This window comes from Equus quagga, chromosome 13 (assembly GCF_021613505.1).
Source record: "Equus quagga isolate Etosha38 chromosome 13, UCLA_HA_Equagga_1.0, whole genome shotgun sequence".
Lineage (NCBI taxonomy): Eukaryota > Metazoa > Chordata > Mammalia > Perissodactyla > Equidae > Equus > Equus quagga.
Genome location: NC_060279.1, coordinates 15770295 through 15842383, shown reverse-complemented (window position 1 = coordinate 15842383; position 72089 = coordinate 15770295).

The following is a 72089-nucleotide window of genomic DNA, read 5'->3' as shown; positions in this document are numbered from 1 at the left end:
GCACCCTCCTAGCTCCGAAATTGCTCGGAAGTCTGAGCACCATCTCACTACCTTTCGAGGAAGGCTGCAAACTTTAATCCTTAAATCCCACACATATTGATTCCTTTAGAAAAGATCAATAAGCCAAGAGTATCCACAATTTTTCAAAACCATCACAGTCTGTGAACTGTCCCCCACAGATGCTCTCATCTCTCCTTATAGCCCACTTGGGGCTTCTCAGGTCTTGATTTTCCATCCCTGTGAACACACCATCCCTGTCAGATCTTTGAAGGAAGCCAGTCCCTCAAGTCTTCTCTCTGCAAGGACAGCTGATCTATTCTCCATTCTGTCCCTGTCAGATGTTTAGAATCAGAGGAGGGGGAACCAGAAATTTAACCTAATGACACCAGAATAGCACAAGCAGGAATTCATTTCCATTGATGGGAAACAGATGGTGGCTACAGGGTCCTGGAAACAGCAGGTGATGTTCCCTGAGTATTATGGACACTCTGATGATGCCTCACCAAATGTCCCCTCACTTTCCATCACTTGGACCACAGGCCACCCAGTCAATTGTCCACCTCGCGGCCTTTGATTTGGTTGCTGCTGGTTCTGCTTTGCAATCTCTTCAGCCTCTGTTGCCCTCAGGGTTCCTCCACAGCAGGAAACCCAGACCTGCAGTTCTTGGGACTCTGGTAATACGCAGACTTGCAAGGGCCACCTTTGCCTAAGGCAAGGCCAAGGCCAAGGAAGCAACATTTAGTTCCACACCTCCAGGAAATGCTGAAAATGGCAGTTTGTCCATTCAGAGAGCCCAGCAGTGCTCAAGTCATCGAGGCCCAGGATCCTCGAGCAAAGAGCAAATGAGTCATCAGAGGAAGAGGTAAAAATGTTCTCTTCCCAGGTCTGGAGCAGACACTTGCCTAGAGCCTGTCTGACAGCACGCACAGCTAATCAGACGATGTGCTGCTTCCCCAGCATGTGCCCGCCCTGTCCTTCCAGGCAGACGCTCCTAAAATGCTGTTACATGCAAAGACGGCAATTTAGAATCTGTGGCTCTCCAAGTGTGTGGAGGTGGGGGGCAGGAGAGAGAGGAACAAAAGAGTAAACAATGAAGGTCTGAAACCTTTGTGCAAGGGAAGACCTCCTCAGTTGTTAATAAGCAAGCCACACACCATCTTGCTTCTCTCACCACACTGAGATATTAATGGCATTGGCATATTTTCAAAGAGGATTTTTGGGAAGACAAAAAAAGGAAAACACAAATATTTGGACAGGTGAATGTAGCTCCTTGTCCACTAGAAACTGGTAGTTCCTGAAGCACCCATAAGCTTTTTCTTCCCAGAAAACAATATTAACAACCCACTCATCGTAATAGGAAAGTCTGGGCATCTTTCCATCAAATCTTTTCCTCCATCGCCCCCAGACAAGCTCTGTAAAGCACCTGTTTGGGCTTCAGTGTCACTGCACTGGCTTTGCGGAGTCTAGCCCCTCCCTCTTTCATCAGTTGGCTCTGTTCTGTTATTCCCTTAATAAAAAGTGAGATAAGAGACCCACACTCACCAGCCCCCAGATTACCCTAATTTTCACTTCCCCTGGTCCTGAATCCTTCTATTTCCCATGGCTTGTTGGATATAATATTGAGTCAGTTTCCACAAAATTAGCAAGCTTCTAGACTGGCCAAATGAATTTAATTCTGCAAATAAAATTTTGTAAACATATGGAATCTCCATATTCCAGACTCATGCTTCCTTCTCTCCCCATCTTTGAGAGACAGAGACCCTCACACCAGGGCCAATGGCAGGGCCTGCCCATCATCTCTGCTGCTTTGATGCCCAGGTCTCTTTAAAGATCTGACGACCCAGCCCAGAAACCACATTCTCTATTCTCTTTTTTTTTTCATTGTTGTAAAACATACATAACATAAAACTTACCCTTTAATCATCTTGAAGTGCACAATTCAGTGGCGTTAAGCACATTCACATCGTTGTGCAATCATCACTGCTATCTATCTCCACAGCTTTTTCATCTTCCCCGAATGTAACTCTGAACCCAGTAAACAATGACTTCCTCCCAGCCCCTGGCAACCACCATTCTACTTTCTGCATCTATGAATTTAACTCTCTAGGTGCTTCATGTAAGTGGAATCATATGATGTTTGTCCTTTGCGGCTGGCTTATTTCACTCCCTCAAGGTTCATCCATGTGTAGCTTGGGTCAGAAGGTCCTTCCTTTTTTAAAGCTGACTGACGGTCCAGTGTATGTATGTACCTTGTTTTGCTCACCCATTCATCTGTCAGTGGACATTTGGGCTGTTCCCGTCTTCCAGCTATTGTGACTAATGCTGCTCTGAACATGAGCAGGCATTTGTGTGAGTTGCTTCTTTCCATTCTTTTGGATGTCCACCTAGGAGTGAAATTGCTAGATCATATGGTAACTCTATGTCTCTCTTTTTCAGGAACCACCAAACTGTTACCACATTCTCTTTTAAAAGATTCTCATCTGCAGACAAGCCCTTTCCAGGAATGTAGACGACAGCCCATTTCCAAGAATTCCAAAGAGCCAGTTAGGCCTAGGGGCAGACTGTTTTAACATCCTCAGTCCTTCACCCCTTGTATCCACACTCTTTGCTGTGTAACTTGGTGGCCCTTCCCACAAGAAGGCAGGGAACTCTTCTCAGCCTTTGCCGTTGGCTCAGTCACATGACTTGCTTTGGCCAATGGGATGCCAGCAGACGTGACACAAGCAGGAGCGTGAACTGTACTTGCATGTTAGGACAGGCCCTCTCACCCTCTGTCACCACCATGAAGGGAATATGCCTTACTTGGCCCACCAGTCCCAGGAGAAACAGGAGGGACGTGGGACACAGAGCTAGCCTGGTCACTGCGATCTGAAGCAAAGCCACCCCAGCTCATCTGCTGCTCCTTGAGAAGAAATGATTGTTGTTTTAAGCCTCTGAGTTTTGGGGTGGCTTATGACAAAGTGTCATTGTGGCAATAGTTGACAGTGCAGGTACAAGCCCATTTACTGTTTATCCTAAATGTACGTGAGAATGAAATTTCTGGAGAATTGGTAAATAGTATAAGACTCCCATTGGCTCCAGGATTTTTTTTTTAATCCACTCTAACCTGAATTAAAAGCCAGACATACCCGCTGTCTCATAGCTCTCCAGCTCCCTGGGGGCCCTCTTAGTCTGTTCTCTATCTGACCTGTCATCAGGCCTTGCTAGTACCAAACCGCAGCCTGCGAAAGAATCTTAGCCTGGCATGAAATGGGATGTGCCAAACAGAAAGCATGGATTAAGGAACTCCTTGGAAGGCTCTGATCAGTTGGAGCTGTTGCAATTCAAGAAATCTTCATAAATGGCCGAGAAGGAGGCCGGCTGCTGCCTAAGACGGGCCCCACAGGCGGTCACAGCTAAGCAGAGTCGTCTCCACTTAGGATCTGACCTCAGCTGGGCAATTGCAGAAACTCAGTTTTGTTAATTCCCTCGAAATTAACCAGTCTCAGGGGAAAAGTCACATTAAACCAAAGTTTCCAGAGACTGAAAAACTGGAATGCCGGTTTATTAATTTACACAGGGAGTTGCTCTTTCTGGGCGCAGGAGTAATATACTCAAATTCTGTAGCCAGCATACCTCCTTCTTGCTATCAACACATCCGACCAAATTAGTCATCAGAGGCTGCTTGGTGAGCACAGAATCGTAACAAAGGAAGGAGGACAGTGTTGGCACATTTTTTCCAGCCCATGGAAAATCCTAATAAGTATTCCCATACAAAAGTAGAGCTCCATTCTAGGGACTAAATATTGGCATGATGTTGCCCATCTTAGGAGCTAGCCCTCTAACCAAATCAGTATTTTCTTGATAAAAGTAAAAAAATTAATATAAGAAATAAAGCATAAAGAATTATACAGAAATATCACATTATTATTATTGTTATTGTTATTATATGTTTATAATAATAAGTGTGGGTGGTGCCATGTAGGTAGAAGCATACTGAACTGTCAAGAAGACTCAGATTCTAATCACAGTTTCACCATCAAAATACTGTGTGACATGAGGAAACTGACTATGGCACTCTGGGCCTTGGTTTTCTCATGTGCAATGTGAGTGAGTTGAACCAGGTAAGCGCCAGAGATGTGATGACTGGAGTCTACCGGCAATATGGACAATAGGTGTTGGACTTTCAGAGGAAAGAAAAATCAGTGAGGTTTATTCCCAAAAGGGATCAGGAGAAAAAGCACACGAAATAAAACAAAGCCAGTAGCACTCTTGGGAAAACAATTGAAAGAGTATATCATGTTGGGTCAGAAAATAAATTGATGGATGCAGATGTCCAAAAATCACCTGCAACTAGAATAACAATAATGTAAATATGGTTGCCGATCTAGAGACAACCTGCTCAGAAAATTCCTTGGATTAACAGAGGCTTTGGGTAATGAAAAAAAAAAAAAGTCAGATTGACATTTAGTGTTCAGGATGAGAATAAAGTGCTGCTCTTTCTCAGAGCTGTGTCCTTACGTTATTGATGTTAAATTTTAATTTCAATTAAAGTGTCAGGATCATGCCCCAGGATTTAACTTGGTTAAATCCCCAAGCTATTGAGACAGTCATGTTTACTGTCTTGATAATTCTCATCTTGGCTTTAAGCCTTTCAACTTAAGTGGAAATCTTCAGATACACAGGTCTGTTATTTACTTATTTCTTTTAAAGCTTCTCTCCTAATAACCTGTACTGTATACTCAGGAGCCCTGGACTGGTAACATTGCCCTGTCCTTCCTGCTATGTTCTCTGCATGGTTTTAAGACCACCTACAGTGAAATTTACAGTCATTATTTTCTGCTGCAAACCCAGAGCTCTGAGCTGTCAAAATTGGTTCCAGGTTTCAAGCTCGATTCAACTCTGCTTTGACAACATGTCCTACACTAGACAGTGACAGGTAGAAAACTGTTTAAGAAATGGGACCCAGCCCTCAAAATTATTACAGACTGGTAGGAAAGACAGAACACGTATGTGTGAAATTATTAGAAGACAACACAGGATATATTAGTCCACAGACACTTCATCCTTTGCGAGATTTTAAAAGAAGGAAATTAGTGACAATTAGAAAAGGCTTTATGAAAGAAGTGGGACTTGAAAGAAACCATAAGATAGCATGCATGTTATACAAAGGCAGAAAGTATATACTGGCCCCAGTGATTGCATTTCTCAGGATTCAAGAAATGTAACTCCCTCCCAGTCCCCTTTCCCTGGGCTCTTGCAGATACAATATTTGCCTGATGGAGACAAGGTGGTCCTCTCACTGTCAGACTGAGGGGCATCCTCACACACGGAGATTTAAAGAAGATGTTGCTCATATCAACTCAACACCTGCTCTGCAAACTGGGACACGTGCTGAGCCCAGGCCTGCATGCTCAGGGGTGGGAGGTATGACCCCTGATACTGTCCCAGTTCCATCCAGCTCTATGGCTAGCAAAGGCCACAGTAAGGCTTGGAACATAACAGGCAAGCAATACTTCTTTAGAGACATGTTTCTTAAACATCAAGCCACTGTTTAAGTTCTGGCAGAAAGGCCACAATCTTTCAGAACACAGGAGAAATGCAAAGGAGCCAGGACAACCAGACTGCAAGAAAGGAAGAGGGGACCCCAGAAAGGAGAAAGTAAGAAATAGAGAGTCTCAAATTTTTTATATAAACCCAGACCAAGTCTCTGGCTGACCCTTGAACCAGCACACATGGAATCAACTGAAAGCAGATTATAGTTTGGCTTAAAGAACTGAAATAAGATCTGAGCCACCACTCCACGCAGGCATGACCATTGGCAATATGAGTCTAAATCCAGTTAATCCTCTGCTGCAACAAAACGTCAACACTCCTTGAGAAATACAACAGAATGCAAAGTCTCTACAACACAACATTCACAATGTTCAGAGTACAAGCCAAAATTATTCAACAAAAGAAGACTCAGGAAAATGTGACCCATTCTCAAGGGAAAAGATAATCAACATATGCCAATCCTGAGATGATCCAGATGTTAGAATTCTTAGAGAAGGACTTCAAAGCAACCAGTGTAACTATGCTCAATGAGGTAAAGGAAAAAATGCTTGTAATGAATAAAAAGGTAAGAAATATCTACAAGGAAACAGACACGATTGTTAACGTAGGAAGCCCTCAGGAAACTACAAAACACCTACTGGAACTAATAAATGCATTTTAGTAAGGTTGTAGGATACAAAGTCACTGTACAAAAATTAGTTCTACTTTCATACAGCAGTACAAAACGATTAGAAAATGCAATTTTTTAAAACATTAAACGTATATTTATTGATAAATCTAGGACTAAAATATATTTACAAAAGACAGTATGTTAAAGTTATATGTTCTGACAATTCCATGCAGTACAACTATTAAAAAAACAGAGGGAAACTGGAAAGAATATGCGAAAAGTAAAATAAACTCACTTATTGCCTTACAGGAATTAACTGGGAGTGAAAGGATTTTACTTCAAAACAGATTCGGTGGAAGGAAAGGGAGGGAAAAGAGAGATTATTAGCTAATTTCAATATTGAACCAATACACAGAAAAAGGAACCAAGAGACAAAAATCCCAAATTCAGCATCTTCCAGTGAGGAAACACCATCTTTTCTGCTCAATTCAGGAACAAGACATGACAAGCACCATCCCTTCCTCTATTTAACATTGTCTTTGAATTAATGCCATTAGACAAGAAAAAGCATCTCGAGGACTAAGAAGTTGAATGAAAGAGGTAAGACTCTATTTGCATATGATATAATCTCAAAAATTGAAAAGAATCAATGGGAAAACTACTGCAAATAATAAGAAAACTTAGTTAAGTAGCAGGGACCAAAATTATCACATCCGAGGAAACCCAGGTAGAAGTCTAATGGAAGAGAAAAACTCATTTCACTGTGGCAACAATAAAATAAAACACCTAGGCATAAACCTAAAGGAAATGCCCCAAATCTCTATGAGCTTCACTATAAAACAATCGGAAAGAAACAAAAGTAGACTTGAACAAGTTAAATAAGATACCACGTTTTTGGATAGGAACACTCAGCATCCTAAAGATGTCAGTTTTTTATAAGATATTTTTTAGGCATAATGCAATCTCAATAAAAATACCATCAGATATTTTTTTTTTATCTTGAGTTGGACAAGTTGATTATAAAGTTTATTTGGAAGACAAAACAAGCAAAAATCACCAGGAACAATCTTAAAATAAACAGCAATGATTATGTGGAGGGAAGGAAGCTGGTCCTGTCAGAATTTAACCCTACTATAAATCTCTAGGATAAAATACTTCAGTATTGTTATGTGAACAGAAAACAAAATCTGGAAAATGACCCAGATATGAGTATTTCATATATGATACGAACATTTCATATATGATATGAACATTTAGTACATGGTAATGACAGCATCCCAAATCGGTTGAGAAAACTGGTGTAAGATAACCGTATAATGTTCATACTGCCATCTGGAATAAATTCCTGATCAGAGATTTAAATATAAAATACTAAATCATACGAGTATTCAAAAAAAGTATGAGTAAATTCCTCTACACTCTTGGAGTAGGGAAAGCCTTCCTAACTATGACTTAAAATTCAGAAGCAATGAAAAAGAATTATAAATTTATTACATAAAAAAAACTTTGCCTGGCAAAAATTACCATAAGAAAAGAAAACAGGTAAGTGACAAAGTAGGAAAAACTATTTGCAGCTTATTCATAAACAAGACTAATATCCTTAATATAGAGGGATCTTCTAAAAATAGAAAAGAAAGAGGCCAACAACATCTAAAAATACGTGTAATAAAGATAACTGATAGTTTATAGAAAAAAGGCAAATGGCTCCTAACGCCATTAAAAGATGTTCGCTTTCACTTAAATAAGAGAAAAACAAATTAAAACTACACTGAGATACCATCTCTTACCAATCACACTGGTAAAAATCTAAAGTGTGATATCATATTCTGTTGAACGACTGATGGGCAAGCAAAGCGCTATAATGCCTATGGGTAACAATTTAATAGTATCTAGCAAAATTCCCAGAAAGTAAAGGAAGCTATCAAAGACCACTGGAGTCATGTCAAATGGATGCAGAAGCCAACTTGAATAGGCTCCTATACTAGCCAAAGATGGAACAATTTGACCACCAATAAGGACAATGTCAAGTGAAACACATGAAATAACTTTACATCCACAAATTCACTATGCTACTTTAAAAAAAAAACTTTCATTAATTACCCTTGGAAATCAATTCATTCTTTTGAAAACTGGTAACAACAGGAAAGAATCAAGCCTTTATTCTGCTTTTCCCGTGCAAACTGATTCAGGGAAGTTGATGAGAGAAAGTCTCTAAATATTAAGGATATTAATTCTCGTTTATGAATAAGTTGCAAATAGTTTTTCCTGCTTTATCATTTGTCTCTTCTTATGGTAATTTTTTTGCCATGTAGAAGTTTTTTATTTTTCATGTAATAAAATTTATCAAACTTTTTTATAGATTCTGGATTTTAAGCCATAGTTAGGAAGGTTTTCCCTACTCCAAGATTATAGAGGAATTCGCCCATATTTTTTGAATACTTGTAGGGTTTAATTCTTTTGCTTAAATCTCTGATCCATTTGGAATTTATTCTGGAGTACTGTATGAACAGTGGATCTGATCTTATTCAGTAGTATCCCAACTTATAAAGACAGACAGAAATCCTTGAATTAGGATATCCCCATTTTGAAACTTCTGAAGAATTGAAGATAAGTACTGATCATTAAGGGCTACTAATGTCACAAAAAGACATTATAACCCTTATGATGGAAGTGCACAGTGCCACCTATGAAATAGTCCGGCCTCTCCCAAAATCAAACAAACCTGAACATGATCAAACTTCTAGATCTAATGTCTAATTTACAGGAACATAGGAGACAAAGGAGCATGTTGAATACACACTGTCACAGGATGCAATCAACAAAACAATGGTGGGAAATTCTACGAGGCAAACCACTGGGTTTCTTCAAAAAAAAACTGTCATGGACAAAAAGAAATGGAATGGGAACTTGTAGATTAAAAGAGATTTAAGAGACATATTAACCAATTGTAATGTATAGACTTTGTTTGGATCCTGATTCAAACAAAGCAGAAAGAAATAAAAATCAAAGAAAGACAAGAGCATTTACAGTACAATCAGGAAAATGTGGACACTGACTGGACGATATTTGAAAACGTTACAGATTGATGATTTTTAATACCAACAATGGTATTATGGTCATGTTTAAAAAGGGGAATCTTTGTCTTTTAGAAATAGATAGCGAAGTATTTATAGATTAAATTACATGTCTGGAATTTCCTTCAAAAAAACATGAGGAGAGAAAGAGGAACAATATAGAGGGGAAAAATATTAGCCATGTGTTGATAATCGTTGAAACTGAGTGATAGGGAGGTACACAGGGATGCATTAGGCCATCTTTCTCTTTTTGTAAATGTTTTAAATTCTCCATAATAATTTTTTCAAAAGAAACACACAAAAAACAGCACATGCATACTTAAGGCCATTGATCAAGCACTTCAGCACAAGTGTCAGTATTGGAGAGAAGGATGGGAATAAGGACCTAGGATAACACAGAAAAAATAAAATAATCATACAAGAAAATGAGTACAATAAATGATGATAATTATAGTCCACAAACAGAGGAGGACAATTAACGCAACTCTCTAAATCTGAAGCCCCCCAAAATTAAAGAAATAAAATACATAAATAAAAATAAAAGATCATGACTGTTCCTTTAAAAAGTAATTGGAGGAGTTCTACGTAATGTACTCATTAGCATTGTAACTGTAGTTAGTTCATCTGAGAAGCCCATGAGTACATGATTACCTATCAGGGGTAGACCAGGTAAGGTCCCCCTGCCCCATCAAAACTTCTCCATGCCTGTACTGTTCCCCAGGAGCCATGACGTCTAGCGTCTGTACATGGATTAGTCAATCCTGCTCATGTACTAAACCTTTCTGAATCCCTCTCTTCTCTAGCAGCAGCTCACACACTTCTAACAAACCTGCTCACAAGCAAAATTGCTGAGAGAAAGTGAAACTCAGAATTTAGGAACAATCTAGGATCTGAGGATGTTCTCTGAACTTTACATAGATCCAGGAAATCACAAAGAAAAACCCAGTTCCTCCTAAGAGAGGAGAATCCCCTTTTTTTCCTGGGGTGCAAAATCGAAGTTCAGGAAACCACAATTGAAGGTCAGAGATTAGGGGAGGAAAGGCAAACAGAAAGAAGGGGAAGGGAAGAAGTAAAGACTAAAGGTAGCACGGATCAAGGGAATAGGAGAAGACCTAGGAAGAAGGGAAGACACTCCCTGACCACAGAGACAGGAGCTGATGCCATAAATCCACTCTCCTCATGTAAATCTATCTTGATCCAGAGAACTAGCTGACAAATAATTTTCCTATTAAATTTCAAAGGTGGCTGCTCAGTGATCAGAAGTAGGAGTGGGTGTGGCGGTTTAGTTTTAGATGTTCTTATCTGGCTCTTTCATTACTCTCTGACCCAGAACAAGCAAGTTCATCTCACCTTCCACTGCCCCATCCTCATCACCAGACCCAGAAGGAGCAGACAGTGAGGCCTCAGCAACTTCTAGGTCTGACCCCATCTGGTCACATGCAGTGCCTAGAGCGGCACAACTCACATACATCACCCATGTCTCAAGTATGGGAGTCAGTCTCACAGCGCTAATAGACAGGCTTTGCACGCTCATTGGGAGGGTGAGGGAGAGGCCAAGGTCGTCCTTAGGTTCATAATGATTCCCTGTAAAGAGCTATTTGAGAGCATGACAAAAGCCACCAATTAAACAGATCAATGTTTTGGAAACTAAGGTTGACTGGGGTCTCACTGCAGCCCTCTATACAACGTCAACATGCTTTCTCGCATTCCTAGCCTCCTCTCGGAAACTGGTCAAGTTCTCATCATAATTAGCTCCTCTGTGCCTTGAGCTTCCCCTCTAAAGGTCTTGCATTCTTCTCCTACTCCAGTTCATTTTGATATCTTCACTGCATGTAGGCAAACCTGTATGGCAAGTTAAATGTGCAATCATGGACTGCAAAAAATGCAACATTCTTATTGTCTCTAACAGAACTTATCTCATGAGCCCTCATTTCTTTCTCTGCATTAGAAATCTTAATCTTTCCAATTCAAGATTGCTCAGATTCTTTTGGATTTAAATATGATTAATTTGGGATGTACACTCTATCTCCCCTCCTCCTTCCTCCCTTCTTGCTGAGGATGTTCTAAATTCCTATTCTGGGGAGGGGCTGGTGTTGTCCTGGCTTCTGGGGAAAAACATCTGATTTTCAAGCTGCCCTCTGTACTGACCGAGTCCACTGGTGTATACCTCGTCCTCTCTGGTCCTCACCATTCGTAGTCCTGCTATAGCTTCTCACCAGGAGGTACATGCCTTCTGCATCTTCCTTGTAGAATGCAAGTCTAGGGCTTTCTAGGACCTACCAGCTTGCTCCCAGCTACTTCTGCAGCCATTGTGGGTGCCATGGAAACTCTTTGGATACTCTCTGCCACCACCCTGGAGATCACAGAATTGTGTGGAACTCCATGAGGCTGCCCTCAGATCTGCAAACTAGACTTCCCCCAGTCATCACTACTTACAGCCCAGGGCCATGTTGGGGGCAGGTTGATTTGGTCTTTGGGCCACAGTCCAGAAAGAGAGAGGCATAATTGTCTGCTGCTCTTGAAGCTCCTTTCAATCTATTTACAGTTTCAATTCCCAATCTTACCCCGCCCATAATTCAGCCTAAGGGATAAGGATGCTGAGGCCCTTCACAGAAACTCCATCTAAGTTCCAGCAACATCCACTTAGCTTTGGTTTTCCTTTTTCCTCCAGCTGGTCACATTTTTATTTCCTTTTGAGTGGGAAATAAACTGTGTCATCCTGCCTTCTAAAATCTCAGCTCTCTAGACTTTGGCTCTTGATATTTCATGCCAAGCTTTTTAGAATTAAAAAAAAATGTAAAGCCTCAGCTTTTAAGATTGTTGTTTATGTTGGCAAGTTAAGAAGATTCAATCAAAAAATCCAATGGACTTTTTTGTTCTGCTCCATCCATCTGCCCCCGAGAGCAGTGTAATAAAAAAGCTATCAGTGTATTCTGAACATGAGGGAGAAGGAAAGAGAAAAGGAAGGCTGGGGATGGGAACGGGACGCAAATTCTAAAGATCTGAATTATTATAATCATCCTAGAACCTTCTCGCCCCCTCCCCCTCATGCTCAAGTCTGGTTCCATCCTGCTCCCTCCGAGGTTCTGTCTCTATCTCCCTACCTCCCAAGTCCAGACACTCACCACCTTCAGAACGTTGCTGACAACCTGTCTCTGCCAGGGTGCCTTCCGTGACTACAGTACCTGTCCCCATCATCCCCTTCACATCAGCAGCCCTCACCACAGGCAATTTGCCTACAGCTGTTGGCATTTGGACTGGGTACCCAAACAGGGCTTCTCTGCAAAACCATCTCAGGTCTCTGGACAGGCTGCAAGGTGACCTGTTTCCTTGAGGGCCCCTAGGCCAGCTGAGATAATAGAAAAGAAGCTTTGGAATGACAGTCTCTCAGAACACAAGAATTGTAAGACTTAGGAAACAAGGAAGGAGAGAGGTAGGCCACTCCGACTTGTGGTGGGGACAAGGAGTTGGAAAGGAAGGGAAGACCTGAGAGATGGAAGGCTGTCCCTGGCCTGTTGCTCAAACCGTGCTCCTGTCCAATCTCTCACATGCTCATACTTTTTCTGTTTGTACTTTCTATCTTGACTTAAAAAATACAATTTAAAAAAAAAATATGTTGCTATATAGTGAATGGAACCATATTTACGCATCCCAGTTTTTGACACTTTTGACACTTCCACCATACTGCCAACAATTACAATTCTTTGTCCTTTTGGGAAATTGAAATTGAGCACACCTTAAAGTCAAGGAGCATGTGCACGTGTCCTGCATCTCCCGATCATCTCCACAGAGGGAGCGCTCAGTTAGTGTTATCAACTTGCTAAATGTCAGCAAGAGATATTTGGGTTTGGCAAAATGAAGAACTTCAGAAATTGGCTAGGAACTGGGACAAAACATGGAATTATTCCTTGGAGGTCTTTAAAAAATAAGATCATCTTCTCCTCACTAAAATGAGTTCAGTATCATCCTCCTCCACTGTCCACTCATTTCCCCTTTCCTCAGGCCAAAGATTGCCAAGGGCGTGGACTACCACTGCTGAATTTCCCTTAGAGCCCAAGAAAAACGGCCCCACTGTTTGATGCCTCTTTGCCATTTCCAATCATCCCATAATAGCAACACTACAAGAAACCAGCTGTGCTCCTTGGGATGTACTCAGCTGCTCCTTGGGTTTCCACAAATTAGACCCTGAATGAGCCACTTAGCGCCCCAGGTTCCCAGACCCACCTGCTGATCCTTCCCAGATGATCTCAGCCAAGGTTATAAAAAGACCATTCTAGGCCAAGGAGAATGAGTAGGGGGGCCCAGGAGTCAGCAATCAGAAGTGAATATTCCAGGAGGGAAATTCCGAGAAGGGCATAAAGAGGAGCACGTGTGGTCAGACCAACCATTATAAAGATTAGGCATCAGGGATCTTGTTCCCTCACATTTTGCAGTTTGGAGAGTGCGTGTGTTCATAAATTTAATGAAAATCTTAGGATATAGAATTAGACTTACCAACTTAATAGTTTCATGTCTTTAAATAAATCATTTAGTGTATTCTCTGTTTTCATATCTCATTCAAAACAATGGCATTGATGGTAATAATGATAATAATAAGACAAGCCCTACCTACCTCACAGTGTTGTTAAATTAGATAGGAAAAGCACTTTTGTAATGGTAAAGTACTATAAAGATGTAAACTATGGGCATTCCAATTTCTGTCACACTAATAGACTATTTGTATTTACATAGCTTCTTTCCTCTAAAATGCTCAGGACACTGTACTGGGATATTTTAATGAATTAGCATATTCTCTCTTCAGTGCTGCAGGGTCCATCTTCTCAGGACTTTGTAAATGCCATTTCACCCCCTGGGGCTCAGCTCTCCCACCCTTGAAATGCAACATTTTCTTGTCTGAGAAACTACTTTCTCAAAGTCACCGCTAGATAGAGACAGCACTAGACATTTTCCTGACTTCCTCTCATCTGAAAAACAGAAGAAAAATGAGGCAAGGCTGCTCAGCACCCCTGAGAGCAACAGGACATTTTTTCACAGCTATCTTAGCTCTTGCCATAAAATCCTGCTAGTGTCCCAGAGAAGAGCAATCATGATTAGGTGAATACAAGGACCGACCAAAGACAGAGTCCCATAGCCCAGCCAGCTAGGTTAGCTCTGTCAGTAATGGTTTAAAGGATGGGACAAGACAATGGTTTGGTGTTTCACAGTTGTTACATATCAAGGAGGAAAAATAATTTGAGAGGCACAAGGGAAGATAGTTGGAGGTGAAGAAGTGGAATCAAGAAAGGAAAACTTAAGGCTGAACATTATAAGAATGCTGCCCAGCACAGACTAACATAGGAATCCTGGGCACTTTATTATAGACAACAATCTTCGCTTTGGCAGCAAAAATGAGTTTGCCATGCTTTTTCTTTGTCTTCTTCAGTTTTCGTGATGATTTATAGGATATATATATACATACACACAAAGATAATGTTCAAACACTCCCACAGTCATGAAAATCCCTCCCCCAAAGCCTGTTCTAGCTTTTTTAATTAATACACAAAGCAATTAAATCATGGTCTGCTCCCATTACCTGCCAAGTTTTGTTATCTTTAAAATACAACAACAAGGTTTCAGATTCAGCTATTTGGTCCGTGTGAAGCATTTCAAAGGTGGTTTCCTTGGTTTCCCCACACATGAACTTTCAGCCAGGCAGTGAAAACAACCCCACTTTGAGATGGCTTGCTTTTCCTTTGAGAAGGCTCTCCTTTAAGGAGTGCCAAGCTGTCTGCCCTTTACCAGAAGGGAAAAAGAAAAGAGCCCAAGAGATGCGATGTGCAAGGTCACCATCACACTGCAACCCACACAGAAGCCAGCACTTGAAAATGGCTCTAGCTGCTCTGTTTTAGGCTTATCTTCCTCTTGGACTTAGGAAATTAATAGCCATGCATGGCTTCTTGAAAACGTTTCTGTTCTGCTAGGAGAAGTAACAGCCCAAATCAAGCCAGCGCATGGAGGGTGGGAGAGGTGCAGGTAGTGTATTGCTGACTTTGAGTAGACTCATGTCATCAGCAGCAGAATCCCCCAAACTCACTGTAACAGAGCCAAACAGACCTCAAAGGTGATCCCCAAATGCTGGGCCAGAAAAGACCTCAAGGTGTCTCACACCTACCCAAACTTCAAGAACTTTCTAAAGGGTTTTTTAAAAAGAAAATATCAGGTGTTCAATGATTAATGTTCATAATGAAGAGTCTACAACTTCCCTTAAAAATTAGCCAACGTTGTCTCCTTTACAAAAAGATCTACTTTCACAAATTAGCATTTATCCTTAATTCTTGAAAAGGCATCTTCGTTATCCAAGAATACTGGGCTAGGTCCTATAGGGGATACACAAAAGTATAAGCCAATCTTCACCTCAGGATTTTCACAAGATATAAGACAAATACATGTGAAAAGAGAACCACCAAAGAGGGTGAACACAGGATGCATTAATGTCAAATGAGAGAAGGCATCTGCAGAAACTCTAGAACATTCACATGGACTAATGATGAGATCCATGCATTCTAAAGATTGAGAAATCATCCACAAGCCAAAGGGAAAAAGAACAACTGAGACTCTATCCTGGTACCAGGAAATATCAAATATAGCTTTAGAGTTGGTGTAAGCTCTGTCTCTTTTACTGAAAACAGTTCTACACTCACTTCACCTACCACCTCAGGACCTAATTACCTCCCAGATGTAGAGGTTGTCCAAAATCAGCCTTCTGCCTTGGGAAGTACAAGCAGATAGAGGGGCCAACACACCAGGGGCCATCCTCCCCCCTGTAGGGCTGCATAATGCTGGTGGTTCTGTTTCAAATGTTTGCCAAGAGCAACAGAAGGTGTTTACCCTCTTGTAATTTTTTCTCTTCCTCCCTCTGCCCTGCTTCTAAGGGTAGCTCATATATGACTCAGAATTGGGGCCTCTGGCAATCACCCCCTTTATCCATCCATCCGTGGTTCCTATGAGCTCTACCTCTCACCACTCAGAGGACACTGAACTGTGATGGGATTTGTTATAGAGTACAGAATCATAGAATCAAACAGTCCTAGTGTCTTTCAGATATTGGAATCTTCTTACAACATTTCCCCCAGATGTTCACTAAATCTATCCTGTACTGGGGAACTTACTACCCCAATGGACTAGGTAGTCCATCTGGGACCAGTTCCAATTGTGGAGACAGTCTCCCTTGCTCAGATTTCCCTGATACTTCCTTGGGTTGTTCCTAATTCCATCTCTTGGGTCCTCCCAGATCAAATCTAATTCTTGTTCCACAAAGATAGCCTGTCAGATATTGGAAAGTTCTCAAGTCTCCTTGAGTCCTTTCTTCATCAAGAGCAACATATAGACTTCCCTCAACAATTCCAGATATCACTTGGTTTCAAATCCTTTATTTTCCTATCAGATTTCTTAATGCTTTAAGAGATCAAATTGCCTATATCTCTCTTAAAACCTGGCCCTGAAAAATGAATAAAACACTCTGGACATAAACTGGCAATGTGAAATAAAACAGAAACTCTTCATTTTATATACTTAGATACTATACTTTTATGAACACAATCTAAAACTGTCTTCATCTTTAAGTTGTGGTCACATGGCATGGCATGTGTTTACTGTAAACTAAAATCCTTTAGCTGTAAGTGCTTCCCATCTGCTGATGAAATAATTGATATTCATTTATTATGATTCTCTCCCTCAGCTGTGCATTATCCCCAAAACTATGTAAAAAAGTGACGTATTCCATGTTCTTTCCATCCTTTCTACTTGAGCCCCAATTATAGACACAAATGACTGTTTAAAAAATCTGGGAAAAGAAACACTGTTCCTGACCAAGAAATCTCCATGGGAAGATGTTAACATGGAGTTCTATGACATGAAAACAAAGGTTTCAGTAGCTTCAGAAGACCTTAATACTGTTCCCGCTTTCCATTCTGAGTTCTCCCTTCCAGTGTCCCTAAACGGATCAGAAAGCCCTGGGGAGAGGCATGAGATGCAAGTAAACCTCTCCAGTAGCTGAGGAGACCTGCATTCAACCAGCCATTTATTTCAGTCCCTTCTGGTCACTAGACTGTAAGAAACTAAAGACATGGACCATGTCCTATTACTCATCATAAGATGTTGATTGACTGAACGCATGAATGAACAAATGCTGGAAATTTGTAACCCTCTCAGTGTCTAGCATTATGTCTGGGAGAGAAAAAGTGTTCAGTTATTGGTTTAACACACTAACTCCATGTTTATGGTCCTAAACTTTTATTACAGATTTTTGTGGTGAAAATCTATGTTATGGCTTGTTTAAAAAATAAAATGTAAGCATCAAGCTGATTTTAAAAGCTCATTGGTGTGGTGTCAAAGTAAATTTAAAAATAAGCTCACATAAAAGCAGAGGAAAAAGAAGGGAACAGAAAACATAGGGGAGAAACTTCCATCACTTTACTGCGGAAGAGCCTCACACAGCTCTCTCTTTAGTTTTTGCATCAAGTCTACATGTCTCAGCCTGGCCTTAAAGATGTCTATTATCTGGGGTCCTCCTTTCATCCAGTTTTTTTCTCAAAGTCCAAATCCTACACTGGTTGGGTCAGCCTGAACACCTATGACATTGCTCAGGAGATTCCTGTAGCCCAAAGGACCTTCCACCTCTTCTTCAGCATATCTTTCAAGAAAATACTCAAAAACAAGTTCTCTGAAAAGTTTTCTCTGGCTAACACCATCCCACACTGACTATCCTTTTTCTTCCCCTAAAACATATGGACAATCTGTAAGACAGTATGTTGATTATCTTTTTGACCAAAGAAGGTATGAGAATTCACTTTAAAAGCAGCAAGATATTACCAAAATAATAAATAATTATTATTTTATTTTAACATATATTTTTCTTGCCTCCCCAAAGAGTTCATAAGACCCTTGGGGGCAAGAGCAGTAGTCTTCTGTATTCCTTAAAAATGCAAGCTACAATTGTTAAATAAAACCAAACTAGACGAATAAAATGAATGAACAACGCATTTCAGCATGTGAACTTTTGAGGCTTTCTTCGCTGCTGGAGCTGTCCAAGGCTTTGGTGCTGAGGATAGTGATAAGCTTGGGCACAACCAGCTAAGCCAATCACTAGTGACAAATTCTGCTGACTGCCAGCCCTGAGAGAGCTCATCGGCCGGTTACCATAATGATCATTAAATAAGCTGCTGTCTCTCTCACCCTCCTACATTTAGTCCTTCCTGCCTCAAATGCCTAAATCACCATTTCATCATGTCAACTCCCTGTTCAAAAACCTATATGTGAGAGCTCCCTATTGCCTGCAGTAATTCTCAATCTGGGTAGCACTAACAGAGTAGAAGGTGGGTGTTTTGTCTGTTAGATTCTAAAACACATCTTAGAAGAGTGGCTACCACATAAGTTGAAAAAAAATCACTGTGAATAATGAGAGCTATTTCTGAGGAATGTGTGCTATGGACTAAATTGTATCCCCCTCAAATTCATGTGTTGAAACCCTAACCCCCAATATGATGCTATTTGTAAATGGAGCCTTTGGGAGGTAATTAGATTTAGATGAGATCATTGAAGGTGGGGCCCCCAAAATGGGATTAGTGCCCTTGTAAAAAGAGACACCAGAGAGCTCACAGTAGCTCTCAACCTCTCACTCTCTTGCTCTCTCTCACTCTTACATGAGAGGGCATAGTGAAAAGGTAGCCATCTGCAAGCCAGGAAGAGAGTCCTCAACAGACCTGACCATAGTGGCACCCTGATATTGGATTTTCAGTCTCTAGACCTGTAAGAAAATAAATTTCTATTGTTTGAGAACCCAGTCTATGGTATATTGTTATGGTAGCCCAAGTCAACTAAGACAATGTGTACAACCCATGTTAACTGTATGAAGGCACACACAATACATGCATACACCCGATTACACAAACTCATACATGTTGATAAATACTGCTCTAGATTTCTGCTTCCACCTATGAACGAGGAACTGCTATGGGAATTGCTCTCCTGACTTAAATAAAAACCTAGACAAAATACATTAAGCAGCTATTTTCAGATATTGGACTACAAGCAATGCAGGATTATGATCCCAGAGAAAAGTGAAATAAATGAGGGATGTTCTGTGTTTGCCCTGACTGTCTACCTGGATGCAACTTCCAAACTGCAGCACAAGGAGGAGGAATCCAAACAAAACCTGTTGTCTTACCGAGTTGAGGAGACAGAGATTGAGGTTTGAGAAGCCCAAGGCAGCTAGAAATTGCAAGATAGAATATTGAAAGTAAGAAAACTATATGAAGAAAGAGCTCCAGAAATCTGCACAGGGTCCCCTCAATTCTTTGCATGACTACTAATCTGAACATGCATAGGGTGAAGCTCCATGATGCTGGGAAAGAATAATTGGCAGAATGCTGTCAGCCAAGAAATTCCCAGAGCTCAAAAAGATCAGAAAATCCATATTTGAATTTCCATAAAAGAGAGTGGACAGACCTCACTTAATTCATGAAGCATTCAGTAGAGTCACCAGAAGGGCCATAGCTTAGTAATGTAGCAAACAAGCCCTAGTATTCTGGAGCCTGAAAGTATCCTGCAGATCTGACCTAAAAAAATCTTTAAAACAAACCTTAAGAGGATCAACTTGATCTTCAAGTAATTTAATTGATGGCCAAAACAAAACTAATCACTCTTTGAAGGAATGCAACAAAATCAAACACTCAACAAAGAAAGTTCAAAATGTTAACTGTCCAGTAAAAATAATCAGCTATGCAAAAAAGCAGAAAATTGTGATGTGAAACCATGAGGAAAGTCAGTCAATAGACACAGATCTAAAAATCATGGCTATGATGGGAAATTTTCAGGCAAGGACGTAAAATAATAACTATAAATGTTACAACCATGTATAAGTATTTAAAAGAAAACATGCATATATAAGGAGAGAAATGGGAAATATAAATAAAAATAACATAGATCATCTAGAGGTTAAAATTCATTATTTGAAATGAAAAGTTCATGGAATGAGATTAAGAGCAGATTAAATACTGCAGAAGAAAAGATCAATGGCCTTGAAGATATAACAGTAGAAACAATCCTTGTGAAATACAGATAGAGAGAGAAGATAAAAAGAAAATACCAGCATCTCAGTAACCAGTAGGACAATATTGAGCTCTATAACGTATATATGCATCTTTGGAGCCCAGAAAGGAGGAGGGGAAAACAAAAACAAATTTGAAGACATGATGGATGAAATTTTTCCAAATTTTATAAAACTTATAAATCCACAGATCAAAGACATTGAACAAACAGTCTAAGCACATAGTCTAAGAAGTCTAAAGACACGGAAAACATCACCAGGGCACCCCACAATCAAATTTCTCAAAACCAGTGACAAGGAGAATATCTTTAAAAAGAGTCAGAGAGAAAAAAGACATACCATACAGAGGAACAAAGCTAAGAGTCATGCAGACTTATCAAAAACAATGCAAACCAGAAGACAATAGAATGACATCATCAATGTGTTGAAAGGGAGAAAAAACTTGTCAACCTAGAATTTTAAATCCAGTGAAAATATCAAAATGAAATTAAAAATAAAGTCACAATAAGTATTTTTCAGACAAAAGCTGAGAAAATTTGTTGCCAGAAGATCTTCAATCCAAGAAATGTAAATCCAATTATTTGGGAAGAAGGAAAATAATACCAGATGGAAACTTCGAGGTACCCAAAGTAAAGAAGAAAGTTGAAAATAACAAGAATGAGGATAAATTTAAAAATCATTTTTCTTGTATTTTAACTTTTTAAAGGATAACACTGTTTAAAAAAATTAGCACTATATATGAAGTTTATAATATATGTGGAAGTAAAATGCATGACAAGAATAACACAGAGGACAGGACAGGAAAACACAGACGTAAATTCTTTTAGAGTTCTTATACTATACATGAAGTTATGTAATATTATTTAGAGGTAAACTGTGTTAAAGATGCATGCTGTAAACCCTAGAGCAAATCCCTCACACACTCTTATACGTACACATGAGAAGTATAGCTAGTAAGCCAGTAGTGGGGAGAAAATAGAATATTGCAAAATATCTAATCAAAAGAAAGGAAAGAAAGAGGAAAATATGAACTAAGAACAGATTAAAACAAATAGAAAAATGCAGATTTAAACTCAACTATATCAATAATTACATTAAATGCAAATGATCGAAATAGTCCAATTAAAAGGCAGAGAGATTGTCAGCCTGAATAAAAAAGCATAATCCAACAGAAGAAACCAACATTAAATATAAAATCAAAGATAAGTTAAAACTAAAAAGATATTTAAAAAGTATATGATGTAGAAAATAACCAAATGAAAACTGGAGTGCTTATGTTAATATCACAACAAGGAATATAACAAGGATAAAGAGGCACTTTTCATAATGATAAAGGATCACTTCCTCAAGAAGATGTAATAATCCTAAATTCTATGCCCCTAACAACAGAGTTTTATAATACAGAAGGCAAACCGTATAGATCTTAAAGGAAAAATAAACACATAGTTGGACATTTCAACATGCCTCTCTCAGCAATTGATAGAACAAGTAGACCAAAAATTCAATAAAATACAGATGGCTTGAACAACACTTGAACCAACTTGAACTGATTGACATTTATAGAACACTCCACCTCACTCAGCAGCTTTTACTTAGAGAACTTATGATGTTCTCTGACAACAACAGAATGAAGAAATCTACAACAGAAAATTATCTAGTAAATCTCAAAATGTGTTGAAATTAAACAAAATGCTTCTAATCCACGAGTCAAATAAAAATCATAAGAAAAAATTTTAAGTATCTTGACTTGAATGACAATGAAAACACACACATCAAAATATGTGGTATGCAACTAAAGCAGTGCTAATTGGGAAATTCATAGCTTTAAACACTTAAATTAGAGGAGAAGAAAAGTCTAAAACAAATTAAGCTTCCACCTTAGGGAGCTAGAAAACAAAGCAAATTAAATCCAAATTAAGAAGAAAAAATGAAGTAATAAAAGCAGGAAACAATGGCATAGAAATGGATAAAAATAGGGAAAAAAATAACCCCAAAAATGGGCTGTTTGAAAAGATCACTAGTAGTATCATCAAAAAACATGACATATTAGGGAGAATTCAAATGAAATATATGCAAAACCTGTAAACTGAAAAATACAAAATATTGTTGGGCAAATTAAGGTAAACCTAAAATAATTGGAGAGATAGATCATGTTCATAGATTGTAAGACTCACTATTATTAAGATATTAATTCTCCCTAAATTCATCTATAGATTCAGATTGTGATTCCAATGAAAATGCCAACAGGCTTTCATGTAGAACGTGACAAGTTGATTCTAAAATTTATATGGAAGTTCAAAGAACTTAGAATATCCAAAACAATTTTGAAAAAGCAGAATAAGTTTGGAAAATTTACACTACCTGAACTCAAAACTTATGAGAGTGTCATCAGCATCACGGCAGACTGAGTTGTTCCCTTTGTCTTTCCCCTCTAAGTTACAACCAAACAGACATCCATTGACCAATAGAGCATTCCATACACAGTACAACAGGATTCCTAAGAGATCCATGCATCTATACATCTGAAGGTGGGTGGACTGGACCCCCAGGAGGCAGTGGAACTAGGGAAAGAACTCCCTCCTGCTGCCCTAGTGGCAGCGATCCAGGGTGCAGATCCTCACACAGTGGCTCACCTGACTGTGAGGCAAGGCAAGGGCAGCCCAGCCTGCACAACTGCCCACCGAGCAGCAAGAGCAGTGGCCCAGATCACAAGACTTCCCATGGATCAGTGGTTCAGCAGCAGTGCCCCACACCACACAATCACCAGCAGATGGGGCAGGAGCAGAAAAAACAGCTCCTGCTCCCCCTTAGCAGTTGCAGCTAGAACCTGCAGCCTGAGGCATCAGGAACCACAGCAGAACCAGTGATGAAGATCCAGTGGCAGCATCCTTGACACCAACTCCACCAACAGTGGGGGTTGCATACAAGTCCCCTGGTGCCCAGGCACCTGACAGCACAGCAACACTCATGAACCCAGCACCCATGGCAGTGATGTAACCAGCACCCCAAGACAACATGGGAACAGCAGTGCAGGTGGTGCACAAGGAAGGAGCATCTGAGCCCACTGAGAGACAGTGGAGGAACATGTGACTCAGAAGACCCTGGAAGCAGCAGAAGTGGTTGCAGCTTGGTGACCACAGTGGTTTCACCTGAGACTACAGTGACATCATAAACAGCAAGGCATCAGCCACCCCAGAGGCACAAGTGGCACAAGGAGGGCACTGATGATGCCTCTGGCAGAGGCAGCGGAGGGCGTAAAATGCAGGCTCTCAAATACAATATGAAGCAATTCAGAACCAAAGTAACCAAAGTCATACTCAAGTAAGAAATGGTGGTTACTTCCACAAGTGTGCCAGCAGAGGATCAGTTCATCAAACACCATGAAGAACTACAGTAACATGGCAGAACAGAAGGAAAATGACAACTCTCCAGAAACCAAACCTGAAGTCACAGAAGATTACAATCTAACTGACAGAGAACTCAACATTGCTGTCATAAAGAAACTTAACAAGTTACAAGAAAACTCAGAAAGGCAGTTCAATGAGCTCAGGAAAAAAAATTAATGAACAGAAGGACTACTTCACCAGAGATTGAAGCTCTGAAAGAAAAAGAAAACATAAATTCTGGATATGAAAGACACAATCAATAAGATAAAAAATAATGTAGAAAGCTTTAAAAATAGAGCAGACCTTATGAAAGAGAGAATTAGTGAGCTCGAAGATAGAAATCTAGAAAATATTCAGGAGGAAGAGGAGAGAGAACTAACATTTTTTAAAATGAAGAAATTCTCCAAGAAATATCTGACTCAACTAGGAAAAGTAATCTAAGAATTATGTTTTCCAGAAGGAGAAGAGAGGGAGAAAGGAGCCAAGAGCTTATTCAAAGAAATAATAGCTGACAACTTCCCAAACCTGGAGAAAGAATGGGAGAATGCAAATACATGAAGCTAATTGAACTGCTAATTACATCAATGCAAAAAGACTTTCTCCAAGGCAAAATAAGGTTAAAACTGTCAAAAGTCAATGACAAAGAAAAATACTAAGGGCACAAGAGAGAAGAAAACAACTTACAAAGGAACCCCTATCAGGCTTTCAGAAGATTTCTCAGCAGAAACCATACAGGCTAGGAGAGAGTGGAATGATACATTCAAGATACTGAAAGACAGAAACTATCAGCCAAGAATACTCTATCCAGTGAAATTATCCTTCAGATACGACAGAGAAATAAAAGCTTTCCCAGACAAATAGCTGACAGAGTTTCATGGCCACTAGATCTGCCCTACAAGAAATGTTGAAGGGAGCCCTCCTACTTGAAACAAAAAGGCAAAGGTTTACAAGCTTTGAGCAAGGAGATAAATAGAGAGACAAAATCAGAAAATTGCAGCTCTATATCAGAATAGGTTAGTACACATTAATTATAACATAAAGGATAAAGAGAAAGAAAGCATCAAAAACCTATAACCACTTCAATTTGGTCACAAACTCACAACACAAAAAAGAATAATTTGTGACAACAAAAACATAGAAGGGGAAGAGAAAAGGGACAGAACATGCATAAGCTAATGGAGATAAGAGATTATCAGAAAAAGGACTATCTCATCTATGAGATCTTTTATACAAACCTCATAGTAACCACTAAACAAAAAATCGGAGCAAAATCACAAATCACAAATAAAGAGAAAACTGAAAAACCATCACAGAAAACCACCAAACTGAAATGGCAGACAGAAATACAAGGGGAAAATGTGTAAATACAGAACAACCAGAAAAACACAGATAAAATGGCAGTATCAAGCCCTCATACATCAATAATCACTCTAAGTATAATGGATTGAATTCACCAATCAAAAGACACAGACTGGCTGACTAGATTAAAAAACAAGACCCAATGATATACTGCCTCCAGGAAACACATTTCAGCTCTAAAGACAAACATAGGCTCAGAGTGAAGGGATGGAAGATGATACTCCAAGCAAAGGGCAAGCAAAAGAAAGTGGATGTAGCCGTACTTATATCAGACATAGCAGACTTCAAGATAAAAAAGATACCAAGAGACAAAGATGGGTATTATATAATGATAAAAGGAACATTCCACCAAGAAGGCATAACACTTATTAATATATATGCACCTAAACAGGAGCATCAAAGTATAACAAGCTACTATTAACAGACCTAAAGGGAGAAATTGACAGCAACACAATAATAGTAGGGGATCTTAACACCCCACTTATGTCAAGAGAGAGATCATACAGACAGAAAGTCAACAAGGAAACAGTGGCCTTAAATGAAATACTAAACAAGATGGACTTAATAGATATATTGAGAACATTCCATCCAAAACCAGCAGAATACACATTCTTCTCAAGTGTACTTGGAACATTCTCAAATATGTTGGGAAACAAAGCAAGCCTCAATAAATTTAAGAAGACTGAAATCATATCAAGCATCTTTTCCAACCACAGTGCTATGAAACTAGAAATCAACTACAAGAAAAAAGTTGGGAAAGTCACGTATGCGCAGAGACTAAACAACATGCTACTGAACAAGTATTGGATCAATGAAGAATCAAAGGAGAAATCAAAAAATACCTTGAGACAAATGAAAATGAAAACAAACATACCAAAACTTATGGGAGGCAGCAAAAGCAGTACTAAGAGGGAAATTTATAGAATAGAGGCCTACCTCAACAAATAAGAAAAATCTCAAATAAACAAGCTTACACTATACCTTTAAAAACTAGAAAAAGAAGAACAAACAAAGCCACAGTCAGGAGAAGGAAGGAAATAATAAAAATCAGAGCGGAAATAATAAAAATCAGAGCAGAAACAAATGAAATAGAGACTAAAAAATCAATAGGAAGGATTAATGAAACTAAGAGTTGGTTATTTGAGAAGATAAACAAAATTGACAAATCCTTAGCCAGACTCGGTAAGAAAAAAAGAGAGAAGACTGAAATAAATAAAATTAGAAATTAGAGAGGAGAAATTACAATGGATGCCACAGAATGCAAAGGATTATAAGAGAATACAACAAAAAACTTTATACTAACAAATTGGATAACCTAGAAGAAACAGATAAATTCTTAGAATCATACAACCTCCCAAAACTGAATCAAGAAGAAATGGAGAATCTGAATAGACTAATCACAAGTAAAGAGATTGAAACAGTAATCAAAAACCTGCCAAAAACCAAAAGTTCAGGACCAGATGGCTTCTGTAGAAAATTCTACCGAACACTCAAAGAAGATTTAATACCTATCCTTCTCAAAGTATTCTGAAAAATTGAAGAAGACAGGGTGCTTCCTAACTCATTCTATGAGGCCAACATTACCCTGATACCAAAACCAGACAAGAACAACGCAAAAAAGGTAAATTCAGGCCAATATCGCTGATGAACATAGATGCAAAAATCCTCCACAAAATATTAGTAAATCGGACACAATACATTAAAAGGATCATACACCAAGATCAAACGGGGTTTATTCCAGGTATGCAGGGATTCTTCAACATCCACAAATCAATCAATGTGATACACCATATTAACAAGATGAAGAATAAAAAATCACATGATCATCTCAACAGATACGGAGAAAGCATCTAACAAGATCCAACATCCATTTATTATAAAAAAAACCTCTCAAAAAAATGCATATAGAAGGAAAGTACCTCAACATAATAAAGTCCATAAATGACAAACCCACAGCCAACATCTTACTCAATGATAAAAAAACTGAAAGCCATTCCTCTGAGAACAGAAACTAGACAAGGATGCCCACTCTCACTACTCTTATTCAACACAGTATTGGAAATTTTAGCCAGAGAAATTAGGCAAGAAAAAGAAATAAAAGTTATCCACATTGGAAAGGAAAAGTAAAACTGTCACTATTTGCAGATGACATGATTCTACATATATAAAACCTAAGGAATCCACCAAAAAACTATTAGAGATAATAAACAAATACAGTAAACTTGCAGCGTACAAAATCAACATACAAAAAATCAGCTGTATTTCTATACACTAATAACAAACTAGCAGAAAGAGAAGTCAAGAATGCAATCCCATTTACAATTGCAACAAAAAGAATAAAATACCTAGGAATCAGTTTAACCAAAGAGATGAAAGACTTGTACACTGAAAACTATAAAACATTATTGGAGTAAATTGAAGAAGACATAAAGAAATGGAAAGACATTCTATGCTCATGGATTGGAAGGATAAACATAGTTAAAATGTCCATATTACCTAAAGCAATCTACAGATTCAATGCAATCCCAATCAGAATCCCAATGACATTCCTCATGGAAATAGAACAAAGAATCCTAAAATTTACATGGGACAACAAAAGACTCTGAATAGCTAAAACAATCATGTGAAAAAAGAACAAAGTTGGAGATATCACACTGCCTGAATTCAAAATATACTATAAAGCTACAGTAATCAAAACAGCATGGTACTGGCAGAAAAATAGACACAGAGATCAATGGAACATAATTGAGAGCCCAGAAAAAAACCCACACATCTATGGACAGCTAATATTTGACCCAAAAGCCAAGAACATATAATGGAGAAAGAACAGACTCTTCAATAAGTGGTGCTGGGAAACCTGGACAGCCACATGCAGAAGAATGAAGGTAGACCATTATCTTGCACTATACACAAAAATTAACTCAAAATGGATTAAAGACTTGAATGTAAGACCTGAAACCTAAAACTCTTGGAGTTTTAGAAGAAAATATAGGCAGGACACTCTTTGACATTGGTCTTAGCAATATCTTTTCAAATACCACAAGGCAAGGGAAACAAAAGAAAAAATAAACAAATGAGACTACATCAAACTAAAAAGCTTCTGCACAGCAGAGGAAGCCAGAAACAAAACGAAAAGGCATCCCACCAACTGGAAGAAAATATTTGCAAATCGTATATCTGACAAGGGGTTACTTTCCAGAATATATTAAGTGCCCATACAACTCAACAACAAAAAAATGAGCAATCCAATCAAAAAATGGGCAGAGGATATGAACAGATATTTTTCCAAAAAAGATATACAGATGGCCAAAAGGCGAATGAAAAGATGTTCAACATGACTAATTATTAGGGAAATGCAATTCAAAACTACAATGAGATATCACCTTATACCTGGCTATAATTATCAAGACAAGAAATCACAAATATGGCAGAGGATGTGGAGAAAAGAGAACCCTCATACACTGCTGGTGGGAATGCAAACTGGTGCAGCCACTGTGGAAACTACTGTGGAAATTTCTCAAAAAATTAAAAATAGAAATACCATATGATCCAGCTATCCCACTACCAGTATTTATCCAAAGAACATAAAGTCAACAATTCAAAAAGATTTATGCATCTCTATGTTCACCACAGCATTATTCACAATAGCCCAGATATAGAAGGAAACCAAGTCCCCAGCACCAGATGAGTGGACAAAGAAGATGTGGTAGATATATACAATGGAATACTACCCAGCCATAAAAAAAAACAACGAAATTGTGCCATTTGCGAAAACATGGGTGCACCTTGAGGGTATTATGCCAGGTGAAATAAGTCAGACAGAGTAAGACAAACACCATATGATTTTACTCATATGTGGAAGATAAACAAACACATAGATAAGGAGAACAGATTAGTGGTTATCAGAGGAGAAGGGGCTGGGGGGGAGAAAAGGATAAAGGGGCCCATATGTATGATGATGGATAAAAACTAGATTACTGGTGGTGAGCTTGATGCAGTCTATATAGAAACTGAAATATAATAATGTACACCTGAAATTTACAATGTTATAAGCCACTATGACCTCAATAAAATAATATAATTTAAAAACTTACTAGGAAGCTACAGTGATCAGGACAGTGTGGTATGGGTATAAGCATAGACATATGAACCAATAGAACTGAACTGAGTGCAGAAATAGATGCACGCACATGTAGACAATTATCACTTTTGACAGAAGTTGCAGGGAATCCAGAGGGGAAAAGACAGTTGTTCCAATAAATGCTGCTGAAACAGCTAGATATCCATATAAAAAATAATGAACCTCAACTCTTCCCTCACATTGTACAGAAAAACTAACTTGTTATGGATCACAGACAAACATAAAAGCTAAAACTATAAAATTTCTACAAAACCTAGGAGAAATCTTTGTGATCTTGGGATAGGGAAAGATTTCTTAAGGAGATCACAAAAAGCATGAATGGTAAAAGAAAAAATTGGGAAACTGGCCTTCATCAAAAATAAAAACCTCTGCTGTTCAAAAGATACCACTACAAAGATGAAAAGCCAAGACACAAGAAAATATTCATAATATATATGTTTGACAAAACATTAATATGTAGAATATTTTTTAAATGTCTCCAGCCCAATAACAAGACAACCAACCAAATTTTTTAATGGCAATATATTTGAACAGACACTTCACAAAAGAAGATATACAAATTTCAAATACATGAAAAGATATTTGACATCATTAGTCACACAGAAAATTTAAATTAAAACCACAATGAGGTACCACTACACACCCACTAGAATGGCAAAAATTTTAAAGACTAATTATATCAGATGTGAGGATATGGAGCAACTAGAATTCTTGTATATGGGAAGGGTTATATAAAATGCTTTAACTACTTTGGAAATAGTTCGGCAGTTTCTTAAAAAGTTAGACATACATTTATCACACAACCCAGCAGTTCCACTCTTAAGTATTTGTTCAAGAAAAATGAAAACATATTTCCACAAAAAGAGTTGTACACAAATGGCCATAGCAATTTTATTTAGAATAGTTCAAAACTGGAAACAATCTAAATATCTAACAATGGGTGAATGGATAAGCAAATTTTGGTATATCCATAAAATGGAATAATATTCAGCAACTTTTTAAAACTATATACTATGTACAAAATGGGTAAATCTCAAAAACATTATGCTGAACAAAAGAAGCCAGTCTGATAAGAGTACGTACTATTTGATTCCATTTATATGAAATTCTATAAGAGGCAAATTTATGCTGTAAGTTTTGCCTAGTATTATGAGTGGTAGGGTTATTGATTGAAAAGGAATATGAGGGAACACTTTAGGAGGTCATAGAAATATTTTATATCTTGATTGTGGTGGTATTTACTCGGGTATATACATCTGTCCGAGTTCATCAAACTGTACACTTAAAATGGGTGCATTTTGTTTGATGAAAATTAAATCTCAATAAATTTGTTTTAAAAAAACAAACTACTGCTCTAAAGAATAAACCCAGACCCTTTCAGATTTACATTCAGGACTCTCTATAACCTCTCTCTGCACTCTTTTTCCAACCTTATTTCTCATATGCCCCAGATTCAAAATAACAAATTCAAACAAATTGTCTTACAACTGTCCTCCCCAAATAAGACTATTCATTCCTAGCGTCCTGGGCCTAATAAACTCTATTCCTTCACTGGGCCCAGATTTATGACCACCTCTTTCCCCAAACCTTCCTCTAGCTCACCCTGATTTTTCTATCCTTTGTTATTTGTACCACTTTTACTGTTTACCTTGTTCATTATTTGTTTTATGTGTGTTCCTCTCATCTCCCGAGGTAAACTGCCACTCTTTGATATACAGTCAATTCTCATTATTCCAGGTAGCTCTATTCTATAGATTTTCTGTGAACCCTAGATTAGCAAATACTGAAGCATTGCTCCTAGGCAACATACAGTTCGATTCCTGTGAGCCTCTGCTCACAACATTTTCATCAACCAGTCAGTACTTAACCTTGCTTTATGTGTGTTTCTGTTTAAAGACAACTTATTTAATATATATTGTTGATTCATTGGACTTACAGCCAATAGCACTGTAACTCATGCCTGAATTAAGCTTTATGTAACACACATATTTTCTCCCTAACGCACATCACAGCCTTCTTGTGCTTAGGAACACTGGACAGCACTTCAGTTCTATCCATGGGGGCTATTTTAAAGAGAGAAATCACCAAGAAAAATGCAAAAACATGGCACTAAATACATTCAGAAAGGAGAGAGAAAACTGGAAGACAGAGTGATGCCTTGCTCAGCCTCAGCTGGGAATGTGCATGTTGAGCAACTCAAATTTTCCCTGTACTATGCATGACCACAAACGACAGTGAAAGAGCCATTGATTTGGGGGCTACAATATATTTTAACAAGTAAGTGAAGTTGTAAATATGGAATCCATGAATAATGAGGATTATCTACACTTCACAACATCTTGTACAGTGCAAGACATTTAATAGGCATTCAATGATTTAACCAGACAATTAGAAGGACAAACAAAAGAAAGAACTATCTCATGATTTCACTTAAATCTCCATCGAGAACTCTTGTTTAAAATTCATTTTAGGAGGCATGCTCAGGCTGGAAGACAAGCTCTCTGAAGTACGTTTTTGAGACTCTTGCAGCAACAAATTGGAGGCCATTGCTAGGGAGAGGCTGAGTAGAAAATCTCCTACAACCATCTGCTATTTGCAATATGCATTAAAGAAAAAGGCTTTCTTGTTCTTCATTAGCTACCTGAAAGTTATCCACTTCTGATTGGGGAGAATGGATGAAAGAAAAAAATTGATTGTCATGTTTCTAAAACAAAGAGATATTTACCATCTTACTTGTTGAAGAAAAAATAGACTAGAGAGAGAATACACACGATTTAATTTACCCCATTAAGAATTTCTTTCTAAGAATCAGTTGAATTTCTATACACTAATAACAAAATATCCAAGAAAGAAATTTTTTAAAACCCCATCACAATAGCCTCAAAAACAGTAAAATACTTAGGAATAAATGTAACCAAGGAGGTGAAAGATCTAGACACTGAAAACTATAAGCCTTTGATGAAAGAAATTGAAGAAGAGACAAATAAATGGAAAGATATCCCATGTTCATGGATTGGAAGTATTAATATTGTTAAAATGTCCATACCACTCAAAGCCATCTATAGATTCAATGCAATCTCTATCAAAATTCCAATGGGATTTTTCACAGAAATAGAACAAACAATCATAAAATTAGTATGGAACCACAAAAGACGCAAATAGCCAAAACAATCTTGAGAAAGAAGAAAGTTGGAGGCATCATGCTTCCTGATTTCAAACTATACTACAAAGCAATAGTAATCAAAACAGTATTATATTGGCATAAAAATAGAAACACAGACAAATGAAACAGATTTGAAAGCCCAGAAATAAAATCTTACATATATGGTCAACTAATATTTAACAAGGGAATCAAAATACTCATGGGGAAAGAATAGTCTCTTCAATAAATGGTGCTGGGAAAATTGTATAATCATGTGTAGAAGAAAGAAACTGGACCCCCATCTTACACCATTCACTAAAATTAACTCAAAATGGATTAAAGATTTAACAAGGTCATAAGACCTGAAATTGTAAAACTCCTAGAAGAAAACAGGGGAAAAGCTCCTTGACATTGGTCTTGGCAACAATTTTTGGATACGACACCAAAAATGCAAGCAACAAAAACCAAAATAAATAAGTGGGACTACATCAAAATAAAAAGCTTCTGCACAGCAAAAGAAAAAATCAACAAAATGAAAAGGCAACCTACAGAATGGGAGAAAATATTTGCAAATCATATATCTGATAAGGGGTTAATATCCAAAATGTATAAGGAAATCATACAACTCAACAGCAATTAAACTGGAGCCGTCCCCGTGGCTGAGTGGCTAAGTTCACTCGCTCCCCTTCAGCAGCCCAGGGTTTCACCGGTTCGGATCCTGGGCATGGACCTAGCACGGCTCATCAAGCCATGCTGAGGCGGCATCCCATATAGCACAATTAGAAGGACGTATGGCTAGAATATACAACTACGTACTGGGGGCCTTTGGGAAAAAGAAGAAAAAAAAATGGTTGGCAGCAGATGTTAGCTCAGGGCCAATCTTAAAAAAAAAAAAATGGCAATTAAACAAACAATCCTATTTTTAAAATGAGCAGAGGAACTGAATAGACATTTTTCCAGAGAAGACCTACAAATGGCCAACAGATACTCGACATCACTAATCATCAGGGAAATGCAAACGAAAACCACAATGAGATATGACCTCACATCTGTTGGAATGGCTATCATCAAGAAGACAAGAGATAATAAGTTCTGGAGAGGATGTGGAGAAAAGGGAACCCTTGGGCACTGTTAGTAAGAATGTAAATTGGTACAGCCACTATGGAAAACAGTATGGAGGTTCCTCAAAATACTAAAGATAGAACTACCAGATGATCCAGTAAGCCCATTTCTGGGTATATATCCAAAGGAAATTAAATCAAGATCTTGAAGAGATATCTGCATATTCAAAGATATCTCAAAGAGACATCTCCCATGTTCCTTGCAGCATTATTCACAACAGCCCAGATGTGGAAACAATCTAAGCATCCATCTACAGATGAATGGATAACTTTCTTATTTGTACTATATATATACAATAGATTATTATTCAGCCATGAGAAAGAAGGAAATTCTGCTATGTGTGACAACATGGATGGACCTTGAGGGCATTATGCCAAGTGAAGTAAGTGAGACAGAGAAAGAGAAACACTGTATGATCTCACTTATATGTGGAATCTAAAAAAGCCAAACTCATAGAAACAGAGAGTAGAATGGTGGTTACCATGGGCTAGGGGATGGGGAAATGGAGAGATGCTGGTCAAAGGCTGCAAACTTCCAGTTATAAGATGAATAAGTTCTGGGGATCTAATGCACAGCATGGTCGCTATAGTTAACAATACTGTATTATATACTTGAAAGCTGCTAAGAGAATAGATCTTAAATGTCCTCATCACAAGAAAGAAATGGTGATTACGTGAGGTGATGGAAGTGTTGACTAATGCTACTGACGTAATCATTTCACAATACATGTGTATCAAATAAATATGTTGTACACCTTAAACTTACACAATGTTATATGTCAATCATAACTCAATAAAGCTGGTAAAATTTCTTCCTAGGAATAATCCAGAAAGGGAGCAAAGAAAAAATAAGAAGAGCATTAAGAAATATCTTTTAAGTTAAAATACCCAGTGTGGAGAGACGTGGGGAAATGAGCACTCTTGTACACTGTTAACGGGACTATAAATTGATACAAATTTTTAGGGGGGTGGTTAGCAATATAGATCAGAGCCCTAAAAATACCGATATCCTTTAATCCACTAATTCTACTCCTGGGAGTTTATCCTAAGGAAATAATCCAAGATGCAGGCTAGGATTTATGTGCCATGATGCTCATGCGATGTCATATAATAGAAAGGCTTGAAACAAACCAAATGTCTAACGAAGGAGAAATAGCTAAATAAATAAATAATGGTAGGTACATCCATGTGTAGCTCAGGTGTCAGGCTTTCCATCTTCCCCATCTCTCCTCTACCCTCTATTTTCAAGGTCATCTTTTTTCTATTATTTGATGGAAGGAAAATGTTTTATCCTAAGCGTACTCAAGGTGTTTGTCTCACCATTTCCAGGCCTCCCGGCGTTCCCCCCCCCCCCCCCCCCCCCCCCCCCCCCCGCCCCCACCACCACAACCACCTTGGACCGTCATTCACTTCACAGATGGTCTCCATGTAAAACTGCTAGACGCAGGCCTAGTGGTGTAGTGGTTAAGATCGTGCACTCCACTTCAGCAGCCCGTGGTTCATGGGTTCAGATGCCAGGCATGGATCCACACACCACTCATCGAGCCATGCTGTGGTGGCGTCCCACATACAAAATAGAGGAAGACTGCCACAGATGCTATCTCAAGGACAATCTTCCTCAAGTAAAAAAAAGAGGAAGATTGGAAATGGATGTTAGCTCAGGGCCAATCTTCCTCACCAAAACAAAACAAAACAAAACTGCTAGAGGTAGCCACCTCCAAGGACACCATGGAGGCTGGACTTGGGGCTGGCCACACTTCCCTTTACTAACTTCTCAACTTATTCTTCGCATATCATACTACAAGGCTCTGAGTGTAGGAGTTTTTACCAAAAGATTGGATTAATTAGAGAAAATTATACAAAAGGAACAGAAGACCTAAAACTGTGTGCTATATTTTCCCCAGTCTGTGAGACAAGCACTCTAAAATTTAAGTCCTTCATGGATGTGAGGAATGTTCTTTTCATTGACACATCACATTTCCTCTCTCTACTGCCCCATCCCCACATCTGGCCTCTTTTCCAAACTTCTCCCATTGAATCTCCACATAAGTTTTGGAAATCCCTCTTGCAATTTGTAAGTTAGTCTTCCTCCCCCAGTGATGAATGTCCTCCAACTTGAATTATCCATTCTAGAATAAGTCGTGGGCATTTTGGGGTGGGAGGGTGAGAAGGAGGCAGGACTTCAGCGTAACAGTCAATAATGGTTTTGACAATGCAATTTGGAGATGGGCAAAGGTGGGAGGGGTAGGGGGTAGCAATCCAGGACCCACGGAGCAGAACACGGTGAGTCTGGACACTGGGTCTGGTCTGTCTCTTTTGTGACTCCTTCTTCACTAAGAGTTGCAAATGTGCCTCCTTGTTTTTTCCAGCAAGTAACTGTTGAACAAAGTGTACAAACTCTGAAGAAAAAATAATCATTCTCTGGACTAATAGTCTAAGCCAATGGCTGTCAACCTGACTGCACATTGCCATTACCTGAGGTGCTTTTCAAAAATTGCAATGCTCAGGCCCCACCTCCAAAGATTCTGATTTAATTGGTCTGGTGCAAATATTCCAATCAAGCTCTGGAAATTACGCTCCACTATTGAAAAGGTTACTGAACAATTCTTTAAGACTTGCTCGTTTGAAAAAGCTTGCTCTGATTTAGAGGCTAGACAGCCTTTCTCAAAGCGAGCTCAAGGAACATTAGTTCGCAAGATTTCAACAGTTATTGCAACCTAAAGAAAAATTTAATGGTTCTGTGCTTGGATAGGTTTTAGAAAATCTTAACTCCAAAAGAAAATAAATAATTCTTTGCTGTACAACTTCTCAGGGACTTTGATGTGTCATATTCATCATGACTCTCCAAGAGCAGACTACGTATGATATGAAGCACCTTCCAAACTTATTTGGAAATAAGAATTTTCGTTCATTTGTTTGTTTATTTTGTAAGATCGCTCTAAGAATCTCTGTACAAGAAATATCATTTGAGAAGTACTACCTATCATTTATGGTATTCTTTTCTCTTGAGAAACTTAAAGAAATTATTTTTTAAAGGAAATTTTGACAAAAAGCAAATTATCCACATTATGTTAACCATGCCTTTGGCTCAGCCCTTTAGATTTCACTTCTCTCCATAATGGACAAACCTCTTGAATGTTAGATAATCTGACAAACTCATGATACTCTTCCCATTGAAAAATGGAGTCTGCATCCCCTCCCCTGGAATAAGGGTGGGCTCCTTCACCCTAGAGTGTGATGGAGGCTCATCATAAAGGCCCAGGCAGCTCTTGCCTTGTTTGCTAAAACACTTGCTCTTCAGGCTCTAAGCCACCACGTATGCTATGGACTGAATGTTCGTGTCCCCTCAACATTCATATATTAACATCCTAACCCCCAACGTGATGTTATTAGGAAGTGGGGCCCTTGGGAGGTAATTAAGTCATGAGGTTGGAGCCCTCAGGAATGGGATTAGTGCCCTTATAAGAAGAGACAGGAGAGCTTGCTCTTTCTGCTCTGCTCTTTCAAGTCACTCCAAGTTGTTCATTTCTTCCAAGTTGAGGCCCCAGACATCCTGAAACAGATAAGACTTCTCCACTGTGCTCCATTAGAATTCCTGATCCACAGAGTCTGTGAGCACAAGTTTTGGGGTGGCTTATTATGCAGCAGTAGATAAAAAACACAGTCTAAGACTAGTTGTAAAGACATGTTGAGCCTCAATCATGATATTAACAAAGCACATTGAATGAAGGAAGATGTGAAGGGGCATGAGGAGAGTGAGTCAGCTCCACAGGTGAGTGTGGAAGGCTTAAATAGATGCTTCTATCTCTCCTAATTTTAGAGAGATGTACCCTGATGCCTACAAGGAAGATAAAGTTAGGGCTGGGGCATTGAAGGTCCCTGTTTATGTCTCATTGACATGGCAAACAGCTCCTTCATCAGAACGTTGTGACCCACCACAGTGCCCCTCCAGCCTGCACTCATCTCAGCATTTTCTCCCCAGCCTGGCAGGGTCAGCTTCCTGGAACACACCCACTAGGATCCCTCCCTCCCCTGCAGGACTCAGCAAGCCAGCCTTGCTCTCAGCACAAGAAAAAGATTGGTGGCTTGATTGTTAAAGAAAAAAATAATTCAAGGCCATGGTATTGGAGATTGAGGTGGTTTGGGGAATCACAGAAGCTGCTTCCTTATTATGGATTTTGCAGTCTTATTTGTATATCCAGTCATTATCACATTTGGGCTTTCATCTGGATCCAAAGTCATCATATTCTGAATTAACAGCATATTTGCATTTTCATCTGTATTCCCACTTGTTACATCTGCACTCCCTGCAAGATGAAGGAGTCTAGCCTCATGGAGAGGATGGAGGGGGCACAGAAAGAAACTAACTAGGGTGTCCAACCATCTTGGTTCACTCAGGACTAAGGGGTTTCCAAGACGCAGGATTTCAGAGCTAAAATCCAGAAAGTCTTAGGCAAAACAGGATGGTTGGTCATTCTAGTACTAATGTCTCCAGGGGGCACAATCCCACTGTCACCGCTCATAGGTCCATACAGCCCTACAGGGCAGGGGGAAGTGGAGGAAAGAGCCATAGCCACTGCCCATACACCCATATGGCCCCATGGGAGCACCCAACTCCAAAACAGGCTATGAGAATGGTGCCCTGGGTACAGGAGCCTCTGATTCCTAGCCTGGGGTTGTTTTCTTAAAGAGGTCTGTGCCCAAATAAGTTTTGGGAAATCTAGGTTCCACATAGCTAAACAGATGTTTTTACTGCAGGATTTCTCAGAGCTGGCATGAGAAGCTCAGTGCTTTTCACTCCTTTCTTTAGGAACCTGATGAGCAGCAGAGAGGGCAAGAAAATGGAATCAGGGTGAGTTCAAATCATCACCATACCTACCATCAGCATCGCTGTCCTCATCATCACAGGGGCCACATTTACCAAGCACTTCCTACATACCAGGCATCGTGCTATGCGCCTTCCATGACTTATGTCATTTAATCATCACAACAGCACTACAAGTGGTGTTCAGAAGGTTTAAGTGACTTGCCTAAGGATGCACAGGTAGTAATGCCTGAGGCAGGTTTTGAACCCAGGCCTGTCTGACTATGATTAAGGCAATGACTGGCTGGAGAGCCCTAGTCCTCCTGCCTGGCTCCTTTCTCATCCCTTCTCCCTTCCCTCCTAACAGGATTTACTTGTTCCTGGAGACTTCTGGTCACAGAGGGAAGAGGTTCTCCCAAGCCAAGATTTTGGGGGCAAAGAGAGCCATTTCCAAAAAGAGAAGAAAACGTTGAACTTCATGGACCTGACAATAGTTCTAGCAGAGAATAACACCCACAGCAGTAGCTACTGAGCACTTACTAGGCCAGGCGCAGGCTGAACGCTTTATGTGCATTCCCTCAGGAGAATTACAGAAAAAGAAGCTCTCAGGTTGGGTCTCACCCTTGGAGCCAGTATCTTATTGGACCACACTCTGTGGTCCATGTCACTCTCTGTGCCTCAATTTACTCATCTGCAAAGTGGGACAATATTGGTTCCTACCTTATGCAATTACTATAAGGATTAAATGAATTAATATCTGTAAAGCACTAGCACAGTGCTTGTCCGGTAGTAGCATATGCTGTATGTTTGCTTTGGTTATTTGGATTCCAGGAAAAAAATCAGTTCACCTCAGGGAGCAAGGAAGCTGGGGGCTCAGGATGGATGTGAGAAAAGAGTTCCTGTCCTTTCTACAGCAGTGGTCCCTGGGGCCTCAGAGGGACTGTATCTGCCCATCTTCAATTCCCAGTTCCCAACACAGTGCCTGGCTCAGAGCAAGCTCTCCAAAAATGGCTTCCTTCTCCACCCCCATCCAATTAATAGCTCCACCTATGGAAACTGGATCTTCAGAAGGAAAAACAGCCCATGGAATGCCCATTGGCAGGAGCCCTCTCCTTCACACTCCCTATTTTGCCCTGCCTGCTCTCTAGTTGGCCTAGCCCCTTGTGCAGACTGGCACGATGATCACTCTTTTCTTCCTCCCCTTCAGTGGACTGAGCCGGTGCATAGGAAATAATCTCCTGCTGGTGAACAGGTCTCAAACTCTGGCCTGACATTAGAGATGGGTCTTCAGGCCTCATGTGAGGAGATCAAGTTGCTGAAACAGGCTGTAGAATATGGTTTTCCCATTTTACAGATGAGGAAATTGAGGTTCAGGGGATTAAGTGGCCTGGTGTTACTCGGGTAATAAGCAGCGATGCCAAGATTTGAGCCCAGGTCTGTCTGATTACAAATTAGAATTCTTCCCACTACAATAGTCTCCTCTCATGCACCTCTCCTACTTCGTTCCTCTTCTTTCAGCTCTCCACGTGGAAATCTGTCACATTACTTCTAGGAATTTGCCCTTCCTGAACTGGTTCTAAGGAGTAGTCATCTCCACCAACTTGCAACCTGTGCAATCTGCACTCCCCCACAAATGACCTCACATTCTCCCCACCTCCAAAAGTCCCCTCTACACACACCGGGACACTGGAGTTTGTTGGTCTTTTTATTTTTTTTGGTTGTCACAGTTTTTTCAAATCCTACCAAGTGGACTGGGGGTGGGGAAGTCAAATAGTTACTATATTTATACTGTGAATGGATTTAGGTGATAATAAAGGCAGATGTTGCTATAGCAACTAACGTTCTAAGATCTCATACACATCTTTTTGCCTTTGTGCACCATGCACTGGATTGTAGCTAACATCCCCCTGAACGGTCTGTACAGAGCAGGGTACGCTAACCATTGTGGTCAGCTTGCACATGCGCAACTCCTCAGCTACCAAGACACTAGCGGCAGCCCAGGTTCCAGGTGGAGCAGGATGCCAGCACAGCCTCAGGGAGAGCCATCCAGAGGCTGCACTGTCTCCTTCCTGGGTGAACTCGCTCCCTTGCTTGCCTTTTCCTTCCCTCTTTTTAATGCTGGTTCGAAGTTATGCTAACTGGTTAATGACAGCCTAGGTTATTTTTGAACATCACTGGTGGTACAAGGGTGGGGTATTCACTCTGACAATAACATGCCTTGGTGTAAGGGAGAGAGCCCCTGGGCACATCCTGTCTGCTGGGCAGCGGCAATAGCCCAGGTCCCTCTCCCTAGGACCCCCTCTCCCTGCTGGGAGTTCCTGCCCTAGGGGCCCAGTACCACACATACTCTCCTTCACCCACCCAATCAAAGCCATCCCTCTGTATCACATAAAGGGGAAAAGACCCAGCTGGAATTTAAAGGGTGTGTGTTCTAGCCCTACTCTGCCACCTAGCAGCTGTCACCTAGTTGCTGCGTGACCTCTCTGAGTCTTGGTCTCCACCCCTGTGAGAGAGGGCTGCATGTCGGTAGAAAATGCTAACCTAGTAGGATTCATTCATAAGTGGGTGAAACTGATAACATGTGGCAAATGCACTTCCCACTGGTATTTGCCTTTTTTCACAAAATAGGAGCCATAAACCAAAAGAATAAATTCCAAATTGTAGAAATTCAGCCACTAGCTAACAGATATGCTGTCACAGCAATGGGCTCCCATAGTGACCATCTACACGTGGGGCCATCACATAGTGACCTGAACTACACCCGCCCGCCATGAAGCAACTGGGTGCTCAAGAGCTCAGGGTGTGATAGCGGAGACAAGAAGGTAAATGGCGGTGCTCACACATCATGATGGATGCAATGGTGGATGTGTACTCTGAGGAGGATCACCAAAACCAGAGGGAGGTACTTAACTGTGTGAACTTGCGTAAGCTACCCAACCTCTCTAAGCCTCAGTTTCCTCATCTGTGAATTGGAGACAATGTCTGACTCATGGGGCTATTTCTGCATGATCTTATCTACTCCATGCTTTGGACTACTGCTTATTTCTAATAGCTCCCAACCATATAATACTCCAAATACCCAGCCCAGACCTCTTCCTTGAGCCCTACATCCATAGGTAAAGCTTCCAGCCAGCAGCTGTGTGTCCCTCAGACATCTCAATATGTCCCCAACTAAGCTCATCATCTACCCCTATAAATCCTTGCCTCTCTCTGTTCTCCATCGGAGCCTATAGCTTCATCTTCTACTTCTTTCCTCTCCTTACACACCCAGAGAACCAACCACCCAGTTCTGTGGACTTCACCTCCCAAATATTTCTGGATGCCTTCACTCCAATCCTTAAACAATTGCCCTGGTCTTGACCTTCAGTATCTCTAGCTCCAACAGGCCTTCCTCTCCCTACTCTTGTGCCCATTCTTCCCATCCTCCCCACCGATTCCAAACAGGCCTGTTTAACATGCAGAGGTGATCACATTGTCCCCACAATCTACAGGCAAGCCCAAACTCTTCTAAGAGGCTCTTCAGAATGCAGCCCCCACCACCTTCCCGGCCTCACTACCCTCCAGCCCCTCATCCTCCCCACTGCTGGCTCTCAGACCTGCCTATCGTCCCCTACAAATCGATGGAACGCCTCATCTTTGTGCCTTTGCTTAGCTGTGTGTCCCCTCTGCTTGGAATGCCCTTGCTCCTCATATTTCCTTCATATCCTTTCCTCCCCTTTCCTATCTATTCACATTCAGCTATTACCTCTTCCTAGAATTGCCCTCTTATTCCCCTAGGCTGGGCTCTTTGAAAATCACGTGCATATCTCTCTTATCACACTCACCATGTTGTCCTCTATGTATGTGCTCATTTCACCTGCTGGACTTTGAGCTCCCCTGTGGCACAGCTTAACCACAGCTCATTCATACACACGCCTCTATGTCCTAGCATGCACTAGTTCCTAGTTCCTAGTGCTGCACTCCTAGCAAGGACCCCAAATTACGTCTCATGAAAATGTGAATGAATGAAAGATTTGGAAGAGAATCTTTCTCTTCAAGTGGAATTGAACCCATGGACTTTATAGCATTATTTTCCATCTAAGACGGCCACCTCCAGATTCTAGCTGTGATGGTCCGTTTTATGCATCGACTTAACTAGGCTATGGTACCCAGTGATTCAAGCAAACGCTTACCTAGCTGTTGCTGTGAAGGTGTTTTGCAGGTGTGATTAACATCTACAACCAGTTGACCTTAAGTAAAGGAGATTATTCTCAATAATCTAGGTAGGCCTGATCCAATTCATTCAAAGGCCTTAAGAGCAGAACCGAGGTTTCCATGAGGAAGAAAAATTCTGCCTGTGGTCTACAGCTTCAGCTCCTCCCTGAGAGTTTCCAGTCTGCCTTTCCTACTGATCTTCCCTAGGGATTTCAGACTCGCCTAGCCAGCCCCCACAGTTGTGTAAGCCAATTCCTTGCACTAAATCTCTCTAGATATATATACACATAAATCTATATATAAGTACTATATAGATACTACAGATAGATCTAGATATGCTGTAGATAGAGATATCGATATAGACACAGACAGAGATATAAATATCTCCCAGATATAGATATCTCCTCCCGCTTCTGTTTCTCTGGTAGAACCCTGACTGATACACTAGCCTTCAAAGCCCCGCCCGACTCCTGGACTGAGTAAGCCCTTGCGTTTGCACCAAAGCTCTTCCAGAAGAGAGCATGTGCAGGAGCTCTTCAGATGCCCCCACTTCAGAGGAGCTTTGTAGCGTCCATGAGAAGTGGGTGGGTGGTGAAGATCGTGCTCCCTTTGCTGCAGGAGAACCTCAGCACAGACTGGTTCAACAGCTTTACAAGATGGCACAGTCGGACCAATTGTCAGGTAGCCTAACTCCCAGGCCTGGGCTCCCCAGCAGACCAAATCTGAAGCATCAGTAATTTGTACTGATGAGAAGAAAAGGCTGCTGTAGATTATCAGACTTGGCCAATTAACAAGTAAACAAACACGCAATTGCAAGCCAGGGCCCTGGCTAACCCAATGTACTCTGCTCATTTAATTTGACATGAGTCGTTTAGTTTTAATTAGGACAATGCTTCACAGTGTATTAGTAGGAGTCCTGTAGTATATGTTGTGGAAATAATGAAGGCTTAGCAACGAGACCTGTTTCAGCGCACTGCTATTAAACCTTCACGAGAAGGGAGGTGAGGCTGCCAGGCTCTTTGTGGAAATGATTGGGTTTGGAAATTAGCACTGTTAGAAAGAACTAAGTAGACAGTCTGGCAAAGCCCCCAGACTCGAGCAAACCCAGGAACACTCAGCTCATGGGCCTGAGGAGCAAGCCCACTGCTGAACCCCAGGACTGCCCAGCTTTGCAGATCTCAAAAGGCCTGGAACATGCCCCCCAGCTCATGGCCACCAGAGCAGGATGGAAGATGCCTGAGATAACACTGAAGCACCAGAAGGAGAATGTTCCAATTCGAACCCTACTGGGTCACACTGGAACTCCACTAACTTGAGCCTTCCTCGACAGGCCACTTGTCCCCTACTAGGAGTGGAATTGAGATTCAAACCTCACTCTCTCCCTAGTTGGAATGAGAACTGAGCCTCTCTCCCTTTCTTCTGCCTTCTCAGGTGTGCTCGGCCCAGTCGCTCCATCATGAGATGGCTCTATTCGCGCCCAGAAGAAGTTGGACAGCTAGATTGGCTTCCCTCTCTCCCGCCCACCCAGTTCCAGTTTGAATCCCATGCCTCTGGCCTTTCCTTTCTCTCCCTTTCTCGCTCTCTTACCAGCTGGACCCTGGGATATCTCCCCTCCCTGCCTGTCCCCCAAGCAGCTACCATCATTTCTCTCTCAGCAGAGAAGCATCCCCGACACAGTTCTCTCTCCATCATTTGCAATGGTAGCCTTTCGTCTCTCATTTGTGGAACAAGAAGGTTGTCTTTTAAGGCAGTTCCAGGTATCACTGAATAAGTATAAGATATTCACCTGGGGAAGGAGACAACTGTTCCTGTCTCCAGAGTCACCAGCATGTTACAGAAAATGCACTGTACTGAGAGACACAGGAATACTGTCTTGGCCAGCTCTGCCACACCAATTCTAAAATTTTGGGTAAGCCATTCACTTCTCAGCCTCATTTCCCCTTTTGTGAAATTAAGGAGCTAAGCTAAACCATTTCTGAGATGCCAGAGCAGAAGAAGGTCATTCGCCTAAGGCCACGTCTTTTGTACTTACTGTGCCACTACCCCTGTCCTGGGTCTCTCTCCCTCTCCCACTCTCCATCTCTGCTTCCCTCTATCCCTGCCTCCCTCTCTCTCTCCCTCCCTCCCTCCCTCCCTTCTCTCTCTCTCTTCTTCTCCCCTCCCTCTTCCCCCTACTGTCTCTCCCTCAGAATTCAGTGAGTCACCACCAAGGCAGACATCTATAAATCTACATCTCCTTGTTTCTGCAGCCCCATCCCGTGGTACCTACATGGCTCAACCAGTGGAAATAGTCCCAGCAGCTCTCAGCGTAATAAGGAGGAGGAATGTTTGTGGGGGCATCAACTACTATAATGGGAATGCTTAAAAGGGGCCCACAAATCTTCAGGCCCCTGCAAGGTGAAAAAAATAGGGAACTTCAGCTCTTGGGAATAAAATTTGGAGCCTTGGACAGTGAATGTATGTTGCGGGCAGGGAGGTTGTGGAAGGAGCGTGTACAGCATCTTTATTGATGCATGTATTTTGTGAACCAGTATTAACTTAACACTACTAAGTGCACAGCATTGAGCTCCGTGTCATTAATGAGTAAGACACCATCCCTATCCTCAAGGAACTCTGGTTACAGTGGGGGAGATGGATAATGACAGAAAATAATACAATACAGAGAGGAAGCGGTGGGTGTATGCGAGCACAACAGAAGGCTACCGAATCCACTCCGAGGGCCTAGAACAGACTTCTTGGAGGAGAGGACAGTGCAGCTAAGACCTGAAAGAGCGTCTTCATCTAACTCAGTCTCTCAGCAGCGTTTGATGCAGTTGATACTCCTTCCTCCTTGAAATACATTCTTCACTTAATTTCCCTCCTATTCAGCCACTCCTTCCTAATCTCCTTAGCTGGAGCCTCCTTATCTTCCGGATTTTAAATGTTAGAATCTCCAGCACTTGATCCTCAGACCTCTCCTCTTCTCTATTGCCCCTACACCCTGGGAGACCTCACTCGCACCTTGGCTTTACCCATCACCTACCAGGAGAAACTCGCCAAATTCTTGTTTCTAGCTCTGACCACTAACTCAACAGCTCCCCTTCAAGGTCCAACAGGTATCTTTATCTTACTGCAAGTGAAACTCAACACTTGACTTCCACCCTCACCTCCGCAGAGAACTGCATCCCCCTCAATCTTTCCCTCTCAGGCCAAAACCCTGGAGTCATGCTTGAGTTCTCTTTTTCTCTCATGCCAGCTCCAATCGGTCAGCAAATCTTGTGTTATCTCTACCTTAAACATACAGCCCTAATTTGGCCACCACCTCCGTTGCGCTCACTTTGGTCCAAGCCACCAGACCTCCCTCCGAGACTCCTGCACCAGCCTCCTAGCTGAGCTCCTCACCTCTGCTTAGTCCCTAAAATCAGGATGATCCTTTAAAATTGTAAGTCAGCTCACGTCACTCACCTGCTCAAACTCCCCCAGTGGTTTCCTATGTCACTCAGAATAAAATCCCAAATCCCTCCCATCACCTAGAAGAACCTGACGTAATCTGGACCTCCACCTCTCTGGTCCAGACCCCTACTCCTTCCCCACCCCAACCCCCACCCCTCTCATGGGCTCTAGCCCCACCAGCCCGTTCCTGTTCCTTGAATGTGCCGAGAACCACTCTCCCCTCCTCCCCCAGGCCCTCCCTGTCTGCTCGGCCACCTCCCCCCAGACACCTGCTTGACTTTCTCCCTCGCTTTGAATGTCGGCTCCTCACAGGGCCTCTGTGCCATAGATATTTTTACCTGTTGTATCAGGGGGTCCTAGCAAGACACAGATGGAACACACAGCTATGATCTTTGGCAAGGTCTTTTCATGAAGGTATTGTTCACAGAGGAAACCAAGAAGAGGTTTTGAGGCCCCAAGGATTAGCAATACTGGGAGCCTGACACCACCCTTATTCACCCTTGTCGTGAAGGACCAAGGCAAGGACATGGTGTTACCAGAGCCTTCTGAGAGCTGAAGCCACAGGCATGAGAGGCTTGGTGGAGCTGCTTTTGTGGGAAAGCAGCCACTGTGAACTGTGGCTGAGCAGGGAGTAGGAAGAACAAGGACCCATCTTTTCCCACCCTTGGGTCTCCTGCTGCTGCATCCTTTTGGCCACATCCAACCAGAAGCCAGAGGACAAGGGATCCCTGGTGATACAGTCCATGGAGTTCAGGCTCAAAAGCACAGAGCAGGGCAGAGAAGGACAGAGAGCAGGTCTGGGACAAACAGAGATTCCTCGGCACATCAGTATTTCTGGTTCTCTCCTTCTAGGCCCCAGGCAGTCTCCTGCACTCCATGCCCACACCCTTGACGTCAGGTACAGCATGCAACTTGCTTTGGCCAATGTCATTTCCAGACATAAGTCATCACATTCCCCCTTCCGCCTACTATCATGACCAGGGACCGTCCAGAAAATGAAGACTCGGTCAGCCTGAGTCCCCAAGTGGTAAAGAAGTGGAGTAGAATTCCCTGCTGTCCCATAGTGGACATGGAGCATGAGCAAAAGCTAAGCCCCTGAGATCCGGTGTTGTCTGTTACTGCAGTTTCACCTAGTTTATCCCAACCAATACACCCCCTCTGCTAAAACAGCAAGCTCCCTCACCCTTCTACCTTAGTGTGCCTTGTTCTCCTCATCGGCCCTGGCGCCACCTCATAAACTTCGATGTTCGCTAATTGTCTGTCCCCCTCCTCTAAAAGGGAAACGAGGGGGGCAGGACTTTGGTTCACCACTTATTCTCGGCACCTAGAGCGCCCGGTTAATAGCAGGTGCTACAATTCTTTGTTGAACCGATGAAAGAATAGATCAGCTCATAACAACTAACGTGTATTATTAATTATGTCCTAGGCATGGCCTTGGGAATCACGTCTAGGCAACTCTGAGGAAGTGAAAGATCAAGCAGTTCACTAAGGTCGCTGGGCTGAAGTCACGGAGTGAGTCATGAAGGCTTTCTGACCCCAGAGCCCAAGCACTTGACCTCTCTGCCTGCTGATTCCCCCACTTCCGTCTGAAGGGGGCTTGGGGGCAAGTGCAGGAGGGGCTGCTCCTGGCCGGCCAGAGGCTGGAGAGAGCCGGTGAGGCCTGCATGCTGCAAAAGGTTCCTGACGGCTGGAGCCAAGAGTGACAAGCAATAAACTATCCGGCTAACAGGGAAAATGAAAAACTGTTCGGCTCTGTAAAAATAATGCTAATTACAGTCATTGACGTGAATTGCTTACCATTCCTGCCTAATTACCAGGCGACACAACAATTATGTAGATCTTTAATGTCAGCCTAACTTTGTTGTAAGTTTTATTTGATTATAACTGTAAAAGCCAAAAGCAAGAGCTTAGTCCAACAATGAGTTGGTTGCTCACGGAGACTGGTTCTCTGCCCAGAATTCAAAATTAGAGAGGAACTACCTTGTCCTCACCACTTACAGCCTGTATCATTACTGGTCATCCAGGTGTAAGTGCTTCATCTGGACTAGGAGCTCCTTGAGGAAGGTACTGTCCAATTTTCCCTGGTATCATTATCCCCTCCCCACCCGGAGCCCAGCTCAGCCCTGAACAGAGCGGGGCTCCTGTGCCCCTGTTCATCTGTTGGTGCTCTCCCTCTGGAAGAGATGGTCCTGGCTCATGTGCCTCCGAGTCTCCTCTCGCTGCCTGCGGGATGTGAGATTGGTTGAAAGGTGCTGCGTCTATACCAGCTGTGGCCAGTGGCAAGAGCCTTTCCTGAAGCACTATGACAGGCCTTCAGAAGAGGTGGGGTGAAGTGGGATAGGCACTTGGTGGCCCAGAGCTGGCTGAGAAGAACCCTAGAAATATTCTAACAGAGAATGCCAGCTGTCTCCCCAGTATCCATTCTCTCCTGCTAGAGTAACAGAGTTTTAGCTGGGCACATGGCAGCCCAGAGGAAGGCCACATTCCCAGGCTCTTTGCAGCTCAGTGTGGCCAGTGGGATGTCAGCAGAAGTGATGTACGTAAATTCAAGACCATGCATTGAAAAGGGAAGGAGTGAACCTCCCTCTCTTTCTCCTCTTTCCTTTGGCAGAGTGTCAGAGCTTGGACAAGCCTCCTTGGGCCCAGGATGGCATATAGGTGTTGAGATGCCAAAGCAGCAAGATCAAAGGAGGCTGGATGAGGATGCTCAGAACTGTGGGGCTGCAGCACCAACCCTTCCAGAGCCACCATGCACATGCAATAGGTGAAAATCACCCTAGGAGCACAGAAAATGGTAAAATGTAGTAAAATAATTAGGAAGGGATGAGTTTTGAGTGTTCACTATCCGTTTTTAATGTATATTCCTCCCTTTTTAGTTTATATAATTTAATTTTTAATGACAGCTATGTTTAACAACCAGCTTACAAGATTTCTGAAAATTTATGCCAGCTCCAGCTTCAAATCTTTGTTAGAGCAGCAAAACCTGCATCCTAACTAATACAAAGCAGCCGTGGGAAGTGGGCAATCGTGTTCTCAGGTGTATGTATATAGAACTTAGCCCATGGGTGACCCAGGGTTTCCTGGGAAATGAGGTTGCTCCAGGGTAATTTTGAACAAAAAACTCTAAAGCTTCTATTAGTTAGTATTAAAAAAATAAAATTTTTTTAAAACCTTCTTGTAGCCTAACTCCAACTTGAACATACTCGACTCTGTGCTGTTCCAGATGATTGCTAAGGCCCTTCCTGCTCCAAAGCCCGGGGTCCTACATGGCCTGGCTGGGCACGTCTGCCTCTTTCCCACACTGCCTCTCTTAGGACCTTCTCTCACCAGCTCAAGGGCAGGGAGACCATCTCTCTGGGGAGAGGCATAGCCCCTGACCTACCTCTCACTTTTACAAAACATGGGATGAAAAGTAAGTAAGCCATTTATTCAATAAATGTGCGCAGATTAAGTGGAAAGAAACACAGCTCAGAGTAACGTGTTTGGGAGCATCCCGCTTTGTTAGCAGTTAGAAAGAATGAGAGAAAAAGAAGAAGGGAGGAGAGTGGGAGGGAAGGAGAGAAGAAGGAAAGAAGGCAGGAAGGAAGAAAATATACGCTGTGTATATGCTTGTCTGAGTCAAGAGAAAGTTGTAGAAGGACCCCCATTAAACAATTATCAGGAGATAGAACGGGGTGGGAGGGTAACTTTTCTCTGTATTACCTAAACTTAATTCAGCAAGTCTTACTTTTTCTTTTATTATTTACAAAACACTCCAAAAAGGTGATGTGGAATACTATACAGCAGTTAAAATGAATGAACTAGAGTTACATCAACATGTATAAACCTCAAACAATAATTTTGAGCAATAGAGGGAAATTAAGGATTAATACATACATTATGAAGACAATGATATAAAGTTTTAAAACATAAAAATATTATATAATATTTATGGACACATATATACATAGCAATGGTATATAAGAATATGCATGGAGATAGCAAACCCAAATTCACATTAACAGTCACTTCTAAAGAGGAGGGAGAATGAGAGCCAAAGGAATATACAGCTTCTTTCAGCTGATCTGCAAATGCATTTGTGCGTGTGTGGGTGTGTTTTCATTTGAAGCAATATGGCAAATGTTAAGATTTGATGAAGTTAGGTGATAGAGACACAGATGTTCATTATCTAATTCTTTATATTTGTATACTTGAAATATTCCATAATAAAAATTAATTTTTACGTTTAAAAAGTGTATTCGCTAAAATGAATTCAGTCCTAAGAGAAAATGCGCCTATTATCCATATATCCATTAACGTGAGTATCTCACTGCATTGTCGTTCTATAGTTGTGTGTCCACACCATCATTAGATTGTGAGTCCCTGAGGGCAGGGACTGTGTATTTAAACCCCAAATCCCAGCGCCTGTCCGATCCCTGGTCCAACATCTCTTGAGCCCCTGTACCTACAGATGTCCTACTAGACTCATGGAATACAAAAAGGCAATTCGGATTCAGCCTGTTTTCAAGAATCCACACCTAGCAGGAGAGACACATGAACAACTATAATTCACCAGGTTTGCTCTATGGCAGCGACACACAGTCCTGGCAGTGCCTCTTCTGCTGATAGAGAAGGTGGACAACAGGTGTGGAGAGGCAGTGTGTGTGGGGACGGTGGACTCCCCCTCACCTCCCAGCTGCATGGCTCACAGACGTGTGACCTTGAATAAATTACACAGCTTCTCTGAGGCCTATTCCTCACCTGTAAACTCTTCACAGGGTTGTAAGCATTCATTGAGGTAATCTGATTGAAACCACCAGGTACCTTGACCAGACAGTCAGTGTTTAACAACTATTAGAACACATGGGGAAACTGAGGATCGAGAAAGATGAAAGGTTCATCAAAGATCAAACTATAGTGGGTGACAAATCCAGGATTTCACCCAGGTGCGTGCTCCCCAAGGTGCCCTAAACACAGCCAGAGTCTTGTTTTCTGGGTGCTTAATAGATGGCTGTTGGATTGAGACTGAATTTCCAATTTAAAGTCAACTCTTTAATCATAGAATCAAATAAAGCTATAAGAAACTTAAAAGAATAAATCATTTAACCATAACAGTTAGGAAGGCCAAGACAGAGAGGTCAACGGACTTCTCCAAGACCTCAGAGCAGGGGGGCCAGCCCCCAGGCCTCCCACCTCCCATCACACCACCCCTCCCGGGTTCAGGGGTGCTCTTCTGCTCCCGCTGCATGGCACTTCTCCCCTCTCTCTAGCCTGTGACACTGGCGATCACTCTTCTCTCACCAAATCTACCCTCCCTGGGCCTTCAAGACGCCGCTGGCCCCTGGTCTTCCTCCTACTTCACTGTCAGCTCCCTTCAGTCTCCTACCTGGGCAGCTCCTTCTCTACCCATGAGGTATTTTGTGTGGCTTTGGGGACCTCCCTACTTCTTTGAGCCTCTGGAAAACCAGGTCAGGCCAGTGTGGGGGCCTGGAGTGAACACCTCAAAGAGCCAGCTTAGGTCACCAGAATAGGACAGGCTCCAATGATAATAGGCCATTTACTGTGTGCCAAATGGAATTCTTTGTTTACATCATTTCAGTGAATCCTCTGAATAACCCGATGAGATAGACTTGATTATTATTCCTGCTTCACAGATGAGAAAACTACTACTAAGAAAAGTTAGGGGACTGGCCCAAGGCCACACCGAGAGTAGGTGGTAGAGTATTTGATGATAGATGTGAACTCCTGAAGCCAAGACTTCCCCACTGTGCAATGCTGCCTCTTTGGAACGGGGCGTGTAGCACATCCACTGGGCTGCATCCTCTCAGCAATCGTGACCATCCTCAGCTCCACAAAAACCTACGGGACGGTGTATTTACCTTCTTGTGCTAACATTCAAATTCTAATTGTTTGTGGCCCACACCCTGTGTAGTTGGGTCTGGAGTCTACAGTCATGTTCCCAACCCCTTCCTGTCTTTATTTGAAAATTTATCCACTGCTTCTATGTGCCTCCTATGCCAATCATCACATTGAGCTTTCCATTTTTTTCTGGGCATTTTTCTCCACAGTCTCAAATGCCCCTTCGAAGTCTTCAAGATGGGTTTGGTGAGCATCCAGGCCCAAACCCCACCCCTCCTGGGTTGTCATTCCATCCCCGCCAGCAGCCCATCCCTCTAGCGTGTTAAGTCCACAGATCCCATACTCTGAAACCCTCCCCAGAGCCAGCTGCTCACCTCCCACAGCCTCCTCTCTTCCAAAGTCACACCCTTCTACCGGAAGAGGGGATGGAAACGCAGCATGAGCCCTCAGTCCTTCTATGTCCTATTCAAACTGTCCAAGTCTGTGGAGACACCTTCCAGGTTTGTTTTTTACCCTGCCTGGGTTATTTATCCTGCGTGAATCAGCAGAAGTGGGCAGTCACGGGAGACCTGAACAAGCTCACCGAGCCCTGTCACACCCCAAATTAAAAGAGATGATGGAAATGGATGTGTTTTGTAAGTGGCAGAGCACTAGTCAGATGTTACACGGTGGCAGTTATTCGAGATGAGCTGTCCAGGAGGACAGTGACATATCTCCTTTTCAGTCCTGCCTGATCAGACACAGCTGACTTCATACCTCAAGGGGAGGGGTCACCAATCCTCCACAACCCTACCTCCAGGGAGCCCTCCAGGATACCGCCTACCTTCCAGATAGTGCCTGTGGACATCCTTCTGTTGGAGGAGCATCTGTTCAGCGAGGTAGATGAAACCACTCTTGGATGCACCGTTGTTTGCTCTGATTTGCCAGTTTGAGGCCCTTGGACTCCCGCCATGTCACCAAAGCCCTGCGCCTCCCATCACTGGTTAAACGGCCAAGACCTTCCCACACAAGAGCCTCTTGATTCTTGCCTAAGGACTTTGCTTTACACTTTTACAAAACAATAAATGCTGTTAACATTTATTAAACAACGTACACATCTGATCTCATTTGCTCCTTCCACCTATGTTGTGATATCGTTAACACATTATGTTTTGAAAAATTGAGGCTGAGAGAGGTTAAGTGGCTTTATTAAAGCACCGAGTTAATACATGGTAGAGCTGAGGTTTGAACCCATAGCTACATCACGCAAGAGCCCATTCTCTTAGCCATTTTGTTAGCCCCCTCATCCTCATAACTTACGAACTAAGAACACAAGCATACTAACTAAAACCTGGGACCCTGCACTTCCTTCCGGGAAGACTGGGCCGGGGTGGGGGGACGCGAGCTGCTCTGCTCAAGCTACAAGCCCCACTCAGGGAGCTCACACGACGTCTGCCGCTTCTTGGATCGGCGCGTAGGAATCAAGTGCATCGGAACCACCTGCGGCTCCAATCCAGCGGCAGATTGAGGTACCGGTGAGCCTGATAGTCACATTCCTAACAAGCCCCGAGGTGATGCCGTGCTGCTGGTCTAAGGAGCACACTCTGAGTAGGAGGCCCTACAAGGCTGGTCCTCTGACTCAGCGCTGACTGTGAGTGACTGATCAGGCCACCCCCTAAGGCCAGCTTAGGAAGGAATGTCTGGGCTGAAGGAACAGCAGGAGCAAAGGCATAGAATCCTGATTGTGTATGTTGCAAAGTACATCGGGCAATCAGCAGACCTGAGACCCAGGCGCATGGGATAAAGCAACAGAACACAAGTCTCAGAAGGCAAGTCTGAAGGAAAATTTCGAGTCAGACTGTGAAGAGCCTTGAAGATGATACTAAGACATTTAAAAGTCCAAATTTCACATCTTTTTAACCACACCTCTTCTATAGTGAAATTATCCATTTCTAGTTTCTTAATACCAATCTTCCTTATTAGAAATAAGATATGCAGTCTCTGGATCATCTTTTTATCCCCTACATGGCTTGCACCTGACCATCCTCTGTAACAAGTAGAGAATGGGGAACACTGGGGTTCTCTGAAAAGGAGTGGTAGGACCCAATCTGCATCACAGGCATTAGAAATGGTGGGTTGGAGATAGGGAGATGCATTAGAAGGTTGTCCCAGTAGTCCAGGAGTGTGATAATGAAGCCAGAACAAAGACAATGACTGTGGGAATGGATAGAAAGGGGCAGGCGTCCTGGAGGCAATCAGTCAGACTGCGTGCTGGTTATCCTCCATTGCCACCGCTCTCCCCTCATCCTTGGCTCTCTTTGGCCTGTGCTGTTCTCCAGAATACTGACCCCTGTGGGCTGCATCATCCAGGCAACCTTCCCCTCTGCTTCCAGCTGAGTTCAGCCAACGAGAAGACCAGCAGCAGACTGAAGAAGGAAGGAATGGAGGGGAGAGGTCGGGGTAGTTCTTTCCATGCCCCCTCTCCCCTCACTTCTCCCTTACCTCACCGAGGGTTTGGCAGTGGCTGCATTCATCTACGGCCACAGCTTCAGCAGGCAGGCCCTTTTCCATGGTGCTAGCTGGGGGCCCACATGCTGTGAGACTGGGATGCTATCCTACAGGATGAGGTACAGCGGCCAATGTATGGTGTTATTTCCCCTAAAGTCAGTAACCCAGGTCCCTGGAACCAAGAGGTAAAAGTGAGAATGATTCCTTATGGCACCTAATAACCCACTTCCAGGATTTTTTACTTCTCTTGGGCTGAGTGACTGTGACACACGTGCTCATGCCATACTCTCCTTCCCTGGGACCCCCTGAGTTGCCCACAGACACAGCAGGCAGGCCAGCATGCTGTGAGCTGCAAGGGCCACACCTCCCTTCTTCTCTGCCCAGAGACTCTCTCCAGCACATTGGAGCGTGCTCCATCACAGACGCACCAGAATTCAAGGAAAAGTTACTGTCTAGGCGGAAACCCTCTACCAGCGAGGAGTAAAGACCCCTCCCTGTTCTCTGGTAGGATGATTCTGAAGTGTCTTCTACACTATTTCTCAGTCTCCAGCAGGACACAGCCCAGTTGCCAATAGTAATTTGATCACTAATTCACCTTTAATTGGCTTTTCTCCCTTCTTTGTCTCACTTCCGTACACTCTCACTCATGTGTTCTGGTTTCACCTCCCAAATAAATGACCTGCACCCAGGTCCTTGTCCCAAGGTTGGGTTTTGGAGGAACCCAGACTAAGAAAGCACATTCAGAGCAAGGCTCCACCAGAGAACACAGTCAGAGCTACATTCAGTTGGAAGCTGAGCCTCCCTGGCCATCTGGGGCTCTTCATGCTGCTAAATGGACAGAGAATAGAGCAATTAATCCCAAATACCAAAGGGAAATTGGTTGCTGCTACACAATGAGGGCAAAGAGGACTAAGACCGCAATCAAGAGGACTCCATGGGGCATCTGTCAATGCTCCCATATCCAATAATAAGGGTCAATGGGACTGTGGCACCCCAGTAAAGATGGGACCACCAAGCCCATGGATCCTGTGGAAATGAGGGTTTGGACCCTCCACCAGGTGCCCAACAGTCAAGGTGCTGACAGGGGGTAAGGGAAAATGAAGTGGGTGGTGTGAGAAGAAAAGCTTTATGTTGTTTCTTTCCCCCACTTTTTTTCTACTGTCTTATGTGAAAGCAATGGCCACCATTACAGTTTAGGTTCCAAACAGGAGTAGGATTCACTCAACATGACCTTATGATGATAGAGGGGTTCCTAGGACTTTGAGTTTCTCTTGAGTTGGAGACACGAGTTTCTTTACTAAATAAAGAACAAGAATAGACGCCAAGTTACAAAGAGGGTAGACTGTGACGATTATGCTCCATTTGTCCCCCTAAGCCCCTCCTCCACCTTCTCTGTCCTGCTCTGATCTCCAGGGCTAACCTCCATGGGCTGCTACACTTGGCATCCTTGCCCTCCAGTTTTTGATTTAGTCAATGCAAGACATCAACAGGAGATCAGAGTGCAGCAAAAAGGAGATGCAAGGATCTTTATCTCCTGCTCCCTCCTTGTCTTGCCCTGGATTGGGCAGCGGTTGTATTTCTCTATGGTTATAGCCTCTGAGGGGTGAGCCCTCTTCCAAGCTGCAGTTCTCCAGGGGCCCCAGCAGTGTGGGTCCTCTCCCTTCGCCCTGAAGGCCTGTGGGTTGTAACAGCCTCGAGCTCTTGCTCGTCCCTCATGCATCACCGTTCCGTGTGGGTTCCCTGAACTCTATCCACACATAAAGGGACCCTCATTAAACTTCCTTCAGTTAAACCATCTCTCTCCTGCTAGGAACTGGACTGACAGAGACAGGGTGGTGGAAAGCAAGTGGAGAGGAAGGAGGAGGAAGAGATGAAGACAGCCCTGGTCTCCTGACCGCCAGCAGATGGGAAGCCGGGACTGCATGTTTGTCTGACACATGCTCTCAACCATATCCCGTTTGACATCAGCTTCTAGCCCTCCCTCAAATCTCTTTTTCTGGACCCACTCAGGCAGATCTGTGTTTTGCCTGGGAAATCTTAGAGGAGGTAGCGGCTTCTAAAAGAAAGAAACAAAGCAGTAAGACAAAAGCGCACAGGTTCCCTGCTCTGACCCTGCCCCACTGAGGTCGTCACAGAGGACTGAGCTGCTGTATCCACAGAAGGCATCTATATGGGCAAGAACTTATTCCCTTCCCCTCCCAGACAACTGAGAGTGCCATCGGCCATCCAGCTCCAAAGCTGCAGCCCCAGGGGTGTCAGTAGTGGTTAATATTAGAAACAATTTATTCAAAGACACTAGTGGCTATGTAAGCCATGCGTCTGTTTATTTTAGGTCCATTGCCGGCCCTTTTCCTGCTCTGTTCTGTATCACAGAAGACTCATTTCCCAGGATCCTTTGTCCTCTAGCAGGCTTGGCCAATGAAGGCACCAGTGGAAGACTGGAGGGTGAGAGGAAAGGAGAAGCCAGGGTATTTCTCCTCATCTCTCTCTACTGCAAATGGCATCTCCAGCCATGGTTCTGTCTCCCCCACAATTCCAGGTCCCCCCGACATTTCCCCCTCCATGGTCCCAGCTCCCGGGGACAGTCCTGGCTGCTGAACTCTGATAAGACCTCCTCCTCCTGGGGTCCCATGGAACGGCAGCTTCTTGCTGTGCTGATCCCGTGTGCCCCTCCCCCTGTTTGTCTCTTTAGCTCCTCCATTCCCTGTATCATTGAATACCCTCTATCGAAAGACAAAGAGTGGCTTCTGCTCTCCTAACTGGACCCTGACTGATGCAATGACTCATCCAAGACCACACGACTAGTAAGCAGCAGAGCAGAATCAACCAATTCTGCTGACCCCAAAGCCCCCACTCTCCCCACCAGGCCATCCTGCCACCCTAATTGCCTCAGAGGACTCCAGGCCTTGGCATTTCATCAAATCTTCTGCTTCCCACTGGAGCCGAATATCTGTCCTGGGAGTCAGGGTTTTCATATTCGGATTCAAAGGTTATTGTGCTGGTGACCTGATTTGCCTGCATCAGAGCCCACTCAGGACCTAAAACACAGCAGTTACCAGGCCTAGAAGGAAGGCCTCTCTTCTCTTTTGTTTGTTTTCTTATTTATTTGCGTGCAAGAAAATCTCAAGTAAATTTAGGAGTCCCCTCCTATAATACCATACAAATGCTCCTCAAAACCCTCTGGGTTTGAAAGAGAACTTACGTACTCAAGACTTGCCGAGTAAGAACAAAATGTTGTCCTGGCCAGTTCACCCACTGGCACGCTGAGGCCTGCTCCATTCTGCTGTCCCTGGAAGATTACATAACAGCCCGAAGGACCCCACCATAATTGGCTTGGGTGTAGCCCTTTCTCTCTGGTTCTCTTGCTGGGTGGAAATGACGGGAAACAGCATGCTCCCAGCTTCTCTGAGTTAACTCAACATGAACCCAGAACGGCCGTGCGCCACACTGCGGAATAATGAGCTTTCCGCTCATGGAGAAGAAGTTATGTAACTGGAAATCAGCCCATTAGCCATAACAAAACAATCAGGGAGGGTCAGAAAGACAGACAGCACCGATCCGAGCTATTTATCCCGGTTCTGAGGGCGTCGGGAGTGGAGAAAAACAGCCCACTCGAGGTGCGATTCTCAATTATTCAACCTGACTGTCCTCCTAGCAACACCGGGGACTGGAGGGCTCCGCGGAGGGGCTTTTCTTTCTCCACTTCTCGGAAGCTCTCCTGCTCTCCTCACACCAAGCTCAGGCCTTGTCTCTCTGCTTCCCTGTCTGACCTCCTGGAACAGTTGTTATCCGTCCTGCCAGGCCTCAAATATTTCTACCTGACTCAGAAAGGAAACGGTCAGGGAGGGCATCCGTGCTCGTCTAGCGACTGCACGCAGAGAGCACTGGAAAGCTCTCCACATCTTGACAGTGGCTCAGAAACAAATAATGAGCTTTATTCACCCACCTGACAATGGAACGAGCTCTGGTACAAAACCCACATCCAAACCGGTTGTTACCATAACTCTGTCAGAGCAGGTGGATGACAAAGGATCACCCCACACGCAGACACACACTCACTCTCCACAGGCAAAGTGAAGATTAAACACAGGCAGAAAAGACAAATCCATACCACCAGTGAGTCCCACAGCCAGTTAGGTATCAAAATCTCCAGAGGACTTTGAAAAGAAACTGGGCTTCAGCTGCCTGAGGTGGAGTTTGGAGGCCGCATGCACGCCGGGTAAGCAGCCCAGCTGTCGGCCGAGCTCAGGGAACCACAGATGTCTCCCCAGGAAGGCTGGCCTGGGGTCTGTCTCCCCTTGGTCCACACAAAAGGTGTGACCCTGTCATCAGCCCTTCAGTTCCACTCACACCCAGTACAAGGCAGTTCCAAGAATGGAGAAAACTTCACAAGATGAGGAAACATCATTTGAGATTTCAAGCTTCACATTTTTTCCGGATGAAGCACTTTTATAAGGTGCCTAGATTCCAGGCAGTGTCCTAAACCCTTCACAAATGTTCATTCATGTCCTTAATGCAACCCTTATAGCAATTCTCTGAGGCAACTTCTATTATTATCACCCCACTTACAAAGAGGAAACTGAGTCACAGGGGGGTTCAGTGATTTGCACAATGTCATGCCATTAAGTGCTGGAGCCAGGATCTCAGTCAGACAGCCTGACTTTAGAGTGTGCACACATGCACACACGTTTGTTGTACAGAGACTCTTTGAAAACTCGTGTCCAGCAAAACTGTGAACTGCTTGAGGCAAGGATGGGGTGTCAGTCCCCGGGCACAGAGTGGCCCTGAGTAGACACCCTGGACCAAGGGCCATCCCAGCCTCTCCCGAGGGCCCGCTCTGTGCCAGGCACCCAGGTAAGCGTTTTCACGTCAAGTTCCATGCTAGCCTCACACGTGCATCCTCGTCCTCTCTCCTTCTCTCTCCCTCATGGACCGGTGACAAGTCTCAGACACAGAGGAGTGGATGTTCATGGTCCATCCCTGCTGTGCTTTTCAGACTGCTTCTGTCTCCCACAGCTCCGAGCCATCGCTGCCTTCCGTTCTGTGGGCTCCTGTGACATGTCTCCCTTGACAGGAAAAGAAAAGATGACAGGAGGTGCCAAGACAAGGGGGGATGGAGGAGCTGGTCTAAGGCGGAGCTCGCAGGTTCCTCGGGGCTCTGGGCTGTGTCTCCAGTACACCCGGCTGCATCTTCAGCGAACCCAGGCACCGTGCTCACCTCCACTCTGCCGCTGCCCTGCTGCTGCCCCTTCTAGAGGTGTGCCCTCTTACAGGACGAGGCGAAGGAACGTCAGAGCACTGTGCTTCGTGGATCTAAAGCTGTACTTGTTCCCGACACCGGATGCTACCATGGCTCCTTATGCCACCAAGATAAAGTCCAGGTTCCCCTGCTGGGCTTCCAGGCATTCCCTGGCCATGCAACAGTGTCAGCACACACTCTCAGCCCTCTCCACCCCAACTCCCCGCCATGGCCTCCTAACAGGTCGCCCTGTTTCCATTGATGTCCCCACAGCCGACTCTCAATGCAGCACCAGCAGGATCCTGCTGAAACCTAAGTCAGACCGTGCTCCTCGTCTGCTCAAAGCCCCCTGTGGTAGGCAGAATTCTGAGATAGTCCCAAGATTCCTGCCCCTGGTGTGGGTGGGCCGGGGTTAATCAAGTGAGGCCTTTTAAAAGAGGGTCCAATGGTCAGCGACAGGGGCGGTCAGAGAGATTTGAAGCAGCTGAGATGCCCTCCGAAACAGCCGTGTTGTGGAGAGGGCCACGTGGCAGCGAATAGCGAGTGGCCTCTGGGAGCTGAGAACAGCTCCAGGCTGACAGCCAGCAAGAAAGCAGGGATCTCAGTCTTCCAGCTGCAAAGAACTGAATTCTGCCAACACTCAGCAAGCTGGGAAATGGACCCAAAGCCTCAGATGAGACTGCAATTCCAGCAGACACCTTGATCCAGCCGGGTGAGACCCTGAGCAGAGGACCCAGTGAAAACATGCCAGATTCCTGACCCTCAGAAATGGTGAGACAGTAAAATGATGCTGTTTTAAGTCATTGCATTTTGTGGTAATTTGTTACACAGCAATAGAAAATTAATATACTTTGCAAAGCTTCTTCTCTCACTCAGAATGAAAGACAAAATTTGAACCCAACCTCCTACTGTTCTTGCCCTAGTTGACTCTGAGCCAGCTGCGTAGACCAGACATATACACACCTCAGGACCATTGCACCTGCTGTTCCTTCTGCCTACATGCTCTTCTCCCAAAGATCTGCATGTTGCTCTACCTCACTTCCCAGGGAGCACATCCTTGCACCCATTCCACTCTCCAAACCCTCTGTATCATCCTTCTTTGCTTTATTCTTCTCCAGAACACTCTATGCCTGCTAATACACCATGAGCTCATTTATTGACTTTGCTGTTGTCTGTCTCCCTCAGAATGTAAACTCCATAAGGACAGGGAATGTTTTGTCTCTTCTGCTCCCTGCTGCCTCCCGAGCACCAAACATGGGGACTGACACCTGGTAAACACCCAGTACTTATCTGTTGAATGAACGAATGGGTTCTCTTTGGGGCCCCTTCAACCCCAAATGTTCTCAGTTGTGTGGACATTACATACCGTTCCAGGCCTAGAGGAAGTCCCGCCTTCTCCAGGAAGCCTTTCCTGCTCCGATCTCGTACACCTCTGACCTCGGACACAGGGACAGTCAGGACCACCACGCTCACTTAGCAGTTAGTTATACCCCACAGTTTTTATGCAGACTGATAATTGCTTCCCAGATTTGTCTTCTCCTGTCCTCCTCATTTTCTTCCCCCGGCCCCATCCCTGCACTAGGCAGTGGGCTTCTTGAGGACCAGGATCCTTCATTTATTTTTTTAATAAATGTATAGGACACCTAGAATGTGCCAGGCCCTGATCCCAGGACTGGGGATGCTTGACATAGTCCATGATTTCATGGCGTGTGTAGTCTAGTGGGGAGTGTGGGGGTGGATTAAACACACTCTTCTAGGGGGCCCTTAAAGACAAGGTACAGAGCTGAGCAAAGGTGTTCATGAAATACCTTTGACTGATCAATTGATTGTTTGAAACTGGTGGAGGCTTTCCTGAGGGGTGGGAGGGACTGGAATCGGGGCACGGATAGTGTATGAGTCAGGGTTCTCCAGAGAAACAGAACCATTATGAGATATAGAGAGACATAGATCTTATATCCATCGAGAGAGAGAGAGAGGGAGAGAGGGCTTTATTGTAAGGAATTCATTCACACGATCATGGAGGCTGAGTCCTACCATCTGCCGTTTGCGAGCTGGAGGCCCAGGAAATCCAGTAGTGGAGTTCCAGTCCAACCCAAAGGCCTGAGAACCGGGGAAGCCGATGACATCAGTTCTAATCTGAGTCCAGAGACCTGAAAACCGAGAGCGCCGATGTCATAGGGCAGGAGAAGATGGACAGCCCTGCTCAAGCAGAGAACAGATTCACCCTTCCTCCACCTTCTTGTTCTATTCGGGCCGTCAATGGATCAGCTGATGCCCACCTGCCTTGAGGAGGGCCATCTTCTTTGCTCAGTCTGCTGATTCAAATGCTAATCCCTTCCAGAAACACCCTCATGGACATACCCAGAAACAATGTTTGACCAGCTGTCTGGGTATCCCTCAGCCCTGTCAAGGTGACACATAAATTAACCATCACAGATGGCGCTGACAGGAAGCACATGCCTACTATGTGTTACACGAATTCCAAGAAGCAGCCATATCGAGGATAAGGAAATGATAAAGCTCTCCGTGTGCTAACTTATTTTGAGATCCCAACTCATGTCACCAGAACGGGGTGAGGACTTCAGGGAATTGCCTTGTTGGAAAGTGCTGCTAAATTCTCCACAGTTCCCCTGGGACTCTCTGCCTGGGGGAGACTTAAGAGCCGAAGGTTAATGAGACAAATTACAGTTCAAAAAGGTAATGGAACAAATTACAGCTCCACGGCTGCAGCTGCGCCGAGGCCCCAGCCTGTACTCATTGTCTCCTTCCACCACTGTCTAGTCTGGATTCCCCATCACCTTCATTTCGTACCTTTGCTGGCCTCATGCTGTTGGCATGACTTAGAGCCTCAAGCCCGAGGGTCTGAGCCCCATTCACCTTGCCCTTTCAGGCTAGGGTTCTGCACTTGTCCTTTTCCCATCACAGTTGAGGAAGGGACTACTAAAGAGACACGAAGGTGTCATCTGCCTCCCTGCCCCCATTGTGTAAATAGCAGCTCCACCTCCTCTAATGATCAGGGTCAATCATCCCTGTCAAGATGGTGGCCTTCTCGCCTGCTGATCCCTGGACACAAGGACCCTGAAGTGCCAGGCGGCAGCTGAAGCTTATAGTTCAAAGGTATTCTTGCTGAGTCCCCTGGTGGAAATATTCCCTCTTTGGAGACAAGGACCTTTAACCCTGTGGAGCCACAGTTGCAGGAACAGAAGGCACAAATTTCTTGTGTGGGCCACGGAGTGATTGCAAGCAGGGCCTCCCTTGCATCTGTCCTTGGTCCCTGGACCCATGAATTCTCCCACTTTGGGACATAGTGCCATATAAAGAGCTTTGCTGCAAGGTGTATATTGCATCCCAGAGTATGACATCTCCTCTTCAAAAGTATCACCTCTGAGCTGGAGCTTCAACTGTTCCTTCAGCAGGCCGTCCCAAAGCTCTACCAGCCCATCAGCTTCTAGATGGTACAGCCTGTGATGTGACCAATGTATTCCATTGTCATGGGTCCACTGCTGTACCTCCCATTCTGTAAAGTAGATACCCTGGTCTGACATGGTGTTATGTGGGATCACGTGTACATGCTGGGAGAGCAGCATTGGCAGGAAAGGCAAACCCATACTCAGAATGTGTATCTATTTATATAAGAGCAAATTGCTAGTCCTTCCAGGGTGGAAGGGTCCCAATGTAGTCAACTTGCTACCTCAAGGAATGGTGCTAAATTGGGGGCTCGGTGTTCATCTCTCTTGCTGGAAAGTTGGACATTTGATGGTGGTAGTAGCTAGATTAGCCTTGACAAATGGGAACCCAGGCTTTTGAGCCCAGATTAGCTTCAGCATCTGCCACCATGGCCACCTCATTCTTATTCTCATCATACCAGCACTGTGGTGGCCAATGACAGAAGCTGACTGACATCAACTGGCTGAGTCATTTTGTCTACTTGCTTGTTTATTCTCTCTCCCATAGAAATGCAGATACTTTCTGGTGAGTGTTAACATATGATATAAAGATATATGTACTTCTTGCCCATTCTTATATGTCCATCCATATGCCTCTACCCCAGACATCCTTGTTCTCAACATTCTAATCTTTCTCCTTTAAGGTCACTTATCAGTTGGTCAGATTATTGGCATTGTCCATGAGTCCATATATCCTAGAGATACTTCTCTTTCTACACAGAGTGGATGACCAAATGAATCACTTGAAGCTCCATCCATTGGAAGGATTTTCCCTCACCTCTCTCTTTCAAGGCCACCTCCAAGGGAGGCTGTAGTGCAGCTGCTATATTTATTTTGGCTTGAGCCCAGATTCCAAGCTGACTCATCTACAATCCAAGATTGAGCTTTTCTTTCTCCATCAGGTAGTCATAAAGGATTCTCCCATAAGGCTGTAAGTGTGAGCTGAGGGAGGGATACTGGTGAAAGAATGGTAGGTGGTGTGGGCTCTGAGCTACCTGCTCATGCAGCTTGCTTTTGCACTCTAGTTCTGTTCATATTCAATTCTGATATACCACTTCCATCTTACAATGAATTATATCCACCCAATTATACATTTTGGGACTACAGAAATGATGACAGGTGGTCCCCAAGATCCAGTGGAATCACTGAAAGCAAGACCTTGGCCAGAAGTCATTTACTACCCGGTCCTCCTGCGCCCCTACTCTAACTAGGGGGCCTGATAATGCTTCAGGTCTATGAACATCAGTGTCAACTCAGCCTCTATGTCCAACTGGCCATAAAATATTTGGGTATTCCCCTTTCCCCGGAGTACAATTACCAGAGTAGATGGTTATAGATCCCTGTGGAAGAAGGACCATGTATACTTATGGAAGTGTTGCAGGGTACTTCTTCCTGGGCACCTGGCCTCTCTTTCAATCAATGGGAAATCTGGCTCAGATCCAGGAGCCAAGCACGGAATCCCGACTTTTTATTGTCTGACTGCCCTCAGCCTCCTGAGCATCTCTCCTTGATTTCTTCTGCTGATACAAGTTGAGTAGTACCCGTGTTTGCTGCTCTTATAATTTTCCCCTAAGGATACTGTGTTCCATTAACCATCTCAACTCTCTGTGGGTCAGGACCCCTTGACTACCACTCTTTAACTTGCTGTTTACTATAATAATTGCATCCACAATAATGGCTCCTGTCACTTGTTACAATTGTTGCATCCATAAATAGCTTCTGAGGTTAAGCACTGCCACGTGGCCTCTTGTCTTGGGGTCCTATTCCTTCTGCTGTCAGTGAGCCTGGTTCTATATGGTCCCTGCTACCATTAGCTCCCAGAGACCTGCCACCGCACTTAGTGATGGTGGTGCCTCTCTGGTCAGTGCATTCCTTGAATGACGTATCCTCATCTAGTGGGTTTTCTGGCCTCGCCTAGTATATCCATTCAGCATGCCTGCATCCCTGAGTCTTTTAATTCCTTTCTCTACCACTTATTATGGTCATTCTGGCATTTCTACCTCACTAAGTGGACCATCTCCTTTTCCATGCTTCTTATAGTCATCCTAGAAGTGACTTCATACCATCTGATTAAATCGTGTATCTTGTGAGTGTTCCCAAATCAATATGCTTTTGCTTATTCAACCTTATGCTCTGGCATTCGTGACCAAGCACTCTCAGAATCCAGTCTAGTGTACTCCTCTGGCTCTTTCTAGTACCTGCTGGCTAGATTTGAGAGAGAGTTCCTTTCCTCCCTTTTCAAGCCCAGCACATCCCTGGTTGGGTGGTGCTGTGACTTAACCGTAGGTAGAGGCCTGGTGGCCAGGAGGAGGCAGGGACAGATCCTGAGGGAGAGGGAACATTTTATCCTGCAGGGGAAAGGCCTCTGCATGGCTTCAAGCAAGGGTGGGAGTGCTAGCTCTTCAGAGACGGGTGGCCAACCTCTGCAGGCCCAGAGAGTTCAGGGGAACCTGAGAAGTCAAGATTTGGGTGACATTGACCCAGATATCCATGTGGCAAGGTCCAATCCTTTCCCAACCTGGGCCCTGACCTTGGCATAGCAGACCAGCTATGTTCAAGAGTTCAGCCTTCTGTGGAGACTGGCTACTCCAACCATTAAGTCCTACACCAGGGCTCAGCTTTCTCTGCCCTCCCTCTGTGAGATGAGAGCCTCTTTATATGAAACAAGGAGGCTTTCACGTGGTTTGGATTGGCTGTTAACTGCTCTCAGACTTGTTATCTTTTTCTGGCACTTCATAAAGCTTAGCAATATCCATCTGTGGAAGAAAAATGATGACCCCCAAAGATCTCCCTGCTCTAATCCTCAGAATTTAGGAATATGTGACCTTACCTGGCGAAAAGGACTTTGAGGATGTGATTTAGATTAAGAACCTTGAGATGGAGAGAGTATCCTAGATTTTCCAGGTGGACCCAACCTAATCACACCAGTCCTTAAAAGCAGAGAGCTTTTCCTGGCTGCTTTAGAAAACCAGGGTGACGGCAGCGTGAGAAGGACTTGGCCCACCACTGCTGACGTTGAAGACAAAGGAAGGGGCCGTGAGCCAAGGAATACAGTCAGCCACTAGAAGCTGAAAAAGGCAAGGAAGCAGATTCTGCCCTCTAGGAGAGAGGAGTGTCCTGCCAACACCTTGACTTGTAGGTCAGTGAGAACTGTGTCAGACTTCTGACCTACAGAATTGTAAGATAATAAATTTGAACGGTCTAAACCACTACATATGTGGTAATTTGCTGCAGCAGCAATACAAAATTAATACCCCATCCAGTCCCATTGTGTTTATAGCATTATTTCCCTCATTTTTTCCAAACACCTGATGTATAGCACCAGCTAGTGCATTTTCTTCTGTCAGTGCACCACCCAGTTCACCACCAGTGAAAGTTGTAACCAGTGGACTTGCACCAGGGACTATCTGTGCCCACCTATCACCAATGATGGGGTCTTCGTTGCCAAATAGGAGGTGAATGATCCAGCCTCAAAACCCCAACTTATTATCTTCTTTTATGGAATGTTCCTTAAGGAGCTATTTCAAGTTGGGTCTTCTAGAAAGCAGGCTGTGAGAAAGAGTTTACTGCTCAGGAGGTTTATTAGGGGGTACTCCTGGGATCAACACTTGTAGACGGGAAGGAGAATGGAGCAGAAGGAAAAATAGAGCCGCAATCCAGGTCTGATAGCCTCAGCCAACCCCACAGGGAACCCTAGAGCTGAAATGGCCCATCAGAGTTGTCCCACAGTGGGCCAAAAGTGCCAGGCCTTTATACCTCCATCTCGATCAATCATTGGATATGGGCCACTCCTGGAAGGACATGATCTTGGGCAAGGGGCTCTCTGCAGCTGTTACTACCCATGAAGGGGATGACAGCTGAAGATTACCTCCAACGGCAGTCCCAGAAACTGATGCAACAAGGCTTTCCTTGAAGGTGGATCTCTATGTTCACTTCAGGCCACTTTCACTTCTAAGCAGCCAGTCTTACACTCCAAATCAAGAGATAAGAGGATGTCTCTATAAGGAAATTGGGCCATAGGAAAGTCCTAGAGATACTGACATTTGGGGGTCTGCAATGGAATTGGCTATAGGGAGGCCCACCAGTCAACAAATCTCTTAGAAGTTCCAAACAGATTGAATACCTCTCTCTTAAATATGAACAGTCAGCCAAGAATTGCTAGACACTTGAAGAAACCTTTCAACATGACAGAGAAAATCCAAAACAGAAGAAAAGAAGTTCAGAGGCAAAAGAGACACTTCAAGTAGCAGAAGGAAACATTTTTTAAAAACTATAATTGTATCCTCTGGAAGATAAAAGATGATGTTACATTCATGAATCAAGAATACAACACTTAAAAAAAAGTAAGAATGGTTTATTGATTCAAGGAAAGGAAGGAACTTCTGGAAATTGAAACACAAACAACCAAAGAAATAAAAATTTCAATAAAAGAGTTAGAAGTTAACATTGAGAAAATCTCCCAGAAAAAATTAGGAGATCATTCTGGAAAAGCCAAAATCTGAATAGTGGGGACTTCCAGAAAGAGAGAGTGGGAAAAATTATCAAAAAAACTTTCCCAGAACTGAATGATTTGAGTTTATAAATTCAAAAAGCCCACTGCATTCTTATCTGAACGTTTGAAAAGTGACCCACATCAAAGCATATCATTTAAACATAAGAGCACTGAAAACAAAGACAGTATTCTGAAACTCTTTCAGAGGGAAAATGAGATCACATACTAAGAAAAGAAATCAGATTAGCATTGAACTCATCTGTAGCAACTTGGGAAGATGACAGAGCAATGCCTTAAAAATTTGGAGGGAAAAACTTTCCAACTTAGAATGCTATACTCAACCAAACTATAAGTTGAGATAAACATTAGACATAAAACAAAAATGTAAATCAAACATACAAAATTTCTACAATTTTACTTCTCATGCATTCTTTCTTAGAAAGCTACTAGAAGGCGTGTTACAGCAAAACAAAAGAATAAATAAGGAAATGTGAAGTCATAGGATCCAGAAAACAGGTTCCAACACAAGAGAGAAGCAAAGGGAATTCCCTAAGACGATGATCAATGCTATAGCTCCACAGCAGATCCAGCAAGAAAACAGATTAGAGGAGGAATTCAGCAGTCGCCTGAGGACTTTCCAAACGAAATAATTGCAACTGGTGGATTACTGAATACGGTTAACTGTGCTGTCATGAGATTTAGAATTCTGTAGGGTGGGGATCGATCAGTGAGAGGTACTGTGCTAGGGTAAGCTGATCTGTAGAAACAAATATACGCCCCAAAAGTCGGTGGCTTAAAGACAAGTTCATTCTTCTTTGGTTTAACAGTCCTGGGCAGACACTCAGGTTGGTGAGTGGCTCCCTCTATGCATTTATCAGCAACCCTGGTTGATGGATGCTTCATTATCTTCCATACATGCCTTCCAAGGACACCCTAATTGTCACCTTCCCAATCAGCCAGAATAGGGGCAAAGCATGGAAGAGACTGGAGGAGGTTTGGACGAGCACATCCTGTAGGCAGCACACATCATTGCCACTCACAGTGCCATACTTAACCGCAAGATAGGCTGGGAAAGCCAGCCTGACTGAGGTCCAAAGAAGGGGAGAATGGGTTTTGGTGGAGAGCTAGCTGTCTCCAGCTTAGAGACTGAGAGGGGTGGGATCCACTTTGGAGGGGCCCCTGAAGCTTATATAATTGGGGGAGGGGACTTCTTTAATGAAAAGAATACAAAACTAAAAGTAAAAAATGGCTAGAGTCCCCCCCAGGGCCTTGAAAGAGACCTGTGCCAGTGAGAAGCCCTGAAGCGTCAGCTCCATTGGCTTCACGGAAAGTCTGCCCTGGGGCATTTTAGTAGTTATTACACAGGTTAGGCCCCAGAAAGACCCAATGGTACAGGAGCTCAAACAAGATAGCACCCTTCTTTCTCAAGATCATGCAGGCATCTCCAATCACGTGGTCCTTCTCTCCACAACACATGACTTCCACCCTGGAGTCTACATTAGCTGATCTTGCTCCTGCCACCACATCTGCATTTCTGCAGCAGGAATGAGAAAGAAGAAAGAGGAAGGCATATTTCTACCTTTAAGGGCATGACCCAGATGTTACCACAGCATATCTGCTCACCTCCTATTGGCCCAACTGAGTCATGGTGACCCTCCCCAGCTACAAGGGGTGCTAAGAACTGTAGCTTTTGCTGGGTTGCTCAATGTACACCTAAAACTTCTCTTACCACAGAAGAAGGGAGAAAGGATGTCCAGGAACAGCTACCTGTCTCTGCCACAGGTACCTGGAAAACTAAAACTAAGCAATTTACAATTCCAAGAGACATCTAAGTTACGCAACAAAGAAAATGTAGTCATAATACACTGTGTGGCTTGGGTGTGAACAGTTTTGCCTAGAAATCTAAACCCTGGTTTTTATGTAACCAAAAATGATAAGATAGATATGGGGGGAAGATGGAGGGAGAGAACCGGGTCTGTTGAAAGAGACGAGACACAGATGGAAAAGTTATTCATGAACTTCGGTGGAAAGTCACTAGATTAAGCCTCAAACTGAAAAGTCAAGAAATAGCAGTACACACATGTCATTTGGAAATACAGAACCTAAAAACCAGAAAACATAGCTAAAAGAGTTGAAAGAAGTTGCCTCTGGGAATTTGATACAGGAAGAGGTAGGATGGGGACTGACGATTTTCATCATAATCCTTGTAGTACTTTTTTTTAACTTTTAAATTTATGCATATACATTAGTTTGATGAAAATAAGAATTTAAGATATGTTATAGGTATGAAAGAAAAGCTGCATAGTAAAACAAATAATGCTGAAAATTTTGCTAATTTTGAAGAGTCAACCAGCCTGGTTATAATCAGTATTTTCAGTTCTATCTCCATGACCCCCAAACTCAGTGTTTCTCAAAATGTGGTCAGCAGATCATCTAAATGAGAATAATCCAAGGAGCTTGTATCAAGTACAGATTCCTAGATGCCACGCTCAACAATTCAACACACCAAAGTTTGAGAACAACTTCCCTCCTCAAAGCTTGGCTCCAGCCAAGCTGGTCCATGCACTCGTTTCCACAAAATCTTGGGCAAATTCCTACCTTCAAACCATCCTATCCTCTCCAGGGATTCCGTCTCCGTTCCCCCAGCCTCCTCTCCCTGCCTATATGAGCTCTTCCAGGTCTATATAAAGTCCGTCTGATTGTCGTGTGAACAGTAGGTAGAAACCCCCGAGGGATGCCAGCCCCGTCTGCTGACTCTATCCCCCTCCTGACTGTGCTCCTGGCTGCTGCCCATCCTGCTTGGTAACTGCCATTGTATCCAGCACAGGGCTGGTCCCCTGGTTAATAGTAGTTGTCCAGTTGGTTGATTAATTGGATTCATGTGGGTTATAGGTAGGGCTAGGGGATGTTACCCATAAAGGGTAACGCTCAAAGGGCCTGCAGTGGGTGGTGTATTAGTTTCCATTGGCTGCTATAACATATTACCATCAACTGCTTGGCTTAAAACAACACACATTTATTCTCTCATTGTTCTGGAGGCCAGAAATCGAAAATCAGTTTCATGGTGCCAAAATCAATTTGTTGGCAGGGCTGCGCTCCCTGTGGAGGCTCTACTGAGAATCTGTTCCTCCTGGTTCCTGGTGGCTGCCAGCATTCCCTGACCTGTGGTCGTACCACTCCAGTCTTCAAGGCTAGCGTCTTCAAATCCCCCTCTGCTCCGTCTTGCCATCACTTTCTCCTCTGTGTCTGTGTAATCTGCCTCTGCCCCCTCTTATATTTGTGATTGCCTCTACTGCCCACTCAAATAATCCAGGATAATCTCCCCATTTTAAGATTCGTAATTTAATCATCTGCAAAAATGCTTTTTCCAAATAAGATAATATTTATAGGCTCCAGGGATCAGAACCTGATATCTTGGGGACCAACGTTCAGCCTACTGCAGGCAGGGTCTTAACCCACAGAACTGCCTCACCATCATACACCCCAAACAGCGTTTGGTCAAAGTTCTCACAGGCTCTTACAGATTCATCTCTGGAAGCAGTGGTTCCAACTCTGGCTCCATATGAGAATCAGCTGGGGAGTTACATAAAAATACCTTGCCCGGGCGCTCACCCCTAACGATTCTGATCCTGTTGTTTGAAGTAAAGTCTGGGCATGGGTACTTTGAAAACTCCCAAGTGATTCTAATGTGCAGCCAGGTAGGAAAACCACAGCACAAAGTGTCTTGGGGAACCAGAAGGCAGCCCCAAGTCTCCTTTCAACAGCCTGAGCTCAGCCTCTCTGTCCCGACCAGTCAACCGACCCAGGAATCCCAAGAGACCTCCTGCTGAAGTCTGAAGGAAGAGTCCAGACTGACAGGTGGGGGCCGAGCAGAAGGGCTCCATAGAGCTTGTGCTTGTCTAGTCGGCCTGCCTGGAGCCCACACCTGCTCTTCCTCCTGTAACGGGGCTGGAATCTTGATTCTCCCAATGCAGATCTAATTAATGCCCTTCCACTAAGAAGGGAGTGAAAAGGAGACAAGGCAATTGGAAGACCCTGGAACAGAAGAATTACTGAAGAGCACTACAGTCGTTAAACCCATTATGTTCTACCCAGGAAAGGAGAGCTTCACAGATCCGCAGTCATAAACACCCTAGAATTATTTCACCCCGTCTCATTCCCCACATTCACACACACGCAGACATGCACATGCAAACTCACACCCGGCTGCCTGTCAGGAGTTCACACCCTGGCCCACCTCTGGGAGAACAGATGGACAAGAAAAGCAGCTGGCAGCATGGAAGACACAGGCCAACTGCTCTATACACGCCCCATACACAAAAGAGTGTTTCTCAGCCTCCACAGGCAAGGCAATGCGAGTGCCCCAAAGGTCCTGAAGCCACGTCACAGTTTTTTGAGAACGGGACCAATTTGGCATTGCAGAGCTCAAAGTGACCTCTGGGGCTTAGCAGCTGAAAGCAGCAACTGGCTGCCATTTGGAGCCAGGAGACCCTTACTGAAAGGTGGAGGGGTCACTCTGGGATCAACCTCCTGCTTAAGCTTGTTTACTCAGTCTCAGACCCCAGGGACCAAATGGCTGCAGGGTTCAGAGGTTAAGAGCATGGCTGTGGAGCACACCCCACCCTTGACCTTCGCCCACATGCTCGGACCCCCACCCGCCCAGTGTGGCCATCTAAACCGGACAAGGAGGCAGGCAGGTTTGT